The 70233-nt window shown below is 38.9% G+C and overlaps 7 protein-coding genes and 2 long non-coding RNA genes across 13 annotated transcripts; 5 read left to right on the top strand and 4 right to left on the bottom strand.

The window, feature by feature from the left end:
* Positions 1–15581: 15581 nt before the first annotated feature.
* Positions 15582–20234, top strand: LOC133742060 (eukaryotic translation initiation factor 3 subunit C-like). Its single transcript, XM_062169754.1, has 4 exons — positions 15582–15743; positions 16151–16201; positions 16331–18121; positions 19044–20234. The coding sequence occupies exons 2-4, from the start codon at positions 16178–16180 to the stop codon at positions 20019–20021; spliced, it is 2793 nt and encodes a 930-aa protein (XP_062025738.1). The 5' UTR covers positions 15582–15743; positions 16151–16177; the 3' UTR covers positions 20022–20234.
* A 712-nt stretch (positions 20235–20946) lies between these two features.
* LOC133746501 (universal stress protein PHOS34) lies at positions 20947–25190 on the top strand. 2 transcript variants are annotated; one of them, XM_062174672.1, is made up of 5 exons: positions 20947–21320; positions 21418–21521; positions 21632–21750; positions 22308–22401; positions 24913–25190. In XM_062174672.1, exons 1-4 carry the CDS (start codon positions 21110–21112, stop codon positions 22393–22395), a joined length of 522 nt encoding a protein of 173 aa, XP_062030656.1. In that variant the 5' UTR covers positions 20947–21109; the 3' UTR covers positions 22396–22401; positions 24913–25190. The 2 variants fall into 2 exon arrangements, with proteins under 2 accessions (XP_062030656.1, XP_062030655.1); XM_062174671.1 differs by having other exon boundaries at positions 20948–21320; positions 24916–25190.
* A 6831-nt stretch (positions 25191–32021) lies between these two features.
* On the top strand, positions 32022–33593 carry LOC133743434 (aspartyl protease AED3). The gene has a single exon (XM_062171376.1). It carries the CDS (start codon positions 32079–32081, stop codon positions 33387–33389), a length of 1311 nt encoding a protein of 436 aa, XP_062027360.1. The 5' UTR covers positions 32022–32078; the 3' UTR covers positions 33390–33593.
* A 7118-nt stretch (positions 33594–40711) lies between these two features.
* Positions 40712–45009, bottom strand: LOC133742062 (uncharacterized). 2 transcript variants are annotated; one of them, XR_009862338.1, is made up of 8 exons: positions 44544–45009; positions 44378–44450; positions 44194–44279; positions 43891–44018; positions 43599–43682; positions 41831–42302; positions 41122–41313; positions 40712–41006 (listed from the first exon to the last, which is right to left on the bottom strand). It is a non-coding gene; the product is annotated as an uncharacterized LOC133742062 (long non-coding RNA). The 2 variants fall into 2 exon arrangements; XR_009862339.1 differs by having other exon boundaries at positions 43641–43682.
* Positions 45010–48865: 3856 nt separating this feature from the next.
* On the top strand, positions 48866–52885 carry LOC133744268 (uncharacterized). The gene is made up of 2 exons (XM_062172402.1): positions 48866–49356; positions 52420–52885. Exons 1-2 carry the CDS (start codon positions 48866–48868, stop codon positions 52883–52885), a joined length of 957 nt encoding a protein of 318 aa, XP_062028386.1.
* A 267-nt stretch (positions 52886–53152) lies between these two features.
* LOC133742213 (uncharacterized) lies at positions 53153–54219 on the bottom strand. Its single transcript, XM_062169889.1, has 2 exons — positions 53873–54219; positions 53153–53767 (listed from the first exon to the last, which is right to left on the bottom strand). Exons 1-2 carry the CDS (start codon positions 54158–54160, stop codon positions 53216–53218), a joined length of 840 nt encoding a protein of 279 aa, XP_062025873.1. The 5' UTR covers positions 54161–54219; the 3' UTR covers positions 53153–53215.
* Positions 54220–55108: 889 nt separating this feature from the next.
* On the top strand, positions 55109–58785 carry LOC133706982 (uncharacterized). Of its 2 annotated transcripts, none has more exons than XR_009844851.1 (5): positions 55109–55457; positions 56809–56930; positions 57121–57197; positions 57774–57878; positions 58594–58785. It is a non-coding gene; the product is annotated as an uncharacterized LOC133706982 (long non-coding RNA). The 2 variants fall into 2 exon arrangements; XR_009844850.1 differs by having other exon boundaries at positions 56809–56937.
* A 1938-nt stretch (positions 58786–60723) lies between these two features.
* Positions 60724–61947, bottom strand: LOC133744267 (uncharacterized). Its single transcript, XM_062172401.1, has one exon. It carries the CDS (start codon positions 61945–61947, stop codon positions 60724–60726), a length of 1224 nt encoding a protein of 407 aa, XP_062028385.1.
* Positions 61948–66170: 4223 nt separating this feature from the next.
* Positions 66171–68011, bottom strand: LOC133746433 (probable pectinesterase/pectinesterase inhibitor 7). Of its 2 annotated transcripts, XM_062174621.1 has the most exons (3): positions 67411–68011; positions 67003–67305; positions 66171–66872 (listed from the first exon to the last, which is right to left on the bottom strand). In XM_062174621.1, the coding sequence occupies exons 1-3, from the start codon at positions 68009–68011 to the stop codon at positions 66181–66183; spliced, it is 1596 nt and encodes a 531-aa protein (XP_062030605.1). In that variant the 3' UTR covers positions 66171–66180. The 2 variants fall into 2 exon arrangements, with proteins under 2 accessions (XP_062030605.1, XP_062030604.1); XM_062174620.1 differs by having other exon boundaries at positions 67003–68011.
* Positions 68012–70233: the final 2222 nt, after the last annotated feature.

The following is a 70233-nucleotide window of genomic DNA, read 5'->3' as shown; positions in this document are numbered from 1 at the left end:
AAGAGGTTTGGCTTCCATAACAATTGGATTAACATGATCATGAACTGTATTACCTCAGCCTCCTTTTCTTTGTTAATTAATGGGAAGCCTACAGGTTGGTTTAAGCCAACGAGAGGCATCAGACAAGGAGATCCACTTTCTCCTTACTTGTTTATTTTAGCAATGGAACCCTTAATCCGACATTTGAATCATCTGGCTACGAGCCATAAATCCCAGGTTGGACTACTCTCCTCCCCTCTTGGTTTCAGAATCTCAAATTTAATGTTTGCCTATGACTGTCTAGTGTTTGCCAAAGCAACCAAGAAAGGAGCGAGAAACATCTCAAATGTCATTACCAAGTTCATTGAAGCCTCAGGTCAGAAAATCAATTTTAACAAATCCTCACTTTATTTTTCTAAGAATGTCCAGAATAGATTAAGGAATGAAATAGTTAATATCCTTAACATAAACCAAAAAGCTACAATTGGAAAATATCTTGGTATACATAATGTCATCTTTTGGAAAAACCCTATCAATACTAATGAACTTTTATTAAGAATCTCCAACAAGCTTGCAGGTTGGAAGCAGGGAACTCTCTCAAGAGCAGGTAGACTCACTTTAATTAAATCAAATCTAGCTGGGATGCCAAACCATGCTATGTCATGCTTTAAATGCTCCAAGAAGATAACTAATAGTATTGACAAGCAGGCTAGGTCCTTCTTATGGGGATCGGACATGAAATGCCCCCCGATTGCTTGGAAGCAGGTTTGCCAACCCAAGTCGATGGGGGGTCTAGGTATAAGGCCCTCTGCTTTCTTCAACAATGCAGCTATAGCCAAATTGGCTTGGAAAATAATTAATGAACAAGATAACTAGTGGGCTCAAATAATGAGAAAAAAGTATCTAAAGAATGACTCTTTTTTTCAGGTCAGGAAGAAGCCGTCAAACTCTCTTGCCTGGAAGGGAGTACTGGATGCACGAGACCTCATTCTTAAAGGCATGAGATGGATTTTAGGCAATGGAAAATCAATCCAATTTTGGCTATTTAATTGGGTGTTTGATCACCCCTTACACATTTATATTGCAGAAGACAAAAAGCACCTAATCAATTGGGATGAAACGGTTGACAACTATATACAGAACAAGGCCTGGAATAAGGGTAAGCTCTCTCTCTTTTTTTATCATAACATTATTAATCAGATTACAAGTATTCCTATTCCTACAACTGAACAGGAAGATGACTTCATTTTGGGACCATCTTCCAATGGTCTTTTTACTATCAAATCAGCCACTTGGTTGCAACTTAATACACAGGAAAAACACAATCAAATTGCTCTTATCAGCAAATTATGGAAACTGGATATCCAGCCAAAAATCAAACTCTTTGGTTGGCTACTGCTCAGAGGAAGATTGAAAACCAAAGATAGACTCTCTAAATTTGGAATGATAGATGATAATTCTTGCCCTATGTGTAATGCTGACAATTAAACTGCAGATCATCTTTTTGGCTATTGCAGTTTTGCAGCAGAAGTATGGAGGTTATCAGGTATGCCTGTAACTTTGAACTGAAATGAGGGATATCTCAAAGTCTTCCATGATTTGTTCCTTTCTCAACCGTTTAATAGTAGCCTCTTTGCAAAAATAACCACCTCCTGTTGGAAAATCTGGAAAGCCAGGAATGACAAAGTGTTTCGAAATGCAAACCTAAACCCACAGTCTGTGGTCGCAGCTTCTGCTGCGACTATGGGTAATGTCAGAACTACAGAGGGACAAGCTGAGAGAGTTTTTTCCCAAAACAACCAAACCACCATTAGGTGGACAACTCCCTCGGCTTGTGCAGTTAAACTCAACTTTGATGGATCAGTAATTGGAACCTCCGCTGGTGGTGGTTTCGTTATACGTAATGCTCATGGAAGGCCACTGATAGCTGCCACTGAACAAGTTGGTACTAATACTGTCCCTGTAGTAGAAGCAATTGCTCTACGTAACGGACTCGTTTGTGCCTTAGAACAAGGACACAACAGAGTTGAAGTTGAGGGCGACTCCAAAATTGTCATTGATGCTGTCAATAAAGTTATACACCCACCCTGGCGCTTACTCAAAATTATTCAAGATATCCAATTAAGCCATTGCTACAAGTTTCAACTCAATTTTATTTCGACATATCTTCCGGGAAGCAAACTTTGTGGCAGATGCTATAGCTAATTTAGGCCATAATTGTACTAGTGGACATGTGTGGACACATAGAGTCCCTATGGAGGCTTCAAGAGCCTTAATGTTCGATGTTGTAAACTTGGGTTGCCAGAGAGGCTTCCATCTTTAATATATAGTCTTTTCGTATCAAAAAAAACTTACAATGTTATCAATGTGATACCTAGACACATTTTTTCGTATCACCGTCGTACCTACGACCAATTTCCTTCACGGAGCCGTTAAATTTTGCACGTGCCACGCGTGTGACTTGATTTTCAAGGGTAAAATTGTCTTATTACACTTTTTATTTTTTAAAAAAAAAACGGAAGAAATTTCTTAGTTCCTCTCTCTCTCTCTCAACCCTATCCTTTATTCTCTCATTTTCTCCTCGCCAACACCAGACCATACCAGTCGATCAGTTCAAGAAACCCAGAAACTCCCACCCATTTCAACGGCGTCTATTATCACCAACCCACTACAGCAAATTGTCAAGGCTATCGCGTTTTGGACTATTTGTAATTTGGGTCTTTTCATTTTGTGCTTGATTTGTTAGCTGATTCTTTGATTTGTTGATATTGGGGATAAGGTTTTGGAGCTGGCTGGAAACGCTGCCAGGGACAACAAGAAGAATCGGATCACTCTGAGGCATATCCAGCTTGCGGTGAGGAACGATGAGGAGTTCACCAAGCTTTTGGGGTCTGTGACGATTGCGAATGGAGGTGTTTTGCCCAACATTCATCAGAACTTGTTGCCGAAGAAGAATGCAAAAGGGAAAGGCGAGATTGGGTCTATGTCTGGGGAATTTTAGATGGGTTAGGTTGTTGGTAGGGAAGAAGAAAGAGTAGGTTGAAATCCTTGGTAGATTAGATCTCTGAACTTGATCTCTGGTTTTGTAAATCTGTGGTTACGGAAAAGTTCATAATGCTGTAATGGGTTTCTTAACCTTCTTTTGGTTAAATGAAAGTATCCGTTTCTGGATGTGGCATTGTTTACTCTTGTTAATTTTGTTGCTTGTATTATGATTAAACATTTCAAATCTCTTGAGTTTACATTTGAGAAGTACATTGTTCTTGGATCTTATCTGTTTTTGTTGGGGACTTGGTGTTCCACCAGTAACAAATTTGTATGATTGGTTAAATCCTGTTTGAATCTTAGCAGCACAAGAGCCACCAACATTCAGAGCTCACCGCTTCGCATACCCTTTCGGAGCCGATTTCCGTCGGAGGACGAAGACTATCGCGTTAGTGAGATGGAGGTTCAGCTGATTACCCCTGAAATTAGAAAAACTGAGGTGAAGGTTGTGGAATCTATTGTAGTCACTGTGCTCGCTAAGCCCACCCACCCTGATATTCATTCTCTCTTGAAAACACAAAGCCACCAGACCTATCCATTCCTTTTCCTTTTCCTCCCACCACCGAATTCACCACTTCCCATGATCATGGGCTACCTTTTGAACAAAGTTTCATCTGTTCGTCTATCCATTCTCAGTTTCTCATTTCAAAAGGCCTCCCATCATGGCTGCCGTCTTCCAACACTCGCTGGTCACCGCCATTCCTCTTCACGACTCTCTCTTGCCCTCCCTCTGGTGCTCCCTCCCTCTCTCTCTCTCTCTCATATTTGTTGGATTGTTTGAGTTTTTAAATTATGGAAAATCAGTTACTGCTCCTCCAGGTTGATAAAGCAAGCACTCAATGACTTCAACTCCGGAAACCATTCCGGGTCGGATCTCACTGAGCTTCTATCCGATTGCATCGCAGCTTTCAAGGACAATCTTCAGTACCGAGACAACCACAGATTCCTCAAGATTTGGTTAAACCCAATTCCCAGATGCAACTCATGGATAGAAACTCAAGATGAAACTGACTAAAGCAACAAAATTACGAAGAGAAAATTGAGAAAAAGAAGAAGACTATCAGCTTTGGCAAGCATAGACAATCTCATTGGTCTTGAATCTTTGATTATTTAAATCAGGGGAAGAAGAAGCCAAAAAAGAAGAAGAAAGAAATAAAGAAAGAAAGGAAAAATAATAATAATAACTTTTTAGGGTAAATCGGTCTTTTTGTCTTCATTAAGTGAATCACGTGCACCGCACGTGCAAAATTTAACGGCTCCATGACGGAAATTGGTTGTAGGTACGATGGTGATATGAAAAAATGAGTTCAGGTATCACATTGATAACATTGTAAGTTCATGTATAATTCTGAAAGTCCCGTAAGTGTCCAGACACCGTTGGTGAATTTTTCCCGAAGAATTATTGCCAATAGCCCAACAAGCTAAGGCAACAAGCCAACAACAGCTACCAAATCATTTCAACTCAAAAGAGCATTTCAACTCAAATATCAAGTTTCAACTCAACTGATCATTTCAAGTTTTCAACATTACAAATTAACAATAGCAACCAACTGATCAATCAATTGATAAAGGCATTACATATTACAATCAATTGATCAAGGCAGTATAGATTAACAATGAAACTTGAAAATTAATAACATTACAACAATAGCAGCCAACAATCCAACATTAACAAAATCTGGAAATAAGTCAAATAAGTGAATAACAAGCACTGAAGGTAGTTTGCAACTCTGCATTAGTGCATTACAGTTCACAGTTCACACTTCACAAATGAAAATTCACAATTCACACATCAACTAAAGACTATTACAATACATAAAAGTTAAGGTTGCTCCAAATTTCCAAATTCAATAAAACATAGTAACATATAGTTTCTCAAAGACTTAAACAATTAAAATTTTACCTAGAATCACACAGTTTAACACTTTAACTGAAATTTTCAAACATCAATTACATTACCAGCTACAATAGCCTTTCCCTTCCTTTTTGTTTTTGGAATTGGAGGTGGACACACATTCCTGCTAGATGCAGTGCTTTCATGCTCTGCAAATCCACAATATCAGTTATTTAATGATGCACATATGCACTGAAAATAGCCAAAAAAGTACAAACAAGCTCAGGAATTCATACCTTGCTCCATGATTTCATAAAACTCCATGTTTTCAATCTAGCAATCATTAACAACCTCAGCAATATCATCACCTAACAACCAGTTTTGCATGCAAATGAGTCCCTCCACTGTTTTAGGAGTTAACGAGCTCCTAAAAGTGTCAATAACTTTGCCTCACTACTACAAAAATTGAATCAGACGACGGCTAAAAACCGTCGTCTGATATGGAGGCAAACCGTCGTATATCGAGGCGTCGTCTGTTGAAGGTCGATTATAGGGAACCGTCGTGTGAAGGGCTCGGCAGCATGTCGACAGCATGTCGACAACATGCTGGCAGCCTGTCGACAACATTAGTTGGTGTGTGACTGTTATTCAGACAAAGGGCATAAGGTGTAGCTGTTGTGTGATTGCGATTTAGATGTCGCTTTATTTTATAATCATTGTGTGAGTTTTATTCAGACGACAGTTTTTATTTTGTAGCCGTTGTGACTATTGTATACATTCGATAGTTCTCTTGACAAAAAGTGTGGTGTGACGACTAATGTATTTGTGCTTTGAGACGACACATTGAGCTTTTACCATTGTCCTATAATATGTTGGACAATACTTTTTCATTTATTCTTGTTTTGTAATTGTTACAAAAGTTCTAAACAATCAAATGAACTCAAATCCGACCATATATAAAATGTATTCAGTACATAAAAGGGAGTATTTCCCTAATATCCATACATAAAAAAACTATAGGCATTTGTTCCTTCCATGCATCAAAACCAAGTCTCTTTTATCTAACTCTCATCTTCCTTCCATTTTTGCTGCTTGAAATCAATAGTAATCTGCAAAGTCAGGCCTAGAATCTCATTTCTTGAGTAAGAGGCATCTCTCTGCACCCTCCTGTTGACATTAACAACTTATTTGTAATACATATTCACCATACTTAAAACCAAAGCCTTATGAATTCCTGCAAAGGAGTACATACATCAGCTACTTATCTTGCATGTAGTCCAAGTATTTACCAGGTTTAATTAATTAAAGAAACTGAGTATTAAAAAGAGAGAAGCCTAGAAACAATAAAAATTCAATTCTGCAAACTAAAATTGAATATAGCAATATTACTATGTAGCATGAACATAATGTCATATTATGAAGAATATGAGGGAGACTTACCAGAAATAGAATATTACCATATGTGATATTCATTGCAATGTGTATTACACTATTTTACCATCCAACTATGATGTTAAAGATACCCAGATTGCATAATGAAGATATTGAGATAATTACATATAAGCCCATTCATTATCATACCAAGAGACAAGCTTCACAAAGTTGTCATTCAACGAATTCCAGCCTTGGCATAAAAAATGCTCGACCTGCAACATATATAACATAAGGTGCGCTCACTGAGAAATAGCTCATGCATTTGCCATGAAAAATGTCGAAAAAAAAGGGCATACAAACTTGCTATAGCAAGAAAAAAAAATCTCAATTCTATTATAATCACACACACACACACAACTATCCATCATGCTCCAATCAAATCCCATAATAAAAACACATACAGAACAATCCAGAACTGATCAGAAACATGAAAGCGCATCAAAACAATGGAATCAAAGCTGCTAAACAAAAGCAAAAAGGAAGAAGAGGGTTTGGAGGATCTTGTACAACCTATTGAAAACAATACAACTTATAAGTATGCAAATGGGATGATGGAAGAGATTCAAGTAACAAATAAACTTTAAAGTTCAAATAACAGAATTATGTGACATAGAAAAGTGGAAAAACATGTCTACCACACTATTGAGGCAAATGAGGAATAGAAAGGTAACCAATATATTTGTATATTTCGTCCAATTTGGAATTGAATCAAATAGAAAGCCATGTTATTAAGAAGCTACTGCAAAATATAAAATGCAGATAGAACATGAAAATAGAGAACTTCAATTCAACCGTGCAAAGATAAAATATTATTGGCCGCAGAGGTATCACTATAATGCATATTTCAAAGGTTGCCACAAAGCATTAATTACTCCAATTACCTCATCCAGGAAAATGATAGCACCATCTCGCAGCTGATTAGCAAGTGAAAACACATTCCCTAATAATCGTTCACTCTCACCATATTTCTTGGACAAGATAACCTCAAGGGTCACGTATAACAATGGGATGCCCTGCAATCATTATCAAATCAGATGTATACAAGAAGCAAAGATGCTTATGCTACTGGTATGGAATGTTTATTTGATGAACTTACTAGCATTTAGGAATTGACAATTATACATCTTCGCTCCGATAAGCTCACCGGTTCAGTGCTTCACTCTGAGTTATGAGTCTTCGCAGATTTTTCCAACAAAAATTACCTTCAGAGATTATCATAGCATAATTATTGCAAATAAAAAGGAAGGCAATCACCAAGATAGCAGCAGCAAGAACCAATAGAACACACAAAATGCACTCTCATTCCATTTGACTCTCATCCTACGTACTCGTGGACACCATTACAATTCATTTAGCATACTAACTTATAAGCCTAAACTTCTTAAAGCATAGGTTATGAAATGACCAATTCACCACATAAACAAAGAGAAGATATAAACAGTTGACAAGTCATGAACACATCAACCGCCGGTTTCCAGTTTCCAGTTTCCAAATCTTAATCATTATCATTAGACCTGGGCTATAATCCTTATCCAGATACATCAAAAATTATGTTGAACCAGATCTAATAATAAATAAACTCACTCCTACTGGATCGAACCGCTAAGAACATAAACTACACTTGATCTTAACCAAAAATCCTTTTGATTTCTTTTTCTTTTGCTGCAAAAAGTTTCAGAACTTCACACATATAAACATCCCACACCGATAAAGAAGACTGACTCAAAATACATGCAGATATGCAAGAATTTCAGCTCACGAGTATCAAAACCGGTCATTTTCATCAGCAAATACGAATCAAATCTGAACCTACCAACTTTCATACCCATTACTCGTTCTGGCCACCGGCACCGAGTCCACCGACTTTTGCCTCTTCTGCAATACCCTCTTCTTCGATTCATCTTCCACCTCATCTGAAACCTCGGGGAAGTCGACTATTGGGCCGTGACCGAACCTTATGTCACTGCTAGTGACCGAAGGAGGAGCGAATGGGCCAACGAGGATCGCCAGAGCGACCCAAATCAGAAGCGATTGGTAGGGTTCCGATTCAAGAAAGAAGAGAGAGAGAGAGACCCAGTAAAATGAATGAAAGTAAAACAGTGAACTGGGCCTTGTTGATTTTGCAGATTTCGCCAGAAGTGCTTCGCTCTAAGGGAATCAGCTCGATCTTAGTTCACTGGCTCAATCCAATTGGCGGTCAACAATCTCACTCAGAGGTTAGAGAGAAGAACAAGAGTTTGCGAGAGTGAGGTTTTGGCGAGAAAGTGAGGTTTTGGGGCTGTCGAGAGTGAGGCGAGTCAAGAGAGGGTTTTGGCATTTTGGGTCAGTTTGTTATTTTTTTTTTTCCTCAAGTGTTAGGATTTCAGCCGGTTTTGTGATGAGGCCCTATCAATCTGGACAAGGATTCACACAACAGAATTGTGTAAAAATGTTGTATGAATGCACCCATTTAAATTTGGGGTTTGTCTCATATTAATTTGACTTTCCTCTTTGAGGAGTTGGAGAAAAATGGCAGTGGGAAATGAGGGATTTCTGTCAAACGTATTAATCAGACTACAGTTTTATTGTTTCTCATCGTATGATTAATACATGTTGGGCAAAAATTTGGGGTTTGAAATGGTGTTTGGCACCACAGACATGGTGGGAAACTTGCCGCTCAATTTTTTTAGGGTCATACAACAGTTTTGTCTCTAAACGTCTTCTAAACTAATTCATAATTCCATATCAGACGACAGATTTTATAAAAACGACGTCTAAAAAAATAAAAATCAATCAGACGACAGGAAACTATAATACGTCGTCTGAGAGGTGTCGTCTGATTCAATTTTTGTAGTAGTGTCATGTTGAAAAGCAAGACTCTGATGCCACTGTTGAGGTCTGAATAGCATGAACATCCCTTGCTAGTGTTGCTAAAACTGGAAACTTTGGGCCGTTAATCTTCCACAAACACAGAATGTCAAAGCAGTCTTCATCATCAGTTGGTTCCAATGAAGCATCCAAGTACTGATCCACTTCATGAACCACAATTGCCTCTGCACTCAATTGTACAACCTTCCTCCAATCATTGAGCAGCTGACCCCTAACTCCTCCTCTGCTATTGCTGCTTCTGCTTGTAACAGTGCTACCTGAAGAGCTTAAGGAGGACTGCCTTTGCCTATGTTTGCCTCCATCTACAACAGCCACATACTAAGAAAGAAAAAGGCAAAAATTAAGCACTATATAATACCAACTACGGAACTGAAAACATAGAAGAAACAAGTGAAATTCCTGATGATAAAGAACCATAAGCAGGTTTTTAATCTCCATTGTTCTGCTCTGCACCTCATTATCTTCTAAACCCTCACCAACAAACATGTGAGTCACATTCTTCAACTTGAACCTTGCATCCAAAACCAGGCCAATGATCATCGTGTGGTTGATTTCATGAAAAGAGACATAATACTTTATCCATCTAGCGCTCATATTGGCTACCATTTCCTGTAATACCTTCTTAGTATCCAATCCAATGACTATCTCAGGTAATATAAACAGGCTATCTATATTTCTTTCCATGTTAATCACATCATGAAAAGTTGTGTGCACAGTAGGGTGCAATGATGCACTAACCCTCAAAGTCACATCATATAACACCCTTGATAAATCCACAAACACCTCTGCCTTCTCCCAATCTTCACGTTCTAGAGGCCCCACCCTATTTCTCTTACTCCTGCTTATTTCTACATTTCCATCCTCATCAAATTCTTCATCTGGTTCTTTAAAGTAATTTTGAAAATTGCTATCCTCATCCTCTACCATCACAGCAAAAGCCTTCTTGAATTTCAAAGCAGTTTCCAGCATTAGATAGGTGATGTTCCACCTAGTTGGGATATCCAAACACACCAGTCCCTTACTTGGAATCTTCTCTCCATCTACAGCCTTCTTAAAGCATTCCAATCTGCAACCTCTTTAATCCATGCCCCACTATTAGATTTGTGATGTGAGCAGTGCATCTCACATGCATATACTTTAATTTCCACTAAAAATTTGCTAGTAAGATACAGACCTATTCATCTTAGAAACAAGCCACTCTAAAGCAGACTTTTTTGCAGATGCATTATCAACTGTAATGCACATTACTTTCTCAATCCCCTACTGCACTAAGCATGACTCTATAAGCTTCCCTATAGTTAGCCCTTGGTGATTTTGAATCACATAGAAATTAATCACCCTCTTGTGCATTTTCCAATGTATGTCAACAAAATGGGCAGTCAGCAGTAAGCACCATACAATTGACATTCTGAACACTTGTCCAAGTGACTGTGGTGAGACTCCACCTATACTACCTCAAAAGTCTTCTTCAAATCCTTCTTTGAAGTGTCATACTTAGAAAGGATCTACACAGTTTCCTTATAGAGGGAACATCAAATAAAGGGCAGACTTCCTCACAAAATCTGTTAAACCCTTTCTTTTCCACAAAACTAAAAAGTAGCTCATCGATCACAATCATCTCGACACAAGCTTCTAGATAATCATCTTGGTTATAAGCTGTTGTTGTCAATTTATTACCCTTAAATTTATCACCAACAAGATTTTTCTGAGATTTATCCACATTAGGTGGATAATATCTACAATTCTGGTTGATGTGCCTAATCATACCAGAAGTTCCATTCTTATAACTATCCACAGCAAAATCTCCTACCTTTCCCCTAGGACAGTAGATGCAATGTGCCCTTTTATGAACTATCTCAATTTCATTTCCCTCAGCATCTTTCTGAATCTCTACTTTATCATACTCTTTGAAATGCTCCCATACTAGATTTTTCAGAAGGAGCTTGTAAACACGAAAATCCTGCAATGAATGAAAGAAGGACACGTGTACAAAATAATATATTTTAGGGCAAAAGTTTGTTTAGTCCCTATACTATGACCCTGTCGTCGTTTCAGTCCCTGACATTCTAATTTAATCTGAAAAGTCCCTGAGGTCACAATTTTCGTCTAATAAGTCCTCGCCGTCCAAATGTTTCGTTAACTAGCTGACGTGGCACACAATTAGACGCCACGTCAGCGCCATGTAAGCCAGGTGAATGGTAGAATGTCCATTATACCCCTGTTCATTTTCCTTTCCTTTCTTTTTTTTCGGTTTAATTTATTTCATTCTTTTTTCCTTTTCTTTTCTTTACGCCCAAAATCCACCACCACCACCGAGCTCACCATCCAAAAACCTGCTTGGATTTGCTCTCAATTCTCCTCCGGTTCTTCACTTCTCCGACCCTAATTGTGACGTAATCCCTTTGCTTTCGTTTTGTTTCTGTCTTCAAGGTTTTCAATTTGCGATTTGCTTTGATTTGTGAAAATGAAAACTCACTAGAAACAAATTGGGCTGGGTCGGGAAGAGCTTGGCTGCCTCCTTCTCCTCCTCCGACGAGCTTCAAATTTCGTAAACATGTCTTCTTTTAACTCTGGTTACTCCTTCCTCTCTTTCTCTTCTTTGAGCGAAAGAAAGTCATACCCGCCCCCAAAATGCTCCGCCAGCGCCTCATCCAAACCCTCCGAACCCGCGGATGCTCCGTCACAGGCCCTAGCCGCTGGGCCAGCCCTGACCATGAAGAACAGCCCAAAGGCTACCTCATCCCTCTACCTCCAGGCCAGTCTCGAAAAGGGAAGGATTGGGAGCTCCCCTGCTACGTCACAAGCTTCCTCACCATCGTCATCCTCGGCATCGGACTCAATGCCAAGCCCGATCTCACCATCGAGACCTGGGTCCACCAGAAGGCCCTCGAGCTCCTAGAGATCGAGCAGGCCGACCTTTCAACTGAATCAGAATGAAGATTCGATCCGGGTAAGGAGGTTCTGGATCGAAACTGTTTTTGAGTTTTTGTGGGTTTGTTTTCGCTGTTGATATTATGATATGTAGTTGAAATAGGGGTTTCTTGATTGTTTATTTCTGCTCTTTAAGCTTCAATACTTCCAAATTTTGTTGCTTTTCAGATTATTTGGATGTTTGACTTGGTAATGTTTCGAATAGCTCATCAGTTTCATCTTCAAATTGTAACTCTGGTTCTTCTGTGGTTCGGCGAGATGTTATCTTTTTTATCAGGCACTCTCAACTTTCTTTGCTTCTTTGATTCGTCTGCTTGTGTAAATTTGAGTTGGGTTTTTGTAAAGAATCGAAACTAGAATTTGGATTTTGGGTATTTTCAGTTTTGATCAGTGAGGATTTTGGGGTCTTCTTAGTTCCCGAAGGAAGATAAATTTGATTTGGAATTGGGGTTTGTGTTGTGTTGCTGGTGACATTGGATTGTGAAAGGAATGTTCTTTTAGTGATTCAATTGATGGTGGTCTGATGAGTTTGATCAAGAAGGGATAAGACTCATGTCTCCAGATTTCCTTTTAGTGAGAATAGAGAGAGCTTGGTGGGTGTTGGTGGTTTTGGTGGTTTGGGTGTGAAGAAGAATAAGGTACGAAGAAAAGAAGGAAAAAAAGGGGGACTAGAAGAAATTAGAAAGGAAAAAAAGAAGGGAGAAATAACTAAGGGTCGGAGAAGTGAAGAACTGGAGGAGAATCGAGAGCAAATCCGAGCAGGTTTTTGGATGGTGAGCTCGGTGGTGGTGGTGGTGGTGGATTTTGGGCGTAAAGAAAAGAAAAGGAAAAAAGAATGAAATAAATTAAACCAAAAAAAGGAAAGGAAAGGAAATTGAACAGGGGTATAATGGACATTTTACCATTCACCTGGCTTACATGGCGTCTAATTGTGTGCCACGTCAGCTAGTTAATGAAACATTTGGACGACGAGGACTTATTAGACGAAAATTGTGACCTCAGGGATTTTTCAGATTAAATTAGAATGTCAGGGACTGAAACAACTACAGGGTCATAGTATAGGGACTAAACAAACTTTTGCCCTATATTTTATTAATGAATTTGAGGGTTACAATCTCTGTAGTTACTCTTTCATAAGAATTTCCTCTGATTCAATCTCCGACATTGGTTTGATCCAAGGGTGGTGAGCACTTGATCTTGAATCAAACCATTGTAGTGTGAACTTCTTGTTATGTTGATGATTTGGGGAAGATGGTTGGCTACGAGCTGTAGAGGCTTGATCTTGATCGGATTTAGTCCATGAGTGGTGTCACGTGGTGAGCGTTCTTCGGCTTTGGTAGAGGATGAATCTACACGTGTATTTGATGCTTTTTGATTCTCCATGAGCTTGATGAAGAACTTGGCAGAAGATTTGTTTTGTTGACGACTTGAAGGCGATGGTCGATCAAGGGCTGCAGAGGCTTGATTTTAATCAGATTTGAACCACGAGAGGTGTCACGTGGCGAGTATGGCTTTGATGGCGGATGAATAAGCACATGTGCTTGGTGCTTGTTGGTCCTCCGCAAGCTTGACAACTTCTGAGCTTGTAGGTGATTTACCTTGTTTGTCTGAAGTCGGTGAGGTGAAGAAATCGACTATTTGGAAACTTGATGGTTCTTCACGAGCTTAGGAGACTTCTAAGCTTTAGAGATGTTTCTTCCGTCTGCTTGCGTCTGTCTGTCATGTCTTTTCTTGATTTGAGAAGAGGTATTTATAATGTAGGCATCTCCCTCAATTTGGAATGCATTGATGACATAACGTTAATCACATTCCTTAAATATGTAATTAAATCAATCAGTTTTAATTGATTGATTTAATTACTTTTTATTTAAGGAATATGCCAAGCAATTATGATTTGATTTAATACTTGATTTCAATCAGAATTAAACAATATAATCTAATTGATATTTGTATGTAATACTTGATTTCAATCAGAATTAATCAATTTATTATGATAAGTATTTGTATTTAATGCTTGATTTTCATTGAGATTAATCAATTTAATACGATTGATCCGTTTTAATGCTTAACTTGAGCAACAATCATTCAACAATAATTGATGCTTCCACGTCATTTAATCGATGGACCACTCATGTTTTGACATGTGTCATCCTCGAAGCTCACATAATTTTGGAGACGCACGAGCCACGCTTACCGTTTGCAGACACATGTGACAATTACTCATGTTCAGTCAAAATTTCAAAGATTGATGGATTTATTTAATGAATTTTATTTTCATTAAATTTCTTGTGTTTACAGAGCTTCACTTACAGATGCAGTAGCTTGACTTGCAGCTTCATGAGTTGGATTTCCAGGTTGACTTACAGCTTCACCAACTTCAATCTACAATGGAGATGTTGCTATTGAAGAATCCTCAAGACCAGAAGCAGTTGGTCGAGGTCGAGCCACTACTTTCTTTGGTCGAGCCATCAACTTCTTTAATGATGGTGAATTAGTGATGAACTGATGATGATGATGCTGAATTAATGAACTGAATTGGTGATGATGGTGCTGAAATTTTGATGAGATTGGTGAGTCTATGAGAGGTCAACAGGGTGAGAGTGTGAGAGACTGAAAGATGGGGAGAGAATTAGAGATTTAGGGTTCGATAGTTGGATGAGACCAGAACTTGGAGTTTGGATTTGGGGCTGACCGTGTTAGATTGCGTGATTCAGTGTACTCGACTCTATACTAAAAGTATAGACTCAAAATTGCACAAATTATATCCCATATAAATAGAAAATATAATAAAAATGATTTTATATATATATATATATATATATATATATATATATATATATATATATATATATATATATCGGTATGGGCCGGGCCTTAAACGGGTTTACAATTTACAAACCGAGGCCCGTTCCTTTTTAATGGAACGGTTTGGTACGGGACAAAACAGTGAAATTTTGAACTTTAGTACCGTTCTGTCCCACCCATTTTCTGTACAAGCTCAGGCCGGGTTCAGTTTTCCGGTTTGATATGCCCAGCCCTAGCCATGACACCATGACACCTCAGCATGATCCCAAATTCCCAATACTCTTAATCTCAGGGGCTCTTGTACGTGATCCCAAGAGATCCATACTAATGGCATGTCCGAAGGCCTCCTTTACCATGACTGACACCATACTAATGGCATGACATCTTGACCAAGAGACCCAAACTCTAATTGAATAGAGTAGGGATGTATTGTACCTAGCAAAAAATTAAAAGATAAAAATTTAGAGTCAATCTCACTTCCTCACTATCTTATCCAATAAACTCAACGAAAATTAAACCAAACGAAAATGGGATTTTCGAAATAACCAACAAACAACACCTTATCGATGAAACTTAAAAAAGTGGGATGAAATAGAATTTTCAAAATTTAATTTAAGAAAAAAGAAAAGAAAAATATTTTCTTAAAATGAAAAAACAGCCCGGCCTATAACGCTGTGCGGCTTAAAGCCTAGTCAGCCCTAATCTTCGCCTTTCTCCCTTACTCTCGAACAGAGTATCAGTCTTCTCTCTTTCAATCGCCGCAAGACACCTTTACGCTTATCTCTCTTCTCCTCCGATCGGCGCTCCGCTACGAAGCTCAGACCGGAGCTTCCTTCCGTCGACTCCGGTAAGACTTTTACTCCTCTTCAACCACCACACACAGAATCGCTTTATGTATTTTCAGTTCCATTCGTTTTGCTTCGTTCGCTTTATGTATTTTCAGTTCCATTCGTTTTGCTTCGTTCGCTGTTTACTGAATCTTCACGCAGTTGAATTGAATCTGAAATCTGTTTAGTCAGGGAAAAACGAACGGAATAAATCATTTCCAATCTGTTTATTGAGTTAGCGAAACCATTTCGATTTGCCCTAGGGTTTATCTAGATTTGTAAAATTGGGGACGAATATGCAACTCGTTTATCCGAAACCAAATATAACTATACTTATATTGTAAACATTTGGCTGTTTTTATCTCGTATTGATAGGGTAGCTCTGTTACTTACGTTAAGGCCCTTTTTATTTATGTGATGAATGCAGATTCTTGTGAATTTTGTTTGAGAAAGGATGGCGTCTCGATTTTGGACCCAGGTATTTGTTCTTTACTTAATTGAATAATTTTTTTTAAGTCGTAAATGTTTGCCTAATTTGGATGGGATTTTGAAAATGATTTTGTCTTGATTTATGTTTTCTGTTTTTCTTTTTCTCGTGTTATTGTAGAATGGAAGCGATTCCGAAGATGAGGAGAGTGAGTATGGAGATGGAGAGATCGAGAATACAGGAGGTGACAATGCCAATGAACCGGTTTCAAACCGATATCTGGAGGTTAATGCAAGTGATAGTGATGAGTCTGATGGGGCAAAGCGCGTTGTTAAATCTGCCAAAGACAAGCGGTTTGATGAACTGTCTGCAACTGTTCACCAGATGAAGAATGCCATGAATATCAATGACTGGGTTAGCTTGCAGGAGAGCTTTGACAAGATAAACAAGCAGCTTGAGAAGGTCATGCGCGTTACAGAGTCTGTGAAAGTACCTGTTCTGTACATTAAGGCACTTGTAATGTTGGAGGACTTTTTGGGTCAGGCTTTGGCAAACAAGGATGCAAAAAAGAAGATGAGTAGTAGTAATGCCAAGGCCTTGAACTCAATGAAGCAGAAACTGAAGAAGAATAATAAGCAGTATGAGGATTTGATTAATAAGGAAAGGGAGAATCCTGAGCAGAGTGAGGACGAAAAGAGTGCAGAAGAGGAGTCGGATGATGAGGAAGTAACAGATTCTGAAATTGATCCTACTGAAGTTGTACCTTCAGGTTCTGATTCTGATGATGAGGTGGATATAGACGATGGTGGGGATAACCAAACTGAGGAGGGCTGGCAGAAGCAGATGAGCAAGAAAGATAAACTCATGGATAAGCAATTCATGAAGGATCCTAGTGAGATCACGTGGGATACAGTGAACAAGAAATTTAAGGAGGTGGTGGCTGCTCGTGGAAGGAAGGGAACTGGGAGGTTTGAGCAGGTTGAGCAACTTACCTTCTTGACCAAGGTTGCGAAGACCCCTGCACAGAAGCTGGAGATCTTCTTCAGCGTTGTTTCTGCTCAGTTTGATGTGAATCCTGGTCTCAACGGTCACATGCCAATAAATGTATGGAAGAAGTGTGTGCAGAATATGCAAGTTATACTTGATATTCTTGTGCAGTACCCCAACATTACAGTTGATGATATGGTGGAGCCTGATGAGAATGAATCCCAGAAAGGACCAGATTATGATGGGACCATTAGGGTCTGGGGAAACTTGGTAGCCTTTTTAGAGAGGATAGATACTGAGTTCTTCAAGAGCTTGCAGTGCATTGATCCTCACACTCGTGAGTACATTGAAAGACTTAGGGATGAGCCTATGTTCTTGGTTCTTGCTCAAAATGTTCAAGAATATTTAGAACGAGTCAAGGATTTCAAAGCTGCTGCAAAGGTAGCCCTAAGGCGTGTTGAACTTATCTATTATAAGCCACAAGAAGTTTATGATGCCATGAGAAAATTGGCTGAGCAGACAGGAGAAGATGGTGAAGGCCTGGAGCCTAAACCGGAGGAAACTCGTGGTCCATCTGCATTTATTGTAGTGCCTGAGCTTGTTCCCCGCAAACCTACCTTTTCAGAGAGTAGCAGGACCATGATGGATATTCTGGTTTCCCTCATTTACAAGTATGGGGATGAGAGGACTAAAGCTCGTGCAATGCTATGTGATATCTATCACCATGCTCTGCTGGATGAGTTTTCCACTTCCCGTGACTTGCTGCTAATGAGTCACCTGCAGGATAACATTCAGCATATGGACATCTCGACCCAGATACTTTATAATAGAGCCATGGCACAACTTGGTCTCTGTGCATTTCGGCTTGGATTGATCACTGAAGGACATAGCTGCCTTTCTGAACTATATTCTGGTGGAAGAGTAAAGGAGTTGCTTGCACAAGGTGTCTCACAAAGTAGATATCATGAGAAAACTCCAGAACAGGTGCGTAGTGCTTGTGATGTTTTTCCATGCTAGGAAAAGAGTTTACTAGAGTTGGGTTTCTTTACATGTCTGAAGTAAGTGTGCACTAATTGTTCATGTAGATACTTGATCAAAATTCCACAAGTAGATACACATTTTGTTATCTTAGTACTAGCTGATGGCTCTTTAAATAAAAAAGTACTAGCTGATGGTTGTTGAAGTGTTGGTCTTATATGTTGTGGATTTGTATCTGCACCCTGCATTAAGATATTGTAAGTATCTAGCATGTTATTTTATTAGGAAGGTGTACTATTATTGGCCTAAGGATAACTTTGAAATGCATTCAAATTCACATTAAGAATGAATAATTAATTTCACGTTAAAGGTTAGACTATATGATGGGTAAGTATCTCTGACATTGTTCATGCAAAGGATTGCATATTGCATTGTCTGTGTGCATTAGTTTTGTGTGTGGCTAACCAGTCCAGACTTGCATAATACAGCGATGGTCCATGTTAGTGTCTTTGCAATGATTTAGGTTCCTAAGTTATAAATTTATGCTGATAGAATCATCGTCTTCACAAATACGTCTATGAGTTTCTTTATCCTGTCAGTTGTATCTTTGATTGCTGGATGAACCCTGTGTGTAACAATTGTGAATTGCTGAGGCATCACCTTTAAGATCATGAGAGTAACCAATTGTATTTCAGAGAGCAAATTGGTGAAATAGGTCAGTTGAGCGAAACAGATAAATTACATCATGAAAAGTGGAAACTATGTAGTTCAGCATGGCTTTACCAATGCTGCAGTGGGTTTTTTTTTGTAGAGGAGTGTTTAATGCATCTTAGATTAATGGCTTTTTCCCCCCTCTGAGGTAGTACTACATTGATATCATTTCTGTAATTATAAAATTGTAATCATTATTTCTTTCTCTCATTTTCAGGAAAGGTTGGAGAGGAGACGACAAATGCCTTACCATATGCACATTAACCCTGAGCTCTTGGAGGCAGTGCATCTGATATGTGCCATGCTGCTGGAAGTGCCTAACATGGCAGCTAACATCTTTGATGCAAAGCGAAGATTGATTAGTAAGACATTCAGGCGGTTGCTTGAGATTAGTGAGAAGCAAACTTTCACAGGGCCCCCTGAAAATGTCAGGGACCATGTAATGGCAGCAACCAGGGCCCTTGTCAAGGGTGACTTCCAAAAGGCTTTTGATGTCATCAATTCTCTTGATGTTTGGAAGCTTCTGAAGAATCGTGAGAATGTTCTAGAGATGCTCAAGTGTAAGATCAAGGAAGAGGCTCTGAGGACCTACCTCTTTACCTTTTCCTCGTCCTATAAGACTCTTAGCTTGGAACAAGTTGCCATGATGTTTGACCTTTCAGAGGCGCAGACTCATAGCATTGTGAGCAAGATGATGATCAACGAAGAGCTCCTTGCAAGCTGGGACCAACCAACACGTTGCATTGTTTTCCATGACGTAGCCCACAGTAGGTTGCAGGCCTTAGCTTTCCAGTTGACTGAGAAGTTGTCAATCCTTGCAGAAAGCAATGAAAGAGCTACAGAAGCAAGGATAGGTGGCGGTGGATTAGATCTGCCTCAAAAGCGTAGAGACAACCAGGACTATGCTGCTGGGGGTGGTGGCAGATGGCAAGACAACAATCTGTCTTTCAATCAAAGGCAAGGAGGTGGCTCTGGGCGTACAGGATATAACAGCGGAGGGAGACAATATGGCCAAGCTGCTGGAGGCGGGTATTCTAGAGACCGCACAGGTCAGTCCAGGGGAACTGGTCAGAACAGTCGATATCAAGATGCTGCATATGCTGGCTCTGGGAGGACTGGCTATCAGACAGCTGCAAGGGGATCTCAGGATACTTCATCTCGCATGGTCAATCTACATAGGGGGCTTCGCGCCTAAGGAGACAGAGTTATCCGCATTTTGATCAGAGAGTATATCTGTTTTGTTTCTGTTGTCAATTGAATTTGCCCTTAAGAAAACTAGTCTTTAGTTTTTGATCGTTTTAGACGCCCAAGTTTTGGACCCAAGTAAACTTTGGGAGTTGGAAATTTGTATGCTAATTTACTATGGCCATGGAGCATGCAGAAATTTTCTTGGTTATTTGTTTCATAAGTTGCTTGCATGTTTATCCTGTTGGTTTGTACTGGATTAGATGGATGCATCATTTCAGGCTTTCAGCACTTTAACCTTTTACCACGGATACTAGTTTTGTTCTCAACACTTGAAGAGGTGCACATTGTTTTGATATATATAAATAGTGGATGGTCATAATCAGATCCTATATGCCCAAGCCTTGCTTTGGGATGAGAAGAGTTGAGAGTCGGGTGTTTTGTCCTAATGGATAACACTGAAATTTCCATGCAAGTATTTGTGTAATTGTGTCCATAATTCGTGTTCACTGTCCAACTCAATAGAATGCATGATTTCTATTTTCTAGTGGCACTTCCAAATACGTTGGTGTTATGAAATATAAACACTTTGTAACACCGCCACAGGTCGATTACAACTTCTTGCAACTCCTGCTTAGTGTCAGTGTTGTTGGCCGCCCTCAGGCCTTTAGGCAGTCATCAGCATTTATCTTTACTAAAATTGTTAGAAGTTTCAAGTTCAAATGCTGATGGGTGGGGTGGTAAGGCTTTGGTCTCATATATAAGAGGTCAGGAGTTCGAGCCCCATCAAGGGTGGGGTTAAAAAAAAAAAAAAAAAGGTTCAAATGCTATTTTTTAATTAAAAAAAATTAAAAATAAAAAAAGGTTCAAATGCTATTTTTTAATTAAAAAAAATTAAAAATAAAGTATTATTCGTAATTTAAATTTCGAGTGATCACACAAGTGGGCGGGTGAAATATATTTTTAACATATGCTGTTGAGATTTGGCCAAGAGAAAATACATTTCCAACTTGACAACAATCTTCTTTGTTCTTATCCGGATCCAATTTTTCACCGGAAGTTCCTGTTCGAATCGCCGATCAAATTTGAACCCTAACCATGTCCGGCAACCTCGGCTGCGTGATCGTCGCCGTTGACGGCAGTGAGGAGAGCATGAGCGCCTTGACCTGGGCTCTCGACAACCTCAAGCTCCGATCCTCCTCTCCTCCCGACTCCACCTCCGCCGGCCACTTCGTCGTCCTCCACGTCCAATCTCCGCCTTCAATCGCCGTTGGCCTCACTCCCGCCGCCATCCCCTTCGGTGGCCCCAGTTAAGTTTCCCCCCCCCCCCCCCCCCCCCCCCCAATCACCATCTTCAATTATCGTTCGCAGTTGACTCGATTGAACTGACGAGTAAATTGGTTCAGGCGATTTGGAGGTGCCGGCGTTCACGGCGGCGATCGAGGCCCACCTGAAGCGGATCACGGAGGCCATTCTAGCACACGCTTTGAAGATTTGCTCCGAAAAGAAGGTTAGAGTTTATAATGGGCTTAAAAGTGCTTTGTTGATGTTGGAGGAGTTTAGTTTTGTTCTTTTGTGAAAAAGAAAAAAATTAAATTGGTGGGTTTTTGGGAATAATAGGTGAATGTGAAAACCCAAGTCGTAGTTGGGGATCCGAAGGAGAAGATTTGTGAAGCTGTTGAGAATTTGCATGCTGACTTACTTGTCATGGGCTCCAGAGCTATTGGCCCTCTTAAAAGGTAGTTTCGGTATTTTTGTATGTTCTAAAATTTGAGTTGGACTAAAACTTTGGGGCCAGAATGTTTTCCTAGGGTCATATGCTTGTGTGCTTTCAAATGTGAGTTGTTTTCTCTAAGCCATTATTACCTATAAGTTCGGAACTTTAGTGGGAAGCTTTGCGTTCAAATCTTAAACGGTGGACTGAAAATGGGGACACACATTGTGATTCTCAATTAAGGAACTAAGATAAGATTTGCATGAGGAATTTAACTGATGCTCGAAGCTGGCAGTCAGTCAATTCTAGGAGATGAAAGGGAAATATTAGACTAAGGAGAGAAGATTGGAATGCCCCAGAAACTTATAATATCTAAACTTTCTATGGAAATACAAAAGAGAAGAACATATGGACTTGATAGAAGTAGCGTGAGTGTAAGAATTCCTATAAGTAGAGGTCACTTAGCGATAAAAAGGTACTCCAAGAAACAAATCCTTCTCCTGTCCTACTGATAGAATAGAAGTATGATTCAAGTCTAGTCCAGTCCAGTTTGCTAAACATGAGCATTTAATTTGTACACAGGATGTTTCTTGGAAGTGTGAGCAACTATTGCGCTAACCATGCACAATGCCCCGTGATCATTTCCAAGGCAAAGGGCGCCGCGTCATAAGGAAAGGTATCCATTTCAGTGGTCATTACTGTTTCCCCAACCTCCAGCAGCATTTTTTATTCTCATTTTTCTTCCTTTGGCATTACTTTCTAATTAATTGTTTTCGTTGGAATGTCTCATCCTGTTTTATATTGATTGAAATTTTTTGTTGCAATCCAAGTCTCTTGCTTCATTGTTGATGGACTCAGCGTGAGGGAACATGGTTCTGCTCTTGAGTCTCTCGATCTCACATTTTCTTTGTTATCCAAATTCCAACAAGCATCTGGTCAGTTTTAAGTTTCCACATTTTTGGCCTATCAGTCTGATCATTCTCAGCGATAGATACTGCTTTGACTATTTCATTCTCCAGTGTCCCAGAGCACTTATATTCTGATGGAACATGCTATTAGATCAAAATGAACTATTCCTTCATTTGAACTTCAGCACATGGTGGATTACCTACCCTATGTTTTTCATGAGTAGCTAGGTAGTAGATGCCAGACAGAAGCCAATCCATCAAGATGGATTGGTTTAAAAGGGTTGATGGATTTATCTAGCTCAGAATCTGTAAGCTAAAATAGCATGGACTTTGACTGCATATCTCTTTGGCCATTTGATTTCTGAGGGTTTTGTTTAGACTCAGAACCTATGCTTTTCCTGAGCTATTAGTCTATGACGCATGTAGTGTCTTGTAATCAAAGCTACATGCATCAGTGGTCACCCTAGCTAATTTACTTGAATACTGATCACCCTTGCATCAAGAGGGGAGCTTGACACTGCTGGGGTAATCGGATAATGGCACTTTGATGGTTCTTAATTTGTGGCATTCGGCATACACAGATAGAATTAAGGATCCATGACAACTCTTAGAGTAAGATATGAATGAAGAAGTTGATTGTGGATGCTTTTTCATCTTTCCAATTGGTCCACATATCCTGAATAATATATGGTGTTCCCTAGACCTCTAACTTGGATATTTGATATAAGCCGTTAGAAAGGTCTTTGGTGTTTTATTCTTTGATGGCCAAGTTGAAACTTGAAATTCTTCATTCAATTTAAAATTTTTCCCTTGTTCTGGTAACCTATGAAAAGCTTTTTTGGTGTTTAATTTCCTCTACGAGTCTACATAATAAATTTCCGAGCGACACATCTTCAAAGTGTGAGACACAACCTTTTGCCATGAAGCAGCAATGCCTCTGTACAGGCCTCCACATGTCCAACACCGGTGTCTTGATTTTTACATTATTACCAATATCTTTTTCGTTATCATTTGTTTCCAGTTCGATTTTACTAGTAGCAAGCCAAATACATAGACATGCTTATTTGCTTACACAAGATGATGCTAGTATGCCCGTGTCTTGGTTCTTGTGTACTGTTTGTAAACCTGGGATTAAGTGAAAGATACACCCAATGCTGCTCTGCTTTCATTTCTCAGAACAAGCTTTCATCATAAAGATGCATAGAAGTTTGAATGTTTCTTATGAGGTTCGGTTACATGATAATTTGGGTGTATTAGACCAAATTTCAGTTTTTGTTCTATTACTCTTGCATGCTTTTCTTGCGTTTTGATATGGTGATGAGCTATTCAAAAACACTGGTTCATTTGTAGTTCCATTCTGAGGACGTTCAGGCCTTTGAATGCTTCATGTGAGCTGCTAAGGAACTAGTACTGAGGCAATGAATTATATTTTTGAATCAGGATTCAGGATTATGTAATCTGTGTAAATCCCGTACAATCTTCTTCTTTTTTCATACTATCAATTTGTAGAGGGAGTTGGTGCTAAGGTCAAATAGGCAGAAATTTGATATATGTAGGCTGTGTTTTTGATGTACTTTACATTCTCAAAGAATTTGCATAGAGTGCTCTTGCATGATAGTGGGTTTTAGTTAGGGCCTCTTGAAATATGAAGCACAATGAAATAGCTCTCTTTGGATAAATTATAAGCAGAAAACAGAACAGAAAAGATTTTGTGAACGAACGAAGAACTTCTGAAATGGTTTACTACCACTTACTGCTACTGTGTTAAAATATATTGGATTTTCACACAGTGTGAGAAATGTTTTCATTACTTCCTTTGGATATGAAGCACAATGAAATAGCTCTCTTTGGATAAATTATAAGCAGAAAACAGAACAGAAAAGATTTTGTGAACGAACGAAGAACTTCTGAAATGGTTTACTACCACTTACTGCTACTGTGTTAAAATATATTGGATTTTCACACACTGTGAGAAATGTTTTCATTACTTCCTTTTGTTAATCAAAATATGTTTATTACTTTATCAACTATATCATGTGCTTCGTAATAGTTTTCTTTAGCATATTCTTTGTGTGTGTTTGGCTAGTTATCTGTGTGCTTCTGGAAGTTCCTATCCTACTTTAAGACATGTTCCCTGCTAGCAACTAGTTGCCTGATCGATATGTTTTTTTCATCTGTTATGCAGCATCTTTTGCAGTTTCTGATAATATCCCAATCGTTGACTTAAATTTGGAAATTATATATAATCAATGGAAATCTTCTGTTTATTTGTGCTTTAGCAGGGAATCTATATCTCTTGCGCTACTGCTCAGCAAGATCATCGGCAAAAGACTGCATCTGGATCTTCTTAGTAAACATTGCTTCTGGATCTACTGTGTAGGACCATCTTTTTATACTATGTAATATTTAGAAGAAGGTACAAATACAATTGTTTTCTTTTGGTGGAGAAAAGTACTGTGGATATGAACTGTAAATATATGAATACTGTGCATTTAAGTTGTTTGATTCTATTGTATTAACAATAGAATGGTCCAAGACAATTGATTCTTGACCTACAGTCTTTTACCATCTTTCTACATCCTGTAAATCGGAAGAAATTACTATAAGATTGTTTTGTTCGTTGGAGAAAAATGCTGTGAATATGTTACATCAATGTCTATGAGGTCATGGGTTCAACTGGTCCTGAGAGCGAACTGGAAGATGCTGTGGATATGAATACCGTGCAGAGTAGTAATAGAGATAGAGCGCTTCTGGTATGTTTTAGAGTTGCCTTTCTTAAGACATTATTTTCATCCATTAATAATGGAACGTGCTCGGGAGCATGATCCAGGCAATAAAATTGGAATGCATTATTTTTTACACAATACTTGCTATTCACGCTTTCACAAAGTCATTTTGCATTTCCTTTCATGGGAGTGGGGAGGTCAGAGGACAATCATATTTTTCTGCTCGCTTACTAGCTTTCGATTGCAGTTCTCTGCACCGCAGGTGCAAGGCCCCAACCAAAACTACTTGCATCTTTTCATTTCTTCTACCACTTGCAAAGTGCCTTACTAGCTACAATCGATTACTCATGGCCTATGCACGACACCATGACACAACTCGAACCAGATAGTAAATTAGCATCCGATTTTGACATGATAAACACCAGTATAATATACAGTAGAGTTTTTATATTTTTGCTTTTATCTAGTATTACTGAATCATTGTATAACATTAGGCTGATTTTCAGTTGACTACATATGTACGTTGATTCGAACACCCCTGTTGTTAAATTGGTCCAACTTTTTGTTGACATACTCTATCACCCCTATGTGCATTCACAGCTATACAAGCATCTTCCTTGTACCTAGCACCTTGCACCTTGCACCACACAAGTGAGGCTCTTTTTAGATAAGTTCTACAGAAAGATCACATGAGTACCTGCATATCATAAATTCTAGATTCTCTTTAACAAGTGAGTCAACTTTCTACTGATAATAGAGTACTTGTAGTCGCTTAGAACATCCAAATCATTCTGCATTTATTTTGAAAATATTACAACATCCCTGAGGCATTGGTCCACTAGTAAGTGGAACATAGTGATTTAGAAATATTGTGCTGTTACTTTACCAGTTTTCTATTATCTTTTTTGGTCTGGCTTGTAAGGCAATTTTATGTTCTGCTGCAGAAACAAACGAGTTCGTTTATATGATATGCCATTGAATAGTGTAACCTCGTGAGTATGGTGGGCTATATCCTTGAGTCATTTTCTGGAGGTTCATGTTTTCTTGTCATTGTTTTATTTTTATTTTTATTGTTATCATTTATAAAGTATTTTGTCGTTACAGAATTCGAGGATCCAATCCAATTTCTTTGGATTTATACAGCTGTATTTGCTTGTTTCATATAGGAAACTTCTACACCAGTTAGTTTTCTTGAAAGTTGAAACTGATTGAGCTGTTTTTAAACATAAAATACTGCTCCAGTTAAGAATTTTATTGTAGGTTCACATCGATCACACATCCTTACGAAAAAGTTGTTATATAGTCTGAGAAAGGCAAATACCTGAAATATCACCCCTTGTATAATTTGGTACCTAATCTATAAAAGATGACTATTTTGTACTTGAAGAAATTCTCAGTCGGAGAACTTGGTACTTCAATCCATTATTTCGTTAACTTTGAGAATAATATTGTTATTTCATGAACATTATAAAAAAAAAAAAAATGAATAACAGCACTTTTCTAGGCAGAATGAGAGAAAAAGTTTCTTTCTCCCTCTTCTCAAATCCTAACTACGCTTATTTGAATATTTGATTGTTTTGAATGATGATGTTTAGTAGTGGTGGTAGTTTCCCCAATGAAATTGTGTTCGCATTAGTGATACTCTGTTTTATGGTCATAATCTACTGGAGATAATTTACCCTTTAGTAGGTCAAATCAGATTCATAACTGAAATTTAGTGATAGCTGTTTGGCGCAAAAAACCAGTTGGCTTGCAAACTGTCTCTTTTGAGCGTGTGCGCAGGCGTGCCAGCACCGTGGGGTGCAGCCGTCGGGGTAGTCCCTTGACCTGACTTCTTCTTCAAGCGTTGTGGACGAGGAGAGCACCAACCTCGCCACAAGGTTCTTCTCTAGCCTTTCGGGAAAGGACTTTCTGCCTTACGGATAAGGACTTTGGGTGTGATCTCTTCGCGTTACCGAATCGATACTTAGTGTTGTAGACTAAGCAGAGCAATCAATGGGAAGTTTGGAGAAAGCACGGGTTGCGCTAAAGCGTGACTTTAGCTTCGTTGGGTTGCGAGGGCGTTACCCTTGCTTCGCTGGTAGTAACGGTGGCGGTTGCGCTCGCAGTCGGCTCCTGGGGAGACTGGGACTGGAAGTACGGTCGCCGGGTTGATCTGGTGATGCTGACAGTCGGCTCTTAGAGAGACTAGGACTGGCGGGCGGTCACCGGGTTTCAACGAGGTTGAAGGTTTGCTCCGAGGAGGCTTTGTAATCGCTAGGATTGATTGATATGAGAGAGGTCTTTTTCTGTATCGTCTTATAGAGGCTGCTGCAGATTCTCCTTCCTAATAGGAATGAAATACTATATTTTAGGCCACAGTTATTGGCCTTTGAATCAAATCAAACCTCTTTATAGTTTTGATATTATCGTAGGTGATAATAAATAATTATCCGCCTCTGTCGTCGCTAGAATATAGGCAAGATTACTTGCCTCTTAGAGTCTTGAACGCAATCTTCCTCTTGGTCGCGAGCACTCGTCGCGGGGACTCCTTAATTGATCCTCTGCCATGCATGTGCAATTGTATATACATATATATATATATATCCCTTGTCACTTGTGCCATGCTTCACGTGTCCACCATATCCCTTCCTTAATTAAATCATGCATGAGCCACCACATCATATATACATATATGTTCCACCATCAAGCATGATTGCATGGAAGTATATACTGTACGTGCATGCCATTAGTTGCATGGGCAGCCATAATTGTTGCTTGTGAAGGCTAGTGAAGGGAAATTGTATCCTTCCTTAATTGATCAACCCAATCTGCTCGCTTGCACAGTACTTGGCAATCAAGCAAACAAATCACCATTAATTATCAGATATCTTGATAATTAATAATAAATCAAAGAATATTCAGATTTGCTCCAAGATTGCTTGGCCTCCAAGTAGGCTTTATTTAGCCTCTAAACAATATATTCCGAGCTTATCGAAAATATATAGCTTGGGCCACGGATACTGGCCCGGTTTTCTTCGAGTCTCCCTTATCGGGAAAAAATGTTATTTTAGGTTCAAACAATAGCAATCATTTCCCCATTAGCTTAATCTCCACATATGAGGTTATAAGGTTCAAACTCTGATTAAGAAATTACATGCTCTAAAACAACGATGAAAGATATGGAGACTTTTTCTATGAGAGGCCATGGTAGCAATTAAAGCACTAGCGTTGAGTCCAATATCCCATCTTGTTCTTAGCACAATGTTTCAGACACTATACATAATACGGTCCTTTTCATGGCCATATTCGCATGAAAATTGTAAAAAGTAGTGTGAATTGGATGATCCGGGTTAGACCAGGTGGTTTTGTAGAGAAAGGGACTTGAGTGACAAAAATGGCCCTTTGAGTTAACAAAAAAGTGGATGGAAGTACTCAATGCGGAGAGCTTCTTATGAGGACCTTATAATAAGGACCAATTGATGAATTTTGAATAAATGACAAGATGATATGCATGTTGAAATTTTAAAATATCAATTAAAGTTTAAAACACTCATCCGTTGTTCATTCAAAAATCATCACTTGGTCCTTATTATAAGATCCTCATTCTCCCTACATAATATTACCTTAGATATCAAGTGGTCCTCTTTAATAGATTAGGTACCAAATTGTTCAAATGATGATAATACATGTACTATAGAAGGTATTTACCCCGTTTGAGAACTTCTACCATGTTTTGAAGCATGTGATTATTAAACGGTTGCATGAACATTCTAAAGCATTATATGCTTCCGAGCATGGTAAAACTTCTACACTTTTGCTTGTACATTCTTAAATTCACTATACACATTTACTAGCTATACACACAATTGTTCTATGCAGTAGGGATATTTTCCCCCTTCTTCTTTGTATTATCTTTTTCATAAAAAAAAAGGGATATTAAGTATTGTGTATCATTAGGTATATTAAGGTCTTGATGTCAGATGCTAACTTAAAAAAGTGATTGTCCCTGTAATAAAGGCGTACTATAGCGGGAACTCTTCAAATAATTATGTTGTTTCACCCCACACTTATTAGCGGGGAAGTGTTTCGAGTTGGATAAGTAAGAACAATATCAGTGTATGCTCCTGAACTTTGATGACACATTCCTATTGTCATATGCCATTCATATCAGCAAGTTGGAAACTTATTGGTATCACATGCGTTCTCTTTTTGTTTGGCCCCATTGTTATAAGTGGTTCGGAATCTTCTGAGTTCTGATCGATCTTGGTGATCTGGGGGCGCTAGCTTGTTGGTGTTAGCTGTTGCTTGTGGAGAGTGGACCCTGGAGTGGAGGCAAAGGAGGAAAGCAGAGTCTTGTTTTAAGTCCGTGACCGACTACATCCCGTGTTGGAAAATCATGTACAAGACAACTAACAAGATGTTTAACAAATGCTGTCACGCAATGCAATTCTTTCTATTATCCAAGCTAGGCTCCAATCGGGTGGTCGCTTCTTATCCTCCATCATTTCTTAGTTTTTTAAAACAAAAGAAGAAGAAGAAAAAAACCCATGTAGAAGTAATGAAAATGAGCTGGATAGCATAATGTAACTCTTGAAGTTTTTTTTTTGTCTATTTGATTTTCTCGAATTAAAGATATAGAAAAATTAAAGTATTCTATAAGGCATATGCTAGTAGTGGAAGGTCATTAGGGACTCTCGTGCGAGCCATAGACATGGCAAATGGGAAGAGCCCGTAGGCTAGTGCCATCGAAGAGTTTGTTGGGAGGGCACTAGTAATAGTGTGGATCGGGAGGCTGTGAAGTTTCTTGTGTGAGAGATGTCTTTCACTTGATGCAAAAGGATGTTAATTAGTCCTGAGGCCTTGAAGATCTCTGCGCAAGAGATGTTATTGACTACCTTAAAAAGAGAAGGTGCTAATCACACTTGGTAACCGTACCAAAATTATGTGAGTGGAGAGCAACTCAAACAACTTCCCAATATTTTGATTGTTCTTTATTTTAGGGAAAATAGTGATCTCTGCGCAAGAGATGTTATTGACTACCTTAAAAAGAGAAGGTGCTAATCACACTTGGTAACTGTACCAAAATTATGTGAGTGGAGAGCAACTCCAACAGCTTCCCCATATTTTGATTGTTCTTTATTTTAGGGAAAAATGAGTCTCTTTTGCTCCAAATCCCTATTTTAGGGATAATGAGGAAAAAGAAAACTAAATTCTCTAAATTTATAGCAATCTCTAAAATTTAAGGGAGAATTATGAAGATTTTAGAGATTGTTGTAAAATAGGAAATCTGTTGGAGTTGGAGAAAAAAAAAAGGCTAAAGCTTTGACTTTTGCTTCCTTATAATACATAAATTATAGAGAATTTGTTGGAGTTGCTTTAAGAAAATATCAAGAAAAGTTGAAGAGAAACTGGGCGGTCAATAAATGATTAAATAACAAAATATTTTACAGTCCAGTTAGTGGTAAATTAATTAAATTTTCTCGCAGAAAATGCCAACTTACTTTGCTTAACCGGTGGCAATTGAGTATTGACAATTCCTACATGAACCCCTTATTTCTTCACATTTTGTCTTGGTTAAGCCTCTCTTAGATATTTTAGCCAACATCTTGTAACACAATAAAAAAAAAAAAAACATTAGCACACACTTCACGCTAGAGTATGTATTTTGCGAGAACAAACGTTAGTGCGGAGTGTCCTTTCGATGGCACCCCTAGATTCGCCGTGCTTACCAGCCACAAGATCAGCCGCGTTGAATTGATATGTATCGTTTAGAGGTGATTGTAGTGGTTGTTGAAGGTTTTCCTCCTCGATGGAAATAATTGAAAGAAAGTTAAAACATTAAGAACCCCTCAAGTGTTGTTCTAACCGTATAGCTGCAGATCTGCAGTAGAACTAGTGAAACTACACATGTTAGGTCACATGATCTGATAATCATACTGCAATGTATGAAATCCACTGAGACTGATTTGATAGTAAGATGCTACTATGCGATTGCTCCTTCACAGTGGCACACCTTTACCAAGTAATGACAATTCTTTGGACCCGGTTTTAGAGCAGAGCAGAGCTGTTTGGAGTTCAGAACTTAGTTGTCTTCACTCTCTTACTTCCTCAATAATTCCGATAAGAATACAGTGTATTTTGTCATTGATTATTCACGGGGTCCGTCCTCATTACCAAACAACACATGCTTACTGATAGAAATTATTATGATAGCTTGATCTGTTCTAATGGAAGTTTGCATCATGACTAGATTTTCAAAGACCATAGAAGATCACAATCCAAAAAATTATGTTGATTTCATACCAACTTGTCTATATAGTATAAAACATATAAGACGAGTGAAAGAACACAGATGAATGATCTTGTTTTTGAGTGTTGGAATACATATACAACAATATGACTGAGAGTCGACTGAAGATTAAGACCTATATAAAACAGTTAAATATGCGTTCAACAGACGACAATTAAGAAAATAAAATCCTCCACTCAAGAGTAATTTTTTCTTTTGTAGTGTTTTCTTCATTTTTGAGTCGTGTGACTCATGTCCCCAGAATTCTTCAAAATATCTCCAACGAGGTCCCATTCATGAAAAAAGGACGTACTCTGCAAATGCCAATAACTCCAAGGGTGCTACAATAATTTAACCTCACCTATCTTCATATATAAACGTCTCATTATCTTCACTCAATTTACAACATTGTAAGCTTTCCTAGAGTCCATTTTCTTCAGTCCAAGTCATGGACTCAAAGATTGCTTGCTTTCTCTTCTTTGCTCTTCTAATCTCTCTCACCAAAGCTGTTGATCCTTGTGCTTCCCAAAGCTATGGCTCAGGTGACCTCTCCATAATTCCAACCTATAGCAAATGCTCTCCCTTAACTTCACCCAAGACCGACCCGTTCAACACAGTCCTAAACATGGCCTCCAAAGACCCGGAGCGGTTCAAGTACCTGTCAACCCTAGTGGCCCAAAAGACCACTTCGGCTCCGATTGCTTCGGGCCAACAGGTCCTAAACATTCCCAGCTACATAGTCCAGATCAAGTTGGGCACCCCGGGCCAGCTCATGTACATGGTCCTTGACACAAGCAACGACATTGCATGGGTCCCATGCTCGGGGTGCACCGGGTGCTCCTCCACCACATTCTCGCCCAACACATCCACAACTTACGGGCCGTTGGACTGCTCGGTGCCCGAATGCGCCCAGGCCCGCGGGCTCTCATGCCCGGCCGGGTCTCCCGTCGGGTGCTCATTTAACCAATCGTACGGTGGAGGCTCATCATTTTCCGCCTCGCTTGTCCAAGATGCCTTGGGATTAGGAAAAGATGTCATTCCGAAATACTCTTTCGGGTGCATCAATTCCATCTCTGGCGGGAACATCCCGCCACAGGGGCTATTGGGCTTGGGCCGTGGATCCATGTCGTTGCTCTCGCAATCCGGATCGCTTTACTCGGGAGTGTTCTCATATTGTTTACCCAGTTTCAAATCTTACTACTTTTCCGGGTCCCTCAAGCTGGGCCCTGTCGGCCAGCCCAAGTCCATCAGAACCACCCCACTTCTCAAAAACCCTCGCCGGCCATCCTTGTATTACGTCAACCTCACCGGAATCAGCGTCGGCAAGGTCCTCGTGCCCATTGCCCCACAATTCCTAGCCTTTGACCAGACCACTGGCGCCGGAACCATCATAGACTCCGGCACAACAATCACCCGATTCGTGCCACCCGTTTACAACGCAATCCGAGACGAGTTCAGAAAACAAGTGAACACCACATTTTCGACTTTGGGGGCATTCGACACTTGCTTCAACACCAACAACGAAGGCGTAGCGCCGGCCATTACGTTTCGTTTCACAGGCTTGGTGTTGACGTTGCCATTGGAGAACAGCTTGATTCACAGTAGCTCGGGGACGCTGGCTTGCTTGGCAATGGCAGCGGCGCCCAATAATGTGAACTCGGTGCTGAATGTGATAGCCAACTTGCAGCAGCAGAACCTTAGGATTCTGTTTGATGTTGCCAACTCTCGGTTGGGCATTGCCCGTGAGCTTTGTAATTAAGTAGTGGAAAATTGTAGGAAGGATTTTGGGTTGTTTTTCACTTTGTGTGTTTAAATTGTCACCATGCAAAGTTTGGTGAGTGGTGACAAATAAAAGGGCAGGATACGAGCAGGGCTCGTGATGTGTTCAATTTGGAGTTCCAAGCTGTTCACTACTATATGGTAATTATTTGGGGGTAAGTAATTGGAGCTTTTGATTGTGACTCTTTTGTGTTTTTTGTTAACGCAAATTAAGTTTAGCTTACAAATCGGAGGCCATCCAGGGCCGGTCCTGACATTTTGGAGACCTGAGGCAAACATTCATACAAATTTTTTTCCTATAATAAATTAAAACTTAAATACACTAGTAGCAATGAAAAAAAAGAAACAAAAAAAAAACATCTATATTGTATTCTTAAATTAGAAAGGACATTAGTAAAAAAAAAAAAGAGTGTTTAATACCAAAAGAAACCAGAAAAAAAAAGTGAGAGAATATAAAATGAAACTATTTTTAGCAATGAGAAAAAGAAAAGAAGAAAAAAGGTTCTTTTGCCAAAAAACATAAAGGAGAACTAATTTGTTTAGAACTTGGGTGGCTTTGAACTACAATATATATATAAAAAAAAAACTGTCGGAGGCCCGCCAGAGACCGGTCAGGGCCGGCTCTGAGGCCATCACATCGCAGAGTCACGGATGCACTCTTAGTTTTTACATGTTTGTTGGCAAAATAGTACCATTGGACACATTTCTGCTGACAACTCCACGGGCGACGAAACTTTCAATAAAAAAAATATAGTATAAATGGTCACACTTTGAGAGTTTCGTCCGCAGAGGTCACCAATAAGAAATAAAAATGGACACACAAAATAAGTCCTCAGACCATGAATAATTGGTCGAAAAAAAGCCTGTGATAAAAAAATGCAATAAAAGGGTCAATGGGCTCTTTCCATTTAGGATGCATCACTCCAGCGCTTCATTTAACAATACTTGTATTAATGCTCTTTCACTGTTTATGCTTGTTTTTATTTAGTAATTTTGCTAGCCGCTAAAAGACAAAAATTTATAAACAGAAGGATTAGAATTCTTAGTTTCAACTCCATCCATCAAGCCCAATCAAGGGTGGGAATGGGGTGGGGTTTTGAAAAAAAAAAAAACTCCAATTTCTTTAATTTGCTTATCTTTTTTGTTGGTAAATATTGAAGTTTGCAGCTTGCTTGTAGGTAATTTCATTATTTTATATATCATATGAATTTTATGTTTTGCCATTAAATTTTTTTATAATTCGATCTTGGTACTGAATTGCAGAAAAATACATTGATTTATTTCGACTTTTGCTCACGAATCCTCAAAACTGAATCTGCCAATCATCTGTGTCCTCCAAAGATTGAAATTCGTGCCACCAAACTTGTCAACCATATCTATGCACTCATAGCTCCCAATGAAACTTAAGAAGTGATAACTCCCTTGCTCTCTATAACTCTCTCAAGCCAAGTAAGCATAGTCGTTCTGGTTCGTATTCACATGACGAAAGTTTAAACAATTTTTTTTTTTTTGTTACAGCTGCCAACATTCATATTCTCCTTCACTTCTTTTTTTCCCTTTTTTTTTTTTCCTAATATATTTTCAGTTTATCTTTCTTCTTTTGATTTAAGGTGAGAATAAAAGTGGGAAATATAATTACCGTTGGCAGGATTAATGAGTAGGGATGGAAATTGGAAAGCAAGAAATGGCACGTGCTCTTTTACAGCGAAATGACGGTTGGCAGGGGTTTCTTGAGCGGCAAGAACGTGTAGCTTAATCCTCACGCTTCTTAATAATCCGTACTTGAATAGGAAACCAAATCCTTATATATTTCATCCCCTCTGCCCCAGTTTCTATTTCTCACCGTTGCAAACTTTTTAGAAACTAAATTGCACGAAGTGCTCAATCCCCCCTTCTTATCTTTTGATTAGGTAATTGTTCATACCCAGACGATTGGCAATCAATCCTCGATCTTTTGGTTCGGTTTCAAAATCATAAACCTCAAACAATCTTGATCGATCTTCTTCCCTCTCTGTTCTGTTCTTCTAGATCAAGATTAATTTGAGGAAATGGATCAGGAAATTGAGAATACTAGCACTCATTGCTGGTTGGAAAAGATCGAAGATCCCGAAATCGAGTTGGGTTGCACCAAGTTGGTGATGGAGATCGAGGCCACAATTACATGCCCCGGCAGATGTTCGGAGGAAGAAGAAGAAGATGAAGATGATGAGGACTACTCCGATATCAATCAAATTCTAGCACAAGACAGCAACAGTTATGAGGACACACTCGAACTTAACTTCTTGATGGACGACAACAATGGAACCGCCCCGACTCGATTTATGAAGGAACAAATATCTAGCAAGCTCTTCGACTTGAATGTTCCCTTTAGGGATCATGAATCCATAGCAGACAAAATATTGAACTATGTCTTTGCGGTGGCAAGAGATCCTAGTCGTAAAGCCGACGGCAAGATTTTGTGTATGAGGGCTGTCATCCATGCTTTTGGGGAAGAACTGGAAGATGAGGATATGGACATTGACCCTAAATTTGTGCCTGCAAGTAAATCGGCTTTGGAGAAGTTGGAGAGGGCGATCGTTGTCCAAGTCTCAACAATGTGTTCGGTATGTAGGGAGGAGCTGGTGGCTGGTTCCGAAGCAACTCGGATGCCGTGTTTGCATATTTACCATGAGAGTTGCATTGTAGAGTGGTTGGGTAAGAGCAAGTACTGCCCACTGTGTCGATATTCCATGCCAAGTGATTAGTCAAGGAATTTATAATTTGATATTTGAAATTTGATATGTAGTTGATGATTGTTGACCATCTATTGTTGACCATCGATTCAATGATATTATCCATTTGATAGAAAAAATAAGACTTTAAAAAAAAAAGGAAAAAGAATTGTGCTCTAAAACTAACACTTTAGCTTTATATTATGGATCTAAACCACTCTTTAAGCCCTTTATGTAGCGCTCTAAAGTTAAAATTCTTTTAAGCTGAAACTTATTTAATCTTTTGTAATACTCCCTATAATTACATGTGGTCATCCATAAACTAACTTTTTTATTTCTTTTGTTTTAGTACACCTTAAAAATTAAATAAGTATATATGTCATTTTAATTGTTAGGGATAAAAATGTCACATTAGAAGTAAATAATTAAGAAAAAGAAAAGTAAAACATAGTTTTTAAGTAGAATATTTTGAGTTTGATTCGCGAATGACTAGTTATTGTTTATTTTACTTGTTATGTAAACTTAAAAGACTACCCACTCTCTCTCCGATAATTAATTACTTTCACACCTATTGGTCTGGTGCTAGTTTTCATAATCTTTTATGTTAGGAAGCTAAAACACTCTAAATATAGATATATACAGATCCTATCCAGAGTGAGGCCTCACTCTGAAATTAATGTGTGAGGTTGGAGTTTAGGGTCACTTTTCGATCTCATATTCACATCTCGACCATTTAATTTTTAGGTACTAATGTATAGATCATCTCTATAAATTTTCAGCCAAATTTGATGATATTTATGGTATCTAACTCACTTAAACCAATGGACGAACTTAATCTGTCCACTCTGAACTGTACTAGCTTTAAGGCAGTTATCAATGCCTTAATGACCATCAATTTGGCTGAAATTTTGCAGAGATAATCTATACATTAGTACCTAAAAACTGAATGGTCGAGATGTGGATATGAGTCTGAAAAGTGACCCTAAACTCCAACCTCACACATTAATTTCAGAGTGAGGCCTCACTCTGGATAGGATCTGTATATATCTATATTTAGAGTGTTTTAGCTTCCTAACATAAAAGATTATGAAAACTAGCACCAGACCAATAGGTGTGAAAGTAATTAATTATCGGAGAGAGAGTGGGTAGTCTTTTAAGTTTAATGAATCAAGCGAAAAGTATGTGTTCATGGGATACAACTCACATACAAAGGGCTATAGGTTCTACAATTTGAAAAAGAAAAAAATGATTATCTGCAAAGATCGATGTTCTCTTCAGCGAGAAATCATCTTGGGATTGGAATCAAGGTTCAGTCCTGCAACAAGATGTGCAAGATAATGTTGTTCAAAATGAACAAGATGTTCCAGAACAGTTGGAACTTGATCCACTACAACAGTCACCGCCTCACAGTCCTCAACAACCTTCACCAGCACCTTCAAATGCACAATCAACTCCAAGCTCAACACTGATCAGGTTAAGAAGCTTGAATGATGTGTATGAAAGCTGCAATGCATGCTTGTTCGAACCTGAACATTTTGAAGAAGCTGTGAAAGAAGATGAATGGAGAACTGCGATGAAAGAGGAGATCAATGTGATTGTGAAGAACAATACATGGGAGTTGGTTGATAAACCAGATAACAAAGATGTTATTGGTTTAAAGTGGATTTACAAAACCAAGCTAAATGCTGATGGTTCTGTACAAAGAAACAAAGCAAGATTGGTAGCAAAAGGGTACTCGCAGATACCTGGAGTTGACTTCAATGAAACTTTTGCACCAGTAGCAAGGCATGAGACCATAAGAGGTCTAATTTCCATTGCTGCACAAAAAGGTTGGTTTCTTCACCAACTAGACGTAAAGTCTGCATTTCTAAATGGAGTGTTAAAAGAAGAAGTGTTTGTGGAACAACCACAAGGTTTCATCATCAAGGGTAAAGAGCAGAAGGTTTACAAATTGAAGAAGGCTCTTTATGGTTTGAAACAAGCCCCAAGAGCTTGGTACGGTGAGATTGATTCCTATTTCACAGGAAAAGGGTTTCAAAGGAGTGAAAATGAACCTACCCTTTACACCAAAACTGAAGGTAAATCAAGCATTCTTATTGTCTCCTTATATGTTGATGATTTGGTATTTACTGGAAGTTGTGAAAAAATGATTTCAAATTTCAAGTCTGATATGATGATGAAATATGAAATGAGTGATTTGGGAATCATGCATTATTTTCTGGGAATTGAAATAGTTCAATCAGTGGAGGGAATCTTCATTACACAGAAAAAATATGCAAAGGCAATTCTAGAGAAGTTCAAAATACTTTGTTGCAAATCTGTCGCAACACCTCTAGTTGTCAATGAAAAATTTCAAAAGGAAGATGGAAGTGGTAGTGCAGATGAGAGTATATACAGAAGTTTAGTGGGAAGTTTGCTTTACTTGACAGCAACAAGGCCAGATCTTATGTATGCTGCAAGTCTGTTATCCAGATTTATGCACAAGCCAACCAAAGTACACTATGGAGCTGCGAAGAGAATCCTAAGATACATTCAAGGTACAATTGACTTTGGAATCATGTATAAGAGGAATGTGGAACCAAAACTCTTTAGTTTTTGTGATAGTGATTGGGGAGGCAGTGTAGATGATTTGAAAAGCACATCTGGGTATACTTTCACACTTGGAACTGGTGTATTCTCTTGGGCTTCAAAGAAGCAAAAATCAGTGGCCCTATCTACACCTGAAGCAGAGTATGTGTCTGCATCTATAGCTACTTCGCAAGCAATTTGGGTCAGAAGAGTCATTGAAGATTTTGGTGAGAAAAAAGAATCTACAACAACCATTCTCTACGACAACAAGTTTGCAATTGCCATGAGCAAGAATCCGGTGTATCACAGTAGGGCGAAACACATTGCCTTGAAGTTTCACTACAACAGGGATGCAGTTGAAGAGAATGAAGTGGATTTGGTCTACTGTAATACTGAGGACCAAGTTGCAGATATCTTCACCAAAGCTCTACCAAGAGAGAGGTTTGAATACCTCAGAGGCCTACTAGGAATGAAGAAGCAAAGCATTAAGAGGGAGTGATAAAATTAATGCTTTCCTGCTCCATCCGCGAAAAGTTCGCGAAGTGAGTTCGCCGCGAAGGTTCGCTAAAGTGCGTTCGCGAGATGAAGTCACAGCGGCGAAATGGTCGCGAGATAAAGTCACCGCGACGAAATGTTCACGAGGTAAGTTGGTCGCGAAGGTTCGCTTATGAGCGCTCGCTAGATGACGTCACTGTGGGGAATAGTAAGTCGCGAGTTCACTGAGAAGTAGTGTTCGCGAATAACAGGTTGCGGAATAACTAAGTCTGTCGTGAAAGTTGAGTCTGTTCGCTGTCGCGAAATATGCTGCGGTGAAAGATATTTTACAGCAACTTGCATTATTGTTTGTTCCACTCAAATTAAGCTAGATATTTTGTATCTAAAGTACTTTTTAATCTAGTTTAATATGCTTTCATCTTAGATATTTTGTAGGTTAATCTTGTACCCTATATAAGGGAAGTGTTGGTTGATGTAAAAGGTAGAACAAGTTCAGAAACTCAAGCACACAAGTTTGCTGGGTTAAGTTGATCTGTTCATGCTTCATTTGCTACTGCAAATTAATCAAATCAACAAGTTGTGGTTTCGATTATATTTTGTTCAAATACAAAGTAGAAGCAATCAAATTTTAAAAAATTATATTCAACACTGGTGTTGCAAGTAGGACTCATGATGGGTTTGGTGCTGCAAGTGGATCGCAAGGCCGACAAAGGAGTCCCGGGAGAAGATCGACCCAGACTGTGCTGTGGGTGGAGCTAGTGTTGTAGTTGGATGTTTTGCCATCGGCGAACTTGGAGTTCCCGCAGAGGCCGGTGGGAGAGACTGTAGTGGCAGCACTACTAGAATTCTGTTCATTTACATCAGTCCAGAACCGATGTAAAACTAAATTCTGACCGATTTCTTTGTGGCTGATGTAAAAGATATAGACATCACTTTAAGCGCGTCACAGACCGATGTCCTAGATAACGACCAACATCGCTTCTTAAACACAAATCGATGTATAATCGTTACAATCATCATAATTTTGTATGTTAACTATATTTAATTCTTCATATTTTCACATTTTATGCTTAATAAAATATATCTCGAACAATATCTAAGTGAACATTTAAATCGATTACAATTTCAGAAATGATGTCTGGAACCCTTCTAGACATCGCTTGTTGTTTCAAAAACCGACGTGTTGTTTCATTATATACATCGCTTTTGTTTTATAAAACCAATGTTCTTTGTTTAATGATACATCAGTTTACCCAAAGTGATTTGTGCGTTGACAATAGATTACGTTTTGGTATTTAGAAATCGATGTGCACTGGTTTTGGGTACATCAGTTCTGTGGACACAATTCGATATATTGATAACATAAGACATCGATTTTCAATTTGGTACTGCTTTCTAATCTCTCAACTGACATCGTTTTCCTTGGCATTACTGTTTTGTTATGCTTTTATATACTTCACTTCATTTTGACAAGCATAATGTGCAAAGTTTGCATCCAGCTGCTGTTGGGAAAAGAAATGCATTCCCATCATCCAAAAATTGAGGATTTCCATTAATTTCTTTTCAAATTCATAATTCAACATAATTCACAAAATAAAACCTCAAAACTTACAAAGGCTAGCCTAGACATTTGATCCAGCTTTAGAATTCTTATCTGTAGCCACTTTAGTATACCCTATTGGAATTATTTCAGTGTTTGGAGCAACAACGCAATACTCAAGAAGGATCAGTCTCAATAACCTTGAACTCGACACTCCTCATTCCTCCTCTCACAATCAAGAGATCACCCTTCCTCACTAGGGTGTAGGCCTCCAGGAAATAAACTGCAACATATCAGAAGAGTACGTAAAGTATAATCAATTAGCAACTTCTGGTCTCTGCCTACTGAATGAAGTATAATCATGAAGAAATAAGTGCAAAAAGGAAGCTAAAGTAAACCTGAGCACTGAAAGACTTAAGGGGGTCCTTATCTTCCTTGAATTTTTTCTTGAATCCACGGCGACCAAGGTTGGCAAGCTTAACTCTCTTGCTGGCTTCTTTAGTTGTTACATTCAACAGATATTCAGGCACAACTCGGTGAGGAGCAGGGGGCTTCTTGCTCAGAACCTTGTCATATATGTTTCAACAGATCTGCACAAAAAAAAAAAAAATTAATAATGCTCATGTCTTGCAACTTGAACTGATACAACGAGTATAATATAAGACTCAAATACATCCAACCACAGAAATTTGGTACCTAGATCCTTTCGGTTAGCTACATATTTAAGCTGATTACTTCTCAATAAAAATAAATTTCTAAATCCAAATAAACTGCCAAATAAACTTCCAAGTTCAACAGATGTGTAAAAGTTTTGGTTAGCTATATATTTGCCAAATATATATAAACTATGCCATGTGTAAAACTTTTTCTAAGGTAACTCCTCAACAGTGGTTGATAATAAAACCAGTATCAATAATTTGAGATTAAAACATGGTGACATATGCCAAACTAATAGTAATATATATATCTTCAATAACTATAGAAAAGTCAAACTAACAGAACATATGCCAAACTAATAGTAATATATATATCTTCAATAACTATAGAAAAGTCAAACTAACAGAACATATGCCTAAGATTAAAAGTAGACAGGTATCATATGCTTACCTGTCAAAGAAGCAGATCCACTCCCACCGTCAATTTCAACATCCTGTGTCAGTAGACCTTTATGGGGAATTGAATCAAACTTTCTTGAGTCATAATCATCTTGAAATGCACTACCGGAAAATCTTGTGAATAAAGAGTAAATAAAGGCCAAGCAAAAATAATACAATATCGTAATAGAATTAAAGAAAGAAAAATACTACAGATAAGTGTGGTTGGTGATTGTGTGGATGTATTCAATAGACAAAATAATCTTGAAACTTTCAAAAAGAATTGAGGGGAAAAAAAAAAAAAGGACCTCAGCTACAGCAGTTCTACTCTCAACAGATGCAGCAGCATGAAGTGCATTAGACAAATCTTTTCTCATTTCTTCAACCTGTTTGATGGCATTTTTTATGGTCTGATCGCGGTCAAGTACAAGTGAGGGCATTATTTTCTCTTCTTACAATTCTCTTTTAGCATCAGCCCACTGCCTCTGATAAGGAAAATCATAATTTCAAGTTGTTAACACCCAAACAATAGTCCTTTGAATCTCAATAATATGGTTCCAATTCAAAAGGGTAATAACATAAATTCAAAACAACAATAACACAGTTCAATTAATCAACCAGTTCAAAAAAAACAAAAAAAAACAAAAAAAAAAAAAAGCAAGTTAAGGGCCTAGGATTAAGTCTCAAATGAAATTCATAAACAAGATTCAACCCAACGTACATAGTTAGCCTTGAACTAAAAGCTAACACTAACTAACCACATTCCAGAATATAATTCATCAAATGCTCTCCAAACAAGCAGATACAAATATACATTCCCAATAACATTGAAAAAGGATACAATGTAGATGGACACAAGAACATTATGTATAAACACTGTCCTCATATAAATAGGGCCTCGTAAAAGTCTTTTTGAGCTTCTGTGAGTTCACAATAAATCAAAGTTGATAGTGTCCCAGGAATCAACATCAGTAATAAACTTTAGGCAATGAGACACATAACACAATAACAAACCTCAAGCAACTCCCTTCAAAATTATTAATACAGTCTGCATATCAAAGCTAGTCATCCTAAGTTGCCAAATCAAAACTCACAAGAGACACAAATGATTATATGCCAATAAATCATCTCACGCCACACAGATAATAAAAACGGAGCACCATAACATATATATATATATATATATATATATATATATATATATATATATTCAATAATTCATACATATTTATAAGTACCATACATAAATTAAATGCTAAGAAAATAGCGCAGACCATTAATGTTTTTCATCTTTATTTTTTGTGTGTGGCATTCCTTATCTTTCTAAACCTTTCAGCTAAAAGATGAAGCAATGGAGCATAGGCTGTGCTCTTAAATCAAATAAATCTAGAAAACCCCCATGATCACAAAGAAACAAGAAACTTTCACACCATAAATATCTCAAACCTAATAAAGTAATTCTCTTGTAGAGATATTGAGTAGCATAGTTATTGAACCAATAAGCTAAACAGTTGCAGGATATCAGTGTCCAAACCTGGAGCTAATCTTCATTGGTATGCCACTATAAGTTACTCTTTTTTTTTTTTTTTTTTTTTTTTTTTTTTAAGCACATACTAATTGCCAGAGGCTAAATGGTATGTAGAAAGTGGAATAAAAGAAAGGGGGAACTGATCCTTCCCTCCTCTACACATTAGTAGAACTTATTTCTCCTATCAAGAAGCAACATTTGCAGGTGGGGCAATCGAAACACAAATGTAAACCAAAGATATAACAAGCATTACCAAAGGATCCAAAAAGCTTCGAGAAATAATAAGAGGCAATACATCTAAAAAAAGTCCCAGAGCTGTTTCTGACATTGCAAAAACCTGCAAAACCATATTAAGAAATACAAGGGATTATAGCCAGCAACTAGAAAGACTGAATAACTCAGGCTTCTGATTTTCCTTTAAAAGGTACAGGAAACAATCTAAATATATTTCTAGATGCAAATCCTAATTGCATCCCGCAATAGCACTAAAGCTGCTATTAGTAAAACTTTCTTACTTCAAATGGGAGGTTAATTGATAAACCTACCAAATTCTCAGTTGCAACACGGAGTCTACCATGGACGGAAGCACCAGCCCCACCTCCCATGATAATTCCATTCAGAATTGAAATCTTCAATGAAGGGCGAATACAAGAGTGGAGAACTGAGGTAGTTTCTGCACAAGACCCAATTAACTTGACATGGCTAGCATGGTAAAATAACTCATTCATCACCAACTATTCTCAAAAAATTATTACTTGGGTGTGAAAAACAAATAGCTAGGGATTTTGACCAATAATGAACCAATCTGATATTACAATTAGAAAAAACATTAGGGATGAACATTATACCTCCTGAAGCACTCTTGGATGAGGAGCTGAGAAGAGACATGCATCATTGATTGCAGGTGCGGAAGGAACCGAGTGAGAGGATGACCCTACAAATGTTAGAATAAAGCAATTATAACCAAAATTTCATAGCTCACAATTTCAATTTGTACAAGTTAAGATTGGAAGGAAGCAAGAGAGCACATACCCAAGCTGGATTTCACTTTCTCCAGAAATTCACAGTTCTTCAACCCACCCACAAACTCGTTGCTTCTTAAACTCTAAACAAAAACAATCATACTTCAACAATAGCCCACAAATCCATACAATAATTTCGCCCAAATGAAAACAATAGCCCACAAAAACAATCATACCTATAAAGATTACTTCGTCCCCGACCGGCGACTCGCAGCACTGTCCAATAATGGAGTCGTAATCGAATCCTACAAACCCTGCAGTGACCTCCCAGTCGTTCTCTGAAGCCACTAGCACCGAATCGTCGCCGCTCTCTTCCAGTCGCCGAGCTTCGATTCGAAGCACTAAGACTGAACGCCGCCGTTTAGAACGGCTTGGATGATGTCCTCATCCTCCTTGAAGCAGCGGCGTCGTCGTCCTAGTGGGAGGGCCGTGAGCTTCTCACTGGACCAAGTCGATGACGAATAAGCCGAGGACGGTAACAATGGCGGCGACTTCGACTGAGGAGGAGAAGCTCGAGTTTGTGAGGAGCTCGCGTTTGGGAGAATGGAGGTCGAGCTAGAGTCAAGACGCACAGAGCACGAGTTAGGGTTTCTGTTTTGGGGTTGGTCGGGTTTTTTTTCTAAGTGTTAAAATTTTAAGTTTTAGAACCCGCTTCCCCAAAATCACTTAAACACTTAGCGCTTCCACCAAAATTTGGTTCCCGCAAATTTTGAAACAAAAATATAGATATCAGTTATTTTAAGAACTGATGTTAATGATACACATTTAAATCGATATTTTTTTAAAGCGATGTAAGACTACTTTTTTACATCGTGGGCAAGTCTGACCGATTTAAATGTTGTGATGTAAATGAACAGAATTCTAGTAGTGCAGCGGCTCTGGTAATGACGAGGGTGGGGTTGGCAATGGTCATAACCTGAAGAAAGTGGAATCAACTTGGTTGGGGCTGCTTCCAAACTCATAGGCTAGAGTGTGATAAACTTGGGCCAGGATTCATTGGAGTGAAGCTTCGGCTGAAAATTTAGTTTTTTATTTTTATTTCCATTTTGTCAGAATTCCTTCTCTTTTTGGGAAGGAATTGGTAGGCTCCCAGAGTTAAGGAATGTCGCTAGGAGTAGTCGATATGCCTGCGCTTTTTTTTTATTCTCGCAAAGGTAGTGTAAGGTACTTTTGGATATGCTTCGTTGCTAGTTAAAAATATTTAATTGCTTAGGTACGTATTGGCTCTGTCTCACAACCTTAAATGGCTGGGTCTTAAGTATAATTTCGCTGATCTATAAATTAGTTTACTATTCCTCTAAAAAAAAAAGATTCCAACGATAATTTTTATAAGACTAAATACTGTTTAGTCCTTGAACTTTTGCCTTAAAAACACTTCAGTCTCTGGCCTTCTAATTTCACACGTTTAGTCCTTGTACTTCAAAATTTTGAACCAATAGGTCCTTGTCGTTACTCTCCATCCAAAAATTCCATTAAAGCGCTGACGTGGCAGTTTTTCCGCGATAAAATGACTATTATACCCCCACTTCATTTTTTTTAATTAATTAATTAATTAATTTCTTTTTTTTTTGTTTTTAATTTTTTTTTACGGTCGACATTGGAGCTTTCTGATAGTACCTTCCTTTTCTTCCTCCTCTCTCTCTTCCTTTTTATTTTTTTTACGGTCGACATTGGAGCTTTCTGATAGTACCTTCCTTCTCTTCCTCCTCTCTCTCTTCCTCCATCACTCGTCACCATGCTGCTGCACCGAAATCTCTTACCCAAACCCTTCTCTTCTCTACTCAATCACCACAGTCCTATTCTCCACTCCTACTCCTCTGTCGCCGGGATCTTAACTTCGAATTGCTCTGCATTTCCAAGCCCAGATCTAAATTGCCCATGGCTTCGGCGGCAAAGCCATCGTCTCAGTCGTCGACGCCTTAAAGCCGAGACTCCTCACCTACGTAGCAACCCAGAGCCACCAAACCAACCCGACCCGCCCCGACGCACCCATCACAACTTCAACCCTTTCGCCGATCCCATCGATTCGGGAAGCTCTGACGGCGACTTCTTCTCCGATGCACCCTCCGATTCCCACGGTGACGTCAGCTGCTTCGATTTGTAGATCGAGATGGAGAGGGTGGGGTGCTTGGAGGCTAGGGTTTCGATTTGGAGTTTGGTGAGGGTTTTGATTTTGGGTTTGGTGAGGTTGAAGCAGGCATTGAGGGAGTGGGAGCGGGCGGCGCCGTGGGTGGTGGTGGTCTGAGTGGCGGCGGCAGCGTCGTGGTCGATGATGAGAGGGACGGCGGAGAACTGGTGGGGGAAGTTGGTGAGCTTGATTTTGCAGAAGCAGGGAGAGGAGGTTTTGAGTTTTACAAATTCGGGGAGAGAGAGAGAGAGAGAGAAATCGCTGGCCACGGGGAGAGCGAGCACCGCCTAGGGCTGAGCGACGGTGATGGCGCCGCAGAAGAGGAACCCAACTTGGGGTAATTTTGGTTGTAGAGAGAGAGAGAGAGGATCTTGGTGAAGATCGGGAAGAAGAGAGAGCAATTTGCCAATTTCCCCAAAAAAACAGAAAGAAGAAGAGATAAACAGAAGGAAAAAAAATTTAAATTAAAAAAATGTGAGGGTATAATAGTCATTTTATTGAGGAGAGACTGCCACGTCAGCGCTTTAACGGAATTTTTGGACGGAGAGTAACGGCAAGGACCTATTGGTTTGATATTTTGAAGTACAAGGACTAAACGTGTGAAATTAGAAGGTCAGGGACTGAAGTGTTTTTAGGGCAAAAGTTCAAGACATAATTTTCATTGAAAAGTAATCTCAACACCTAGGAAATAAAAAAGAATAAGGCCCTATCCAACCATAAAGAACAAAAAAACGAGGGAAAAAAATTCTTACAAAAAGAATCTATTGGGGTTGAGTACAATAACTAGTATTTGGCTTAGTGACAAGTTTTCTATTTCTAATAGGAGATTCTGAGTCCAACTCATGACTAGTTGTTGTTATTTTTGGTTGTTAAAAAATAAAAAAGTCAATTCGAAACAAACAGTGTGGTAAAACAGTATTGCATGCTATCTAACTTCAAAATAAAGCTCGGAACATACACCTCTCAGGAAGTATGGACACATACTCAATAAATTGGTGATGACTTAGAATGTGAAGAAGTCGCAAATGATATTGTAAACACGAAAATCTTGCGGTGAATAAACGAAAGACACATGTATAAAATAATATATTTTTATGGATTAAATACTGTTTAATCCTTGAGCTTTTGACCAAAAAATACTTCAGTCCTTGACCTTCTAATTTCACACGTTTATTCCTTGTACTCTCAAATTTTGGACCAATAAGTCAATTCCGTTACTCTCTGTCTAAAAACTCCGTTAAGTTGCTGACGTGGCAATTTTTTAGCATCAAAAAGTCCATTATACCCTTAACTTTTTTTTTTCTTCATTTATTTTTTTATGTGTTTTTTTTCTTCTAAGTTTTAATCTTTCTCTCTTTTTTATTTTCTACTTACCCTCTCTCCAAAATCCCCCAACCTCTTCTCTCTCCCGACCACCACCTCCCAACCATCAAAACCCAGAAATTTTTGAACCAAATCCAAATAAAGCTGTGTTTGAAGCTGCTGGCGAAAAGGATTCGAGAGCCTAAAACACCATAGCCTCCGTCAGCAAGGAGGTCTTTGCCGACCCTATAACTGACTTGCAGTAATTCCAATTTGGAATTGGAATCAAACAAATGGGTCAGATCAACGGCGCGGATTGAAAACTGAGCCCCTGGTGATTCAATTCTTCTTCATCTTTAGTTTCGAAATTGATTTGGGTGGGTATTTGTAGGCGAGGTCGGCGTCAGAAAGGGTAAGGCAGAGTGGTCGAAGGTGGGATGGAAGCGGTGGAGGTGGAGCTTCATGCAGAGATCCCCTCGCACTCCAGACCATACTTCTGGAGTTTGCAGTCTTACCGGAAATGGTAACCCTGACAGTGAAGGAGGCGGTCACATTTCTCGAGGTGAGATGGGTTGGCTTCTTACATAGTAAAATGTGGGTTTAACAATAGTAAAACATGTAAGTTTGTTATCATTTAAACCTATTTACATCGATTTATAATTAGGAACCGATGTCTACACGAATACTAGACATCGGCTAAAAACCGATGTCTGCATTTTCCGGATCTTTCTCATCACCCACAAAGACATCGATCGGGTTTTTGTTTCTCATATGTTTTTGGCCGATTTCTGGGGCCATAATTCTAGTAGTGCGTGGTTCAAGATCTGGCCGTGCCCCAAATGTCGAAAGACATAGAGAAGTCCGAGGTCATTTTCCCCTGAGGATTATTTTGTCGAACGTCCAGTGTACGACGAAGCAGGCTTTCGAAGGAGGTACAGAATGCAAACACATGTCTTCCAATGCATAATGACGGATCTTTGCAACCTCGATTGTTTTTGGGGGCAAAAATCAGATGCCACTGGAAAAATGGGATTGGTTCCTGAACAAAAAATGACAGGTGCCTAGAGAATGCTTGCATACGTTGCAGCTGCTGATCAATGTGATGAAATCACTAGAATGGGAGCTTCTACGGCGCTGAAATGTCTGAAGAAGTTATGTAGACAAGTCGAGTTTCTTTACGCTGGGTGGTTCCTTCGTCCTCCAAATCCTGCTGACTTACATAGGCTTCTCAATAGAGGACAACGCCGTGGGTTTCCAGGCATGATTGGAAGCATCGATTGCATGCATTGGGAGTGGAAGAATTGCCCAACTGGCTGGGCTGGAGCTTTCTCGGGTCGAAAGGGTAGACCAACTATTATTCTTGAAGCAGTGGCGTCTTACGATACGCATATATGGCATGCCTTCTTTGGAACCCCTGGAGCTCAAAATGACCTCAACGTTCTTGGTGCATCTAATGTGTTCGAGCGTGTCATAGGTGGAACTGCTCCTCTGGTTGAGTTTGAGGTCAATAACAAAAGGTACACTAATGGTTATTACCTTGCTGATGGAATATACCCGATGTAATACCCCGAAAAATCCAAATTAAATTCCATGGATTTTTAGAAATGATTTCACGATAGTAGGAGCGAGTACGAAGCTTGGAAAAGTTGTGGAATTAGTTCGAACGATTTTATTTTCGAAATCGAACGTTATTTAGGGGCTCGTGGAAATTGACTTTTGATACGTTCAAAATTTGGGAAAACTTACTTCATGAAAGTTGTAGAGCTCGTCGATACGAGTTCGTGGACATATGGAACGCAATATTCGGAGTTCGTATGAATAAGTTACGAATATTTGAAAATTGGGATTTTTCTATAAATAGGTGGAAAATCTGATGTATTTCGGAAGGACGAAAGTTTCTCAAAATTGCATTTTGGTGCCTGGAACTCTCCGTTCTCTCTCCTCCCTACGCAGCCGACCCGGTCGACCCGACCCGGCCCCATCTCCCTCCTCCGGCCACGACCCGGCCCTCTCCGGACTCGCCGTGCCACGCCCAGCCGCCTGGTGGCCTCCCCTTGCACCACCGCTGCCCCCAGAAGGAGATCGGAGCTCCCCAGCCACCGATCGGTGACCCGGCTGGATTTCAAGTTTTCCGGCGTTCCCTCGGCCGATCCTTCCCATTTTCGTGATGTCCTCTTCCTCCTGATCATCCCCATATAGGCCTTGCATGACGATTTTGGGTGTAGAGCGCTTGATCAAGGTTTGACTTTTTCGACGGCTCTGATTAAATCTGGAATCAGATCAGACGCTCCGGATTAATCCAACTTCAAAGCTTGATCTAGGACGATCTAGGCCAAACCAGACTTAGCTCCAGGTATGAAAGACGATCAACTCTTCATTTTGAACCAGTTTGTAGTTGGTCACTTTGCCATCGGAGGTGGTTGACCGGCGTTGACCGCCACGTTGACCGACGTCTGACCTCCGCTTGTGGCGGCGCGTCGGACCATATTTTGAGTTTTTATTATCTAGGCGATGATCTACGCATCCATACGAACGTTTTGATATATAACATGGTCATGTTAGAAAAAGTTGATAAATAGTGGATTTACGTTTTTACGTTACTATTTACGGTTTTTACGTTTTATCCACGGTTTACGATCTGCGAAGATCAGACCATCGGTTTTGCTTCAAATTTAGATATGTTGATCGTATGACTGTCCCGATGACTTCGTGAGGTCACGGGCGAAGATCCGACGGTTGGATCTTCGTATAATTGTGAAATAGTGATTCGGAAGGCGATTCGTGAGAATCTGACCGTCGGATTTTCATATAAAATTATGGAGATATTAGGAAGGGCGAGTCAGGAAGATCTGACCGTTGGATCTTCGTGATAATTTTGGAGGATGATCCTAAAGGCGATCCGTGAGGATCCGACCGTTGGATCATCGTATAATTTCGATCAGACCGTTGGATTTCCGTATATGTGTGGTTTATGATTGATTTACTAAGTCAAGATAGTATCTGATTAGGTGATTGACGAATCGAGTTGGTGGACGATTCGGATCGATATTTGGCTTTTAGAAGACGCAGCGGGAATTAGAGGTGAGTAAACCTCACGTGGTTCATATTACGAACCGAATAAATTTAATTACTTTATTTTTATCGCAATTGTGTGAAAATATTTGTGGAATAAATATTTGTTTTAAATCATATGGACTTGATCAACTACGGTCCATAGGTAAGTAAAATGATTTTATTGTACAAATGAATTTCACGGTTTTTATGCTTGAACTATAGTTGGTATTAGTGGTCATCCCTGAGCGGATGATTACGTATATATATATTTACGTGGAATATATATATTAGTTGATGTGTGATTGGTGTGATGAAATGATTGAGAATGGATTGGATATTATTCAAGCTATTAATCTCGCATTTAATTGTTGAATAATGAAATGTTGATCATGTGGTGTGAAAGCTATTTTATATGCCCAAATGTGATTATGTGGAAATTATTTTAAGAAATAAAGATTTATCTTGAAATAATATGTCTCTTTATGTGGGTGTACATATACATATATACGATCTATAAATCATAAAGATTGTATTTTGTGAATTTGATTATGTCTGAGAAGTACAGTTGTGAAGCCGGGTGATTCCTACAACCCCGTGCTTAAATGAATTACTGGTAAATATGTTTTGGTGTTATGAGACGTTAAGCCTGGGCCCTAGTCCCTACAGATAGTGCACTATTATACTCATAGGAAGGAAGTAGCCGACCTTGGGTATACATACTTGGGTATAGTACGTTGGACCCTAGTATGCTGCGGCTTTCCCTTATTTTGGGTATAGTAGACATACCCTAGTACGTGGATTTATGATTTGTTACCAGTCAACCTGGCTTACCCGTATTTTGGGTATAGTAGACCTACCCTAGTACGTGGATTTGTGATTTGTTACCAGTTAATCCGAAAATTCACTAAAAAGAGAAGTGTGCTTATATTATCCTGATCAAATATCTATCTGTGATATATTGCTAATATGTGAAGGTGTTAGTGAAAAGAGAATCAAGCATGCTTTGCTTTAATGTTATTTCACATATTAATGTTGCAATATTTGTTGGTTGTGATCAGTCAAATGTGGAGTTTTAAAAGAAAGCATCGAGAATATACTTATATGTTTCTGTGATTTTTGGAGTTACCTTGTGAGTGTGTTGATTGTTTACTTGAGTTATAGTAAATATAATTGAATAAATCAACAGTTCTTTCTTGTTTACTCATACGGGCTGTCAAAAGCTTACCGGGTTTTGTGTTGTTGCAACTCCCGGTGCACTATTCAAAATGTGTAGCGGGTAATCCTACAGGTCAGGAGAATCAGGGCAGTGATCGTGCGGTTTAGAGTATTAGTATTAGATTTATAGCATTTGTTTTGTGAGGAGAATTGTGCTCTCTTGAGCTTTATAATTTGTTTTGGTGAGAGTGTACTGTAATAAGTAGCTTGAGGATTTGGTTTATGTAATTATTGAGAGGTGTAATGTGCAGTTGATTTTGAGAAAAAAATTCTGAGATTATAAACAGGGTATTTGAGGTTCATGCTTCGAATATGAATTACTTAAATTCAGAATTCGGGGTGTGACACCCGAGGTGGTCAACTTTTGTCAAAACAATATCGAATCCCAGAACAGAAGAGGAGAAACACTTTTGCAAAAAACAAGAGGCTTACCGCAAAGATGTGGAAAGGTGTTTTGGTATCCTCCAATCTCGATGGGTCATACTGCGTCATGGTGCTAGGTTGTTTAAACCGGAGGATCTTCGAGCCATCATGATAAGTTGTATCATTCTTCATAACATGATTGTGGAGGATGAGTTTGTTGAGGAAGAATTTGCGGAGCCTGAAGAAGTTGATCTAATGAATCCAACAATGGCAACCGTCTATGATCGGTCTGTGTATCCTGATACTGGAGAGGCTATTCCTTTCGAACCAGTGGGGAGAGATGGACATAATCTTCCTTCATTCATGGATCGTGAATTTCAGGTAGAGTCGGCCTACCTCCACAAATGCCTACAAGATGATTTGGTGATGCACAACTGGAACATGGATGGTAACTGAGTATGAAGCACCACAATTTATTAATTAGATTTGAATAAATGGTGGTTTGTAATTTTAAATAATGTATTCTATGTTTGTGTGCTTTATTAATATGTTTGGTTTTCTTTGTAATTTTAACCCATGTTTATCTATCTTTGAGAATAAAGTTTGATTTGACATCAATAGAATATTGTCATTACAGTTACAAACTTGTATTACTATTGTTATTGTTATGTTTATAATTTAATTTATTCATAGCACAAAAATTTTATTTCATAAAATTAAAATTACATAAGTGAAATTTAAATTACATTAAAAAATAAAACTTGATTTCCTAAACAACATTTAAATTTAGTCGAATTGGGGTATGTAGCAACCGCTACTATCACCATCAGACATTGTTTTTGCTACGATATCACCCTTCTTCTTTTTCCACCAAGCCTTTGATTGTGATGTCATGGAATTAGTATCCATGGCCATAATTCTTGCATCTTCTTTCGCCTCTTCAAATTCAAATACCTTTTTTGTGTGAGCAGCCATTTCTTCGTTTCTTTTCTTCACTAGCTCAACAGAAGCTTGGGTTGATTCGGCCATGGCTTGAATAGCAAGAGCCATACTTTTTGTTGCATCTTGCGCCTTCTTTCCTTTGTTCTTTGCTTCTTTGGCTCTCTTTTGTCCCATTGGTCTTGGCATGGAGCTTGATGGTGTCTCCGAAACGATATCATCATCCAACTCAATTGGAGACTCATTTTCGGAGCCAGTAGCTGTCGAATATGATGTCGGTGGTTGAGGATTAGATGGTGGATCAACAAAATACGGGTGGTACTTAACTTTCTCCCAACATTCAAATTTATCAAATTTCTTGGGATATTTTTTCATGAAGATCCCTTGAGTTTGATTCATCTAAACAATGACAATGAAGCAATAAAAATCAACCAATAGAAATCAAATATTTGTAAGAGACAAATTTAACTTAAAAACATAAATAATAATAATAAAAATCAATACCTCGTCCATCTTATTGGTGCCGCTATGTATACGATTACGGGAGGTCATTTGTGCATTGTGCCAATCTTTGAGAATTTTTTTCAACGTTCGAAACTGAGATTGGAGAGCTTGAGGAGTTCGGCTTGTAGGTGGACCTTGCCAATATTGCACATAATCAGCATGAACCTTTTCCCATAACTTGGAGGTGGTTATTTGTTTTCCGGTGATCGGGCACACAGTCTTACGTGCCCATGAATCAGACAATTGAACTTGCTCCTCGGTAGACCAATTGGTACCTGAATCTCCCATTGTTAGATGATAATTGAAAGAAATGAAGAGAAGATTGATGGAGGAAGAAGATGGAGAGGTAAAATTGTTGGAAATTTTGGTGTGAGAAATTAAGGTGAGGAACTAGTTATTTATAGAATTTTTGAAAAAAAATTTCTGATTATTTTTTTACCATTCGGATTATTTTTTAGGGTGGAAAATGGTTATTACCGTTGTCAATTAATTGCAGCCATTGGATTACATGATCCAACAGCCACAATTAAGTGACCGTTGCACAAAGAATAGTAAAAAAAAAAAAAAAAAGCCGTTCGCAGCAGGCCCATGTGGGTGTGGAGCCCGCCACCAACAGTTGGGCAATTCAGTTGCTGATTGTTGGTCATCCAATCAATCGGGCAGGTGGGGCCCATTAATCAGTCGGGCAATAAACCCCCGCTGCATTCAACTTTTCTCTCTTTCCATCCAATTGGTCACCCAATTGCTCCACTGCTGCATTTGCTCTAAAGAATCCTACTCAGCCAATTTGGGTGGTGGGGATGTAGGGTTTGGGCAGTGGGCTTTGGGCCCTTGCCTTTCTGGGCTGCGGAAAGTAGTTTGGTGAACTGGGTCTATATGGTCCAGTTCCCCTTTTCTCTCTCACTTAGGTTGGTTATGGTTTGGGCCTTTTGGGAAGTGGTTTATCCTGCTCATAGTTCTACATTTGTTCCTACCATGTTGTTGTGGTTGTGTTGTCTGTTGCGACGTACACCAGGAGGGTCTTAGGCGTCAAGATGTTCAAGACAGTGGTTCCATGTTAGGGCAGTGTAGGGTTCACTACAAAAAAGAATTCAATTAGCTTCACCAATTTGCGTCGGCGTGCAATTGCCGTCGCTAAAGCCTATTCTTTTGCGACGGCAAAACTTGACCGTCGCAATTGTATAGAGATTTTGCGACCGTATTAACTGCCGTCGCCCCTAGTGGTCGCCAACCACTATGAATTTACTTCGGCAAGCATTAGCCGTCGCAAGTTTTTAACAGTTTGCTACTGCAAAACACTTGCCGTCGCTTTAGGGTGGTTATCTGAACGATTCTATCTCTTTAATTAAAAGAAAACTTCTTTTCTTTCTCTGCGCTGCTCTCTTTCTTCTTTGACCCCATGACTCCATCTCGATCCGACACTGATGATTACTTTCAGATTTCCTCTCTAGATCTGCCAAATTCGTAGCAGAATGTAACCGCCGACTAATTGCTTCGATTTCGGTCCTGTCAAGTTTACCAGGCTATCTACAAACCAATCGTTCCTCTCAAGATCCTTCCTTTGGGTGAGAAACAAAAGGAAAAGGTCAGTACTATGTACATCTGTATGTCAAGAGTTCCTTTTAAAATCTGTTAATTAGATTGGGTTTTCATATTATGTGAACTTTCACCGAATCTAATATCAAATTCTGATAGGATACGTTAGGGTTTTAGTCTATTTTGAAGATCGAAAGAGCTGCGAGCTCCCTTTGTAGTTCCGCTTAAGAGATTTAGGTTTTTCTTTTGGGTCTGGTAATTGTCTCCCTTAATTCTCAGGTCTGGTTGTATTTGGATGTGAATATGGTCTCGATTATTATGGGTTTTGTTTAAAGTTGTGGTCTTTCAATGGATATTGGGGGTTTTAGATTTGTGGGTTTTCCATTGTTTTGTTTTTTGGTGAAATTGGGTTTTGGGTTTGGTTTGTTTGATCGTCGATTGTGGAAATTGAAAATGAGGGTATGGTTTTTGCTTGATTGTTCATGGTTTCGGTGATAAGGGTGTTTGTTTGTTTATTATTGTTTGTTTGTTTGATATGTCAACTGCTGATGTCAAGCAGTTAGCCTTCCTTTACAAAGAATGGAATTGTGGATGAATCGACATCAAATAGAGGAATTCGATTTTTCTTTTCAGAACATGATAGAGAGATACAAATATGATAGATCGGTTGTTCTGGTTTTTCTTTATCAATTCAGAGCGATAGAGAGATACAGAGAGAGAGAGAGAGAATAAAGGGCTGTAGGTCTTAAAGACAGACTTTTAGCTAAAATTTCATTTAAAATTCTTATTAGATCATCTTTTAGGTTTGATTTTCTGATTAAATTTTTGCCCTGCTATTCTTCCATATTTAAAAGTTGTATTCAGTTTTTGTTTCATCAGATAGATGAATAAATTCATAGAATTGTTTAATTGTATTCAAAATGGGTGAAAGTTTTCTCTTTTTTTTCCTTCTTCTTTCTGCTGAAAATGGCAGGCAGTTGTTGGCATAAGTTCCTTTTGAATGATCATGACATGGAGGGTCTTCTTTTTGAGTAGGGAATGTTGTCTTAGGTGAATCAAATGGTTTCTTTGAAGAGACCAATTTTGATATAGAAATAATTTTCTGTTGAACCTTGGAAGATATGAACTTAGTTTTTGGAAGGAGATTTGGTTTTCCCTGTTTTAATTATCTCATTTTATAGTTGATTTATACAGAGATTGACACTGTTGCAGTATTAGGTTGTATTGTTGTTAATGTTAATGTATAGTTGTATTGTTTTAATTATCCCTGTTTGGAAATGTTAATGTATATAAACAGTCTTAGCAAAATTCTTTTTTTCACTGCAGTTAGGTGCGGGATTGATTTCATCTCTTGGCATCTTGGTTAATTTATTGTGTTGTCTTTGTATAATACTTGGCAGAGAACTTAATTGGGAAAGGTGGGCAAGCAGAAGCTCACATTAGCCACCCCAATGCTGTTTAATTGCTTGGATTTGGCATCAATGGTGTTTGCAAACAGAGATAAAGACAATATTTTAGCAGGGTAGATGGTGAAAACCTCAACTCTTTCATTTTTGATGTGGGATATGTATTGGATCTAAATTTGTAGTTTTTGATTTAGGGATTTATACGCATATTACTTTATCCTTTGCTGCTTGCTCTGGGCTCATTTTGCCCTGCTATTCTTCCATGCAATGTTTGGTGTATAAAGCTTGATAAGTGTATTTTACTAGGAGAAGGGATTTGAAGATGCAGAATGAGTCAACGTAATGGTGGTCAGAAGTTGGAGCTGCACGATTCAGTACGAGAGGTAGGTTGTTTCTTTTTTTGCAATCTGTATCCAGAATTGCAATAATATTGGTGTATATATATTTTAGTCAACAATGTGAAAGTCTATATATAGGCTGTACTATGTGACTTAAGGCCTGGAAATCTTCAGTAGCATGAGATGTGATTGTTTTCTTTTGGGATTTACTGCTGCCAATATATGTTAGTTCATAATGGTTTACATAGAGTTGATTTTGTAGTTGCTGTGAAGTATGGGATTGTAGATCCAAGTACCACATCAATTATGGGATTTGTTTGTTACAGAAAGCCAGAGGAGATCCCATGGGGTCAGTTTGGCGCCGATATTTTGAGCTCATTTGTCCAGTTGAGGGGTTATGATCAGCATAACTATCAACTTATTTGTTATCCATAACACATGCATTGTTCATTCTTCTATAATCTTCTGTGGTTTCAAAATTGAAAATTTATAGGATTTCAGAATACTTTTCTACAATGAGAAAAAAAACTTCTATAGTAAAGGTATCACAACTAAAAGAATTTATGTCCCTGTCTTTAGTCAATATGAGCTGTATATGACCTTTGCACATATAAATTTCAGGGGGGTCAAAACATGGAACTGATGCATGATCGCGTTTTAAAATATCCAGATCGTGTTCAGAATTTGTACTTCACATTCCTCTTTGTTCTCCGGGCAGTGACAAAAGTAAGCATTTTCTGCTATCCTTTCTGAGTTGGTACCGCATAATCAATTTTCTTATTGTCCCACATTTTGTTGTTTAAGTTCTCATGCCCACCGTTTTTTGATAGAATTCAAGCAATCTAGTTTTAGTTTAATTTTTCATCAAAATTTAATATTGTTTTTTGCTGTGCTACTTTGCTATTCTATCTATTTGATTTGCTTTGCTGGAGATTATATCTAGTACAATAGGATCATTGTAAACAGATATATCCCAGCTTAATTTAGGTGGTAGTCATAAAATCTGAGCACTAATTTGTTCCCAAAATCTTTTTTTAAACAATTTAATGGGAAAGACTATCCTTTGCTTTTGTGAGATTGGTTTAATTGAAACTAGAATGAAATGACTGAAAGCTACGAATTGTTTCATAGAGTATATCTTGAGCTAACACCGATATTGTTTGATCTGGTTGACAGTAAATTTGCCAACCTAGGATCTATTTAATGAAGTAATTAATCACTTAAATGTACACTTGTCCAAATTTTACTCTAAATTTCACTTAAATGTACACTTCTCCACACTAGGTTCTATGCCTTCATAAAGTAATTAATCAGAGGATTTCAATATCAATTTGCCTAAACTTTAGTATCAGTAAGTGTAGTCCCAAGTCTCATGCTCATCCTCCCTCTCTTCACTTGATTTATGTTTCTTTATCTGAATACTTTTCACTTATCTATGTAGATAGAAAACGGACACATATCTTGAGGAAGATGGAGGAAGATCCCTGCAAAGCTTTTCTTGAAGTAGAGGAAGAAAAGTACCTTGTATTATCTTGTAAACTCTTGTATAAGAGCTTCATTGCTTTTGTAACATTCATGAGAAAAATCAAAATGTAACATTCCCTTTTCAATATGTTTAATTCCTTTTTGTACAGCTTTTATCCAAAAAAAAAAAAAAAATCTGGCAATGCATATTTGCATTGCCAGAATTTTTTTTTATTCATAAATAAAATTTTGCGACGGCAATTTTACCGTCGCAAAACTTTGGTAGCGGTCGGTGGTGTCGCTATAGATATTTGCGACGGCATTTTTCAGTCGCTAATAAGCTTGCGACGGTGCATTTGCCGTCGCTAATACCAATGGCGACGCCCCCAACGACAACGGCTCAATTGCCGTCGCCTAGCCGTTGCCATTGGTCTTTCGCGACGGCAATTTCACTTTTCGCGACGGCACAGCGCCGTGGCAATTTGAATTTTTTTTTTGTAGTGGTTATGGAGTTTTTTTTTTTAAAAATTATGTATGTTGTTTCCTACAGTTCCTTTAGGATTTTAGTCTTTTTGGAGTTTCCGTTACTGATTTTAGTCATTTACTTGAGCATTGATTTGTAATATGAGGGGTCTTCGGATCTCTCATGCTTGATCGAGTGCAGTCGTATGATTTTATATCAATGGATAAGTCTTCCGTTGCCCTAAAAACAAAAAAATCAGAACTAAACAATGTAATGATTGGTATTTGTATTTAATGTTTTGATTTTCATCGAGATCAATTGGTTTAATATGATTGATCCGTTTTAATGCTTAACTTAAACAACAATCAATTAGTGATAAATTGACGCTCCCACGTCATTTACCGATGAACCACTCGTGTTTTGACATGCATCGTCTTTGGAGTCACATATATTTGGTGACTTACGAGCCACTTGTACCGTTTGCGTGACCCATGTGTCAATTAAGCTTGTTCAATCAGAATTTCAAAGATTGACCGATTTATTTAATGAATTTTATTTTCATTAAATTTCTTGTGTCTACAGATATATGTTTCGTAACCGCAGGTCAAGACAATCCATAGGTCTGAGTTATATATATAACTCTTAGTTTTTACGATTTAATTATCTAAATCAAACATGCTATAAATAGAAATTGAGCTGAAATTAGCTAGAGAATTTTAACCTCGCAAAAAAAAAAAACAAATAAAGGCTTTATGTACCTTGGCAATTACTGTGGCATGGAAGAATTGTGTGCATCGCATTAATGATGTAATTTCGTTGTTCACATATATTTCGTGAAGGAAACTAGGTGGCTGATGCATTGGCCAATTTTGGCGCTTTAGGTACAGGCTTTACTTGGTTTGATTCATCTCCAAGTTTCATTAATCAATTTTGTTCAAGAGATAAGTTGGGTCTCCTTAGTTCTCGTTTTAGATGATTTCTTTTGTTTTGGAAGGCAGGATGTTGTCTGTCATTCCTCATCAGTAGTACTTTACTTCTGGAAGGTGTAGGATATGACATCTTCTCTTACTTGTATTTCCCTTTATTTTTAATAAATCTTTTTCCTCGCAAAAAAAAAAAAAAAAAAAAAAACTCCGATCCACATAATGTTATTAAAGAATTTGAATGCCTCATGTATGAGAAAATTTTCAACTTTCTCGCTAGCCTATATATCATGATCACCCCAAATAATACACATCTGTCTGATATCTCTGAATCACGACCCAATTGATACACATCCAATAATCAATAAAATAATTAATTAGCAACAATTCTATGTGCTTTTTAGTTTTTTCAAGCATAATACCCCTCCAACTTCTGGACCATCCCTATCTTCCATCTTCATCTTCATCATCTATATGATATTCATTACTGAGCTCCATGCCCCCATACATATACACATATAATTTACAAATACAATTTCAGTACACACAACAAACTCAAATGAAAGAAAGAAAAAATGAAAGACTTTTTGTTTGTTTTGCTTGCAATATCTATCGTTTTAATTATCTCTCTCTCTCTCTCTGAACTCTTGGAACATTCTCTTGCTCTCCGTCTTTCTTCACAAACTTGCAACATCATTTCTCTGTCGATATATTTTTGTCTTTAACCCCACCATTGGTGCACTGCAACACCTTCATCCCTGAGCTGTCCGTACAAAGCCAAGCACTGCCAGTAAGCCCTACGAGTGCTCAAATTACCTTTCCCATTGTGCCCTTGTGGCTTGCATTCCAAGAAAAGCTCATCGACCAAGTTCATCACCTTACCCTGCATCATTTCCTCCACCACTTCGGCCTCGGCCTTCATCACAACATACTCTTCCTCCTTCACATTCTTCTCCAACCACCCCGACATACCGGTCTGAAGAACCCCCTTGCCGGACTCGTCGATCAGGGTTGTCTCAATCTTGTACATCTCAAAATTCTTGTTGCGAGTAGGGTAGTTCTTGGCGAACCAGCTGGTGCCACTACCGCCTTCCTTTTCAGGCAAGCCAACGTCGATGAAGACCCTGCGAGGGTATCCCTCGAGCGAGTCTCCCATCAAGTCGGGTAGGTAGCGAGTTTTCTTCAAGTATCGGCTTGACTTGCCCGATGAAGCACGTGGGGGTTCGAGCAGCACATCTTCTAGATTCTTCAATGCTTCCTTCTTTGCCTCCTCAGCAAATAGGCGTCGGCGCGTGAAAGAAGTAGTAGTTGAAATCGATGAACTCATCTTCCTCATGGCCACCACGGTGGCGTCGAGTTTTCGGAGGTAGACCATCTTGTAGTTAGAAGGCATGTGAAACCTGGCGGAGAGGTCCTGGAGCGCAACAATGCCGCCAACCTTGAGAGTCCTTTCGATGAACTTCCTGGCGGAAGGGACGACGGAGACGGAGACGAAGGCGAAGTCAACAGATTGGTCGTTGATCGAGTTCTGTTGGTTTTCGTCGTTCACGGAAATGAGATCCATTTCGTTGTCTTTGAGGATCTGTGAGCTTTGAATGGCTTCTTCATCATTGCCACTGCTGACAAACACTGCCTTCTCGCCATGACGGGTTTTGATGAGGCCTTCGTTGGCCAAGTCGCGGAAGATGAGTGGCACAAGCTCGATATTAGGGTACGCGGGGAAGCCGATGATTCCATTAGCGGTGGCTGTTGTGGGAACAAGTGACTTCAACCACGAAACGGAGACGATCACGAAAGCCATGATGGAACATCGAGCCAGAAACAACAAGACTCGGGAGTCAGGGATCCTAAAAACTAAGTACTTGACATCGGGGTAGAATCCGATGGTGGCTTTGTGTGCCAGGTGTTGTTTGGTTCGGAAGCCCTGGACCAAATTGATCGCCATTGTTTCGGAATAATGTCGAGTGTTAAATCAATGCTGGTATATTGAGTGCAGATTTTGAATTTCTGATGTCAAAGAAGACAAGGACAGAAAAACATGATTGGGATTGGGATTAAGAAGAGAGCAAAAGAAATGATTTTTCGGGTATTAGAGGGAGAGAGGTGAGCTAGCGGGAGGAGCCAATGAGATTATTAGCGAGTGCAAAACCTGGCGGCGGTGTGATTCCCACCCACGAGGGCCACACGGGAGCTTTGCATTCTAGACCATAATAACATTAACTGCCTAATCCTCTGAACCTCCATCGTTTAACTTCGCTCAGATCGGTGAGTGTGATTATTCGCCCAACTATACTCGGAATTAGCGAGACATTTGGAAATTAACTTAGCACGAAAATCACATCACACCGATCGTAATTTCATGGACGCTGAAACCAGATCGGAGGCGTTTGGTTGTAGCACTTTTGATAACGTTTGACAACGGGAATTGATGTTACAATTGGGAGTTTGGGGTGCTAGCTGGGAACGAGAGGTTGGAGAAAGGATCAATATATGGGATTCCTAAGGTAGTTCATGTGCAATTATTGACAGGTCTTCAAAGATGGATGGAGCTAATTTTGTTTTGAGAAAAATACGGTGGATGGCACGAAAAATGAGTTTGGCCATTGCATGCTAGGTCTTTGCTAGCTGCTATAATCTTAATTTGATGATACATGCATGGAGTGCAATTCTCCCAAAGAAAACGTGTTTGTTGTAACATACGCGAGTTATCTTGTTTGAGGTGGCAAAATATACCTCAGAAATCGATCGATGCATGTAGCAAGAGCAAATTTTCTATTTTGATATTCTTATGTTGAAAACGACGTTGTTTTAGTTAAGTTTTGCAATTAGATATTTTATTAGGATTGATTGATCGATGTTAAAAGTTAAGTAATTATATAAAAATCCAAAAACACATAAAAAATATATATATATATATATATATATATATATGATAGGAGCATAATTATGCGATAATAATGTTGTTAATTCCCATATTTACTTTGTTAGTTTATCTTATTTTCTGGTTAATTTAGTTGTTTTTATGTTTATTAGGTTTTCCGAAGTAAGGAAAGAAATAAGAGCAAAAGGAAGGAGATATGTGCAATTGATGGAGAATTGTGGACTCTTGATGAATCAAGGAAGTTTAAGGCAATATGAAGGAAAATATATTCAGCAATTAATTCTCTTGGTTGCTCCTATTGGATAGAAGGATGTCAATGAATCCTAAATCAATCAGAACATAACTAAGGGGATGACCGTTGAAGCCAAGGAGGGAGAGTCCCAAAAGAAAAGAAGGAAAGAGTTACAAAATGAATAAAATCTCTCCTTGGATGTTGAAGAACCAGATCATCTCACATACGAAGAAGCATAGACGCACCAGAGCTGGAGGAGAACCAAGACTGCAGAATCACACCATAAACGATCGATCGTTGGAATTCCCGAGATCGATCGCTGATTCGTATTTTCCAATTTTCTGATTTTTGTTGTCTTCTTTCTCCATGAACTCCTTTGTGTTTTTGATTCCCATTATGTGTAACTAAATTTCCAGTAGCTAGGGGGCAGTTGAAGCCCCTAGACATGATCCATAACATGCTTTGACATTCAATTTGTTTTCCAATTAATAAAGTTGAGGCTTTGTTTACCGATTTCTCATTGATGAATTCTATGTTTGTATGCTTTGGAGGCCTACTTAGTATGCATGCTAGGGTTCTAATACTTTGATTGTTTGATGCCTGGATCAATAGTTGGATTCCTCAAATTGTCTAGAGAAGTAATTGTTAGTTTTCACTAGCAAGTAAACAAAACCCTAGGTTTAGCAAGGCTCTAAGTTATTTGTGATGCCTAGTGATTGCTCAAACTCTTTTTAGACTTAATGATCTCTGCATGTTTAATCTAATAAGCGTACCTTTAGGTTGCATTGCTTGGGAATAGTCTAGGTGTAGAGCACTTCCTGCCTAGCGTACAAAGTAAGAAAGAGTAATAGGTTGTGTTCAAGCGTACCGAGCCAATCTGAGTGTCTTCAACTAAGTTAATTGGTAGTAAATTGGACAAAGTGTGTTGTGTGTGATTGTTGGGGGTGGATACTTCCTTCCTAGCTAGTTTCATTATCTTGATCTCAACCATTTTCAAATCAGCTTTTCTTTACTTTACGTTCTGTTCTCTGTTTTCCCATATTTATTTAATATAGCAATCAACTCCGAAATTCACCAAATTTTGTGTGCTGGACGCCTTGTGTGTCTAGTACGTCTCTGTAAATTTTCATATTTTTCTGGGTTGTTTTGGTTAGATTCGTAGTTTGTCTTTTGACTGCTGTTCAGTAGGAACTGCAGTCACGTTTTTGTGACTTTTGTTGAAGCACTTAGTTTAACTTAATCCTCTGCGGGAGACCTTTATTTCTCTATACTACGATTGACATATTTTCAGGAGAATAAGGAAAATCAATAGCTTTTAATTTAGCTATCAATATATAGGGCCATTTTAATGAGGGATCCCTTTTTTTTTTTTGTCTTTTCTAGGGATAGGGCATTAGACAAACTTTTCAATCATATTTTAACATCTTAACCGTTCAGATTTTAGGTTCAAATGTGTAGATCACTTCTGCAAATTTTTAGCCAAATTGATTATTGTTAAGGCATTTAAAACGGCGACTTAAGATTATAAGTATGAACGGTTCAAGTTTGACAGATTTGGTTCGTTCATTGATTTATTCTAGTTTGATACCTTAACGATCACTGATTTGGCTGAAAATTTGCAGAAATGATTTACACATTAGGACCTAAAAACGGAACGGTTAAGATGACGAAATGTGATAGAAAAGTTGGTCTAATGCCCTATCCCTAGACAAGACCAAAAAAGGAATCCCTTAGTGGAAGGGCCCTCATATATATATATATAAATCCAAATCAGCATGGCGTGATTATGGATGTCATGATCGTTCTACTAAACCAAATTAACAAAACAAATCTTTTTTTTTTTTTGAGGGAAATAGAATATATTCCAATGATCAAAAGATCATGACGACCGTACAAGGTCAATCTAGGGGATCCGAAGATCACCCATTACAATCACTGCTCAACTGACTACACAAATAGTCAGACTAATACCCATAAGGGAATGCGAAAACTAAAATCCAAAAAAGAAATGCAAAGCTACTAACCAAAAGGAAACTACAAATAAAAAACAACTAACAACTATGTTTATTCCAAAATACAACCCTAATTCTCCGCATCTACCATGAATGGCTTGAGGCCTAAGACCATCTTGGTGTACCCTTCCGCTGTTCAAAGCAGTGAATAGCCTCAAATTAGAGTCATATAGAAGTCCAGCCCACAACAAGCCCAACAAGAGTCCCGACCCAACCGCTGGTCCAAACAAGAGAGAGGAGGGAGAATGGACTGAACCAGAAGCCCAGCCCACACCCACTGCCCTCAATCTGCAACTCAGACTGTCGATCACCGGAACCCTAGGAAGCTTGCCGGAGGCACTGCTACCACACCAAGCAGGCAAGCCGCCACTGCCATTCCGGCGGACGACCTCTATCTGCAACCATCCCCGCCACCTTGAGGGACTTAGGTCCGACCTGGAAGATAGCCTCGCAGGCTAAACAAGCCCGACCTGCTGCAAAAACCAGAGGTGCCTTCGAAGAGATGCCGACAAAGGTGCACCGCCAACAACCAGAAACCAGATCCGTCGCCGCCTCACACCCACTTCTCGTGCAGAGATGCCGGTCGTCCCTGATCCCAAATCTGAGAATACTAGCTCCCCTTTGCTGCACACGCGAGCGTCGCACACCAAATACGAACAGCGCCGGAAGACCCCCCTGACAGGCAAGGAAACCCAGTTGCCGTCGCCCTGCTACCAAAAACTCTAGGGTTTTGGTATACTCAGCTCCGAAAAAGATGGAGCGACTAATCGCGGTCGATGATAATGACCAAGGTATTTTGAATCTGATAGGTATTTAGAAAATCTCGAAGTATTTTTTTTTCCTTACTGAACCAAAATAACGAAATAAGTAGAACAACTCATTTTGATTTTGGTTAACGGGGTACAGGGTATTGAAAAAATCTCAGTATATATTTTACTTTGCAAACGAGGCAATCATACATTATTTTCAGCAGAGTCAAATGATTCCGCACATTGTTACAAGAATGAAATGTTAGGAAAGCTTGAGATGAAATAACACTGACAAAAAAATTGCTCAAATTAAGCCACCAGTGTAAGGCACTTCTGTCTGAGGCAGCCAATTATCCCCCAATACGAAGTTGGAGACTGTAAAGTTGGCAGCATCAGTTGCACCGATCACATGGTAACCAGGCCATGTGACTCTGTTGCTAGTATTTGATCCAGGTCCTCTATTATTGTACTCAGCATAATACAATGTGCTCAGTGCAAAATCTCCATTCCACGCAAGCCAACCAGCAGGTTCTATAAAACTATCGATGAAACCCTGCATGAAAATTGTCCTCGAGTATTCCTTCCATGGCCTCCCCAGATAATTCTTGACACTGAAACTACTCGAAGCCAGATCGGCTGCGGCTGTAACTGTGCAATTCTGGATTGATATCCCGGTATTCTGATTCACATCGGTCCGCCCTTGAGCTGTGATGGTATTTGATTGGCCTTGGAGGGGACGACGAGGGTATATGTTGCAGTTTTGGAACACAACAGCAGCATTGCCGAAAATGAAATCAACAGTTCCATAGATATCACATTCTCTGTAGAATTGTCTCATAGAATGTGTGTACAACGTGTCTTGGTAGGCGTCAAAGCTGCAGCTATAGAAAACCGACAAATCGCCATCATTTCTAACTGCCACTGCTTGCCCCTTGCTTGGTCCAGCCGTGTTTTGAAAAGTAATGTTTACTGCTACAAATCCTTGAGCCGCCACAGCTGTAATTATACGAACATAAGGTTAATTAAGCCGACAACTAATTCTAACATTCTACATAGAGGCTCGTACATTTTGACAACATAACATGTAAAATTTTTCAATAACAAATACAAAACTAAAGAAACTCACCAAAAGTAGGAGAGTTGAAAGTGGTCCACCCATCTCCAACGCTGTGGTTTCCTGTGATGATTGTCTGGTTGATACCATCTCCAATCATAAGCAAGTATTTCTTTTTTGATGAAATCGAAACGTACTCTTGATAAACACCAGCAGTGATATATATCAAGAAGTACCCATCACTAGCAACAGAGTTATTTGGAGCAGCAGTAATAGCATCGTTGATGGTTGTGAAGTTTCCACTTCCATCCTGGCTCACAACCACAATATCCTTCACCACAACTTCATTATCTCCTGCCTGAAGAAGGTGTCTTCTTCGATTTATAACTGAATCGTAAACTGCACGTGCTTTGCCCGACATTTTCAGTGACAATCGTCCCTTTCTGAAATTGAGATGCTTGTTGGACTGATTTGGTATCACATTATTTCTGCGACCCTTTGGCACCCAACCCTTTGTAAACAGAGCTAAAGAGACACTGTACAAATTTGTACCATTAGAGAGTGGGATTATGAGATCGTTGTGGACAGTGGTCAAAGAACTGAGGCCATCAGCACAAGTTTGCTGGTTGGTTAAAATGGCACTGAGCAAGGTTTGGACATCATCAGCATCTGAGCTTGGAAGAACATTACTAGTTTGGCCAATGGTTCCGAGGGAATGCGACAAAAAATCAATGTTTAACGAAGCAAGGAAGTGACAATCCTCAAGGGCTTGGATTGCGGGTAGGGTTACACTGGAACGCCGACCTTGGAGATATTTTTCAAGCAAATCCAAAAGGCTTTTGGATTGAAGGAGTGACTGTTGGACTGAAAAGCGCCCCAAGTCATAGACATTGGCGCTTTTGTGAGGGAGGACAGATTTGCAGTAAGAAGGGTGTGGAGTGGAGTTGCATATGGTTTCTGATGGAAGAGGAGTGCTTAGAGGAACATCTACTGCTAGAGATGGAGAAATAAGCAAAGAGAAGATGGTGAGAAATAATATTGATGAAAAGGTTACAAGAGGAAAGAGCTTTGAAGAAGCCATTTGAGAAGGGATATATCGATCGCTTGTAGCTAAGGGATGTGTTATGTGTACAAGTGAATTGGTCACTGGGTGTATGTCTATATATAAGGGATAATTAAGCTGTAGATAAACTTTGATTATTATTTAATTTAGAGAATATTTAGAGGCTATGTATTTTATTTGGGAAGTAATGAACGTGCATGACTTGAACTATTTTGAGATTGAGGTTTATTCGTTTCTTGAGTCATGAGATAATACTTCAGGCATCATTAGTTGACGACATGACATATTACTTGAATGAGCTACATTCATATTTTCAGACATTATTTACAGCCACTTTCTCTAATAACGTTCAAGTCCCTTTCCATTTTTTTTGGCCCGGCTTTAGTACTTTTTTGTTCTAATTTGAGCTCAATGCTAGAAAAGGTACGGTAATCGAGGGTTCTTAGATAATATTACTTCTATCACAATGAGTCATCATATTTGTTTTTCGTTCAATAGGAATACAAAGTTCGACGTTTCTGTCAAGAAAAAAAAAAAGAAAAAAATAATTGTTAAAGTTTTGTTGATGAGGTACATGATACAAATTCACTTACTTTGTCTCAATCATAAGCCAACATTCTTAAAACACGATAATTTAAAGTGCTGCCTAGACTTTAATATCACTTGTGAAAGGAATGTATAGTTCTATCAAAATCTCTCAGCATTATTGATTGTGGTTTCATTTCATATGAATCTTAAAATATTAGTTAACTTGTCAAATTTTCCAAATTAAGTTGAATAAATGGGCTGAGGTTGTATCTATTGGTAATTTGCTATTATAAAGAGATAATGATCAATAACTACAAAATGACACTATTAATTATCAATAGCAGACTCCAAAATACGGAATCCGTGCGGCCAACAACCATTAGCCCATCTTAAAGAAATAACTCTCAAATATTAAAAAAAATTACGAAACATGCCATTGACTAATATAAACTATTTCTCCCAAAATCAAAGCGATCCCAAAATCTAAACTGTCTGAACTAAATCGACATCTAGGGCTCCTGTGAATCTAGGCGACGAAGAAAGGGCCCGAGCGCGACCCCAGAGGTGAAGCAAGCGCCCGACCCCGGCGGCGAACCAAGCGTGCGACCCTGAGGCGAAGCAAGGGCGCGACTCGGCGGCGAAGCAAGGACCCGATCCGGCGGTGAAGCAAGCTCGCAACCCTGGTGGCGAAGCAAGCGCTCTACCCAGCGGCGAAGCAAGCGCGCGACCTGGCAGAGAAGCAAGGGCGCGACCTAGACGGCGAACCAAGCACGCGACCCCAGCGGCGAACCAAGGGCGCAACCCCAGCGGCGAAGTAAGGGCGAGACACCGGTGGGTCAGTAGCTATAGTCTTGAAGGTTAGTAGAGAAATTTGTAGTTACTGAAGGTCAATAGCTATAGTCTGATTTTTGTGCAATGCATTCAACACTGTCGAAATTTGATTATGTTTAGCAGCTTTACCTGAGAAATTTTGGTTGAGAAATTCTGAGGGTCAATACCTTCAGCCTCGTGTTGTCATAGTCTCTCCCTCAGGTAAATGATTTTGGTTGAGAAATTTTAATTATTCTCAATGGTTGAGAAATTCTGAGGGATAGTAGCTTTAACAAATTAAGAAATTAACATTTAGGCTATTGAGGGTCAGTAAATCTATGTGTATTGCAATCTCATTTTTAAGTGTAGCTAGGCGATGAAAATTGATGTTATGTGGCTGATAATAGTACAAAATGAATTGTCTGAGCTTATTGACAGTCAGTAGCATTAAAATGCTGCAATATGTGCAATCTATGATGATTGAGCGTCAGTAGCATTAAAATTCTGCAATATGTGCAATCTATGATTATATGGACCCTCTAAAGATCATTAGCTTTAGTTTCTGAGGGTCAGTACCTTTAGTTTATGAGATTTCTTTGTTCTGATGGAAAATGATGACTTTTGTGACCAACAATAGTACAAAATGAATTGTACGAGCTTCAGTTTCTAAGAGTCAGTAACCTTAGCTTCATGATTTCACTAACCCTATGTTTATTGCAAGCTCATTTTTATGTTTATTTCTAAGGGTCAGTAGCTTTAGCTGATTTTATTAGGCTTTGTGGATATTTGATCTTATTATTGCTGTTAGTCTTTATTTTCTGCTTGAAATTCTGGTCATTGATTTGCTGCAACTGTGAGTATCTTTTGATTAGGTCCTTTGCATTCTTATAAGCTATAATGGT

Source organism: Rosa rugosa, chromosome 4 (genome assembly GCF_958449725.1).
Source record: "Rosa rugosa chromosome 4, drRosRugo1.1, whole genome shotgun sequence".
Lineage (NCBI taxonomy): Eukaryota > Viridiplantae > Streptophyta > Magnoliopsida > Rosales > Rosaceae > Rosa > Rosa rugosa.
The sequence above is the reverse complement of the archived record's forward strand: the minus strand, read 5'-3'. Positions and strand labels throughout refer to the sequence as shown.

Bases quoted from the DNA above. Each gene is read 5' to 3' on its own strand.
- LOC133742060 (XM_062169754.1), top strand. From the start codon at position 16,178: ATGGCGTCTCGATTTTGGACCCAG. The intron at 16,202-16,330 runs GTATTTGTTCTT...GTGTTATTGTAG, and splicing joins CGTCTCGATTTTGGACCCAG to AATGGAAGCGATTCCGAAGA. The intron at 18,122-19,043 runs GTGCGTAGTGCT...TCTCATTTTCAG, and splicing joins ATGAGAAAACTCCAGAACAG to GAAAGGTTGGAGAGGAGACG.
- LOC133746501 (XM_062174672.1), top strand. From the start codon at position 21,110: ATGTCCGGCAACCTCGGCTGCGTGATCGTCGCCGTTGACGGCAGTGAG. The intron at 21,522-21,631 runs GTTAGAGTTTAT...TGGGAATAATAG, and splicing joins AGATTTGCTCCGAAAAGAAG to GTGAATGTGAAAACCCAAGT. The intron at 21,751-22,307 runs GTAGTTTCGGTA...ATTTGTACACAG, and splicing joins GCTATTGGCCCTCTTAAAAG to GATGTTTCTTGGAAGTGTGA.
- LOC133743434 (XM_062171376.1), top strand. From the start codon at position 32,079: ATGGACTCAAAGATTGCTTGCTTTCTCTTCTTTGCTCTTCTAATCTCT.
- LOC133744268 (XM_062172402.1), top strand. From the start codon at position 48,866: ATGCTTGCATACGTTGCAGCTGCTGATCAATGTGATGAAATCACTAGA. The intron at 49,357-52,419 runs GTAATACCCCGA...GTGACACCCGAG, and splicing joins GCTGATGGAATATACCCGAT to GTGGTCAACTTTTGTCAAAA.
- LOC133742213 (XM_062169889.1), bottom strand. From the start codon at position 54,160: ATGGGAGATTCAGGTACCAATTGGTCTACCGAGGAGCAAGTTCAATTG. The intron at 53,768-53,872 runs GTATTGATTTTT...GTCATTGTTTAG, and splicing joins GCACCAATAAGATGGACGAG to ATGAATCAAACTCAAGGGAT.
- LOC133744267 (XM_062172401.1), bottom strand. From the start codon at position 61,947: ATGGCGATCAATTTGGTCCAGGGCTTCCGAACCAAACAACACCTGGCA.
- LOC133746433 (XM_062174620.1), bottom strand. From the start codon at position 68,011: ATGGCTTCTTCAAAGCTCTTTCCTCTTGTAACCTTTTCATCAATATTA. The intron at 66,873-67,002 runs GTGAGTTTCTTT...GTATAATTACAG, and splicing joins TTTCAACTCTCCTACTTTTG to CTGTGGCGGCTCAAGGATTT.